At 41.4% G+C, this 71,852-nt stretch overlaps 5 protein-coding genes across 12 annotated transcripts in view; 2 read left to right on the top strand and 3 right to left on the bottom strand.

The window, feature by feature from the left end:
• The window catches only part of pknox1.1 (pbx/knotted 1 homeobox 1.1), a 17,265-nt gene extending 7,834 nt beyond the window's left edge, over window positions 1-9,431 (top strand). For all 7 annotated transcript variants that reach the window (XM_080786337.1, XM_080786342.1, XM_080786340.1 and 4 more), the window contains exons 5-11: window positions 417-614; window positions 1,346-1,496; window positions 2,883-2,980; window positions 3,175-3,303; window positions 3,773-3,849; window positions 6,698-6,864; window positions 6,993-9,431. In XM_080786337.1, the coding sequence (XP_080642463.1) occupies window positions 417-614; window positions 1,346-1,496; window positions 2,883-2,980; window positions 3,175-3,303; window positions 3,773-3,849; window positions 6,698-6,864; window positions 6,993-7,177 (1,005 nt within the window). In that variant the 3' untranslated portion in view covers window positions 7,178-9,431. The remainder of the gene's footprint in view (window positions 1-416; window positions 615-1,345; window positions 1,497-2,882; window positions 2,981-3,174; window positions 3,304-3,772; window positions 3,850-6,697; window positions 6,865-6,992) is intronic.
• A 9,491-nt stretch (window positions 9,432-18,922) lies between these two features.
• Window positions 18,923-42,108, bottom strand: tmprss3a (transmembrane serine protease 3a; the record flags this gene model as incomplete). The annotated part of the gene is made up of 14 exons (XM_080785947.1): window positions 18,923-19,093; window positions 20,573-20,715; window positions 28,487-28,582; window positions 29,487-29,656; window positions 33,172-33,337; window positions 34,131-34,177; window positions 34,839-34,964; window positions 35,804-35,927; window positions 37,080-37,196; window positions 38,612-38,728; window positions 39,664-39,883; window positions 41,109-41,195; window positions 41,473-41,599; window positions 42,101-42,108. The coding sequence occupies 14 exons, from the start codon at window positions 42,106-42,108 to the stop codon at window positions 18,923-18,925; spliced, it is 1,719 nt and encodes a 572-aa protein (XP_080642073.1).
• Window positions 42,109-44,244: 2,136 nt separating this feature from the next.
• On the bottom strand, window positions 44,245-47,152 carry LOC308330660 (fibroblast growth factor 4A-like). Its single transcript, XM_080785616.1, has 4 exons — window positions 46,777-47,152; window positions 45,644-45,769; window positions 45,440-45,543; window positions 44,245-44,581 (listed from the first exon to the last, which is right to left on the bottom strand). The coding sequence occupies exons 1-4, from the start codon at window positions 46,958-46,960 to the stop codon at window positions 44,393-44,395; spliced, it is 603 nt and encodes a 200-aa protein (XP_080641742.1). The 5' UTR covers window positions 46,961-47,152; the 3' UTR covers window positions 44,245-44,392.
• Window positions 47,153-48,707: 1,555 nt separating this feature from the next.
• Window positions 48,708-66,951, bottom strand: ccdc93 (CCC complex scaffolding subunit CCDC93). 2 transcript variants are annotated; one of them, XM_080785365.1, is made up of 24 exons: window positions 66,862-66,951; window positions 65,977-66,090; window positions 64,538-64,632; window positions 63,691-63,802; window positions 63,472-63,570; window positions 63,148-63,204; window positions 62,770-62,870; window positions 62,031-62,048; window positions 61,380-61,416; window positions 59,612-59,710; window positions 58,946-58,996; window positions 58,375-58,461; window positions 57,789-57,905; window positions 57,611-57,673; window positions 56,502-56,575; window positions 56,169-56,250; window positions 54,399-54,473; window positions 54,217-54,288; window positions 54,017-54,125; window positions 52,607-52,689; window positions 52,196-52,233; window positions 50,822-50,906; window positions 50,427-50,540; window positions 48,708-49,254 (listed from the first exon to the last, which is right to left on the bottom strand). In XM_080785365.1, exons 1-24 carry the CDS (start codon window positions 66,943-66,945, stop codon window positions 49,198-49,200), a joined length of 1,923 nt encoding a protein of 640 aa, XP_080641491.1. In that variant the 5' UTR covers window positions 66,946-66,951; the 3' UTR covers window positions 48,708-49,197. The 2 variants fall into 2 exon arrangements, with proteins under 2 accessions (XP_080641491.1, XP_080641492.1); XM_080785366.1 differs by lacking the exon at window positions 62,031-62,048.
• A 412-nt stretch (window positions 66,952-67,363) lies between these two features.
• On the top strand, window positions 67,364-70,364 carry LOC308330284 (U3 small nucleolar RNA-associated protein 14 homolog A). The gene has a single exon (XM_080785111.1). The coding sequence runs from the start codon at window positions 67,448-67,450 to the stop codon at window positions 69,890-69,892; it is 2,445 nt and encodes an 814-aa protein (XP_080641237.1). The 5' UTR covers window positions 67,364-67,447; the 3' UTR covers window positions 69,893-70,364.
• The last annotated feature ends 1,488 nt before the right edge of the window (window positions 70,365-71,852 follow it).

Here is a 71,852-nt window from a genome sequence, read left to right as displayed (position 1 = left end):
ATACACACACAAGGCTTACGACTCGCCAGCATGTTTTACGCATTGGGGCATGTCAAATAAGGACCCTATTTAAAAATATTTTGTGCCAGGCACCCCCATGCTAGATTTGTGTTGTTAAAACGTTTCAGAAATATTTCACATTTGTCACTTTTTTCCAAGATTCTTATTGAAAATAGCAGATCTACAAGCTCACAATGCATCGCATCGTGAGCTTGTAAATTGGCTATTTTCAAATGGGGTAAACTGGTGCCTAAAGGCAACCTTAGGTACCAGTGGTTATAGGCCCGATTGATTTGAGAATTATATCTCTTTCATTTAAAAAAAAAATGTTCTAGGCACCCCTAACAAACTCACACTCACTCACTTGCATGCACTTTGTGGATCTTAACTAAGCCTCTCAACCTTTGTAACCCCAGATGGTGAAGGCCATCCAGGTGCTGCGTATCCACCTGTTGGAGCTGGAGAAGGTGAGTGACCTGTGCAAGGACTTCTGTAGCCGCTACATCGCCTGTCTCAAGACCAAGATGAACAGCGAGACGCTGCTGAGTGGAGACCCAGGTAGCCCCTATTCTCCAGTCGGACAGGGACCGACCTTCTCACCCATCAAAACGCAGGTGTGTGTATAGAAGTGTTTAACTGCTTAACTCCTTCCGGACCTAAGACGCTATCGGACGACTATTAAATATGATTAAATATCGCCTAGGACGCTATCGGATGACCCCTTAGTTTAGTGTAATGTTGAAAAATAATATTTACCAGTTATGGCCTCGATCGTCATCAAGCAACCCATCGCCTCGCTGTTTGTGATGTCATCGTTCAACTACGGATCCCGCGCTGGACACCATCCAAAAAACTCATCCCATTGAAATAGCCCTCACAATGAGGTGAAAACAATCATGTTTTTGGAGATGAATAAAGAAATTGGGGGCATTGCGTGGCGGTAATAGCCAACAGAGGCGAGAATTCACCTCATCAGACTCCATCTTGGCCCGTAGCACTTGCACTAGCCTCGACCACCTTACAGGCGTATGCAGAGGCTAAACTGATTCTTGATGACTTTCTATGTATTTGATGTATTACCATGTGTTGTTTTTGCTTACTGTAAATCACTCTGGATAAAGTGTGTCTGCTAAATGCCTAAATTGTGTAGTCTATATTTAGTAAACTGGACATGAGTTGCTTCTGTGCATTGAATGGGTTATTAGGGCACCCCCTGGAACCACTGATGAATGGGATACAATCACATTTAGCAGACACTAACCCAGAGAGACAAAATATTACAAGCAGCAATAATTAATTGTAGTCAATGGGCGGTCTAGTAATCTGTGTGTGTGCGTGTGGGCAGACCACCAATTCCTTCACAGGAACCATCAGTCCGCAGGGTCAGATCATGGTGCCAGCATCTGCCCTGCAACAGGGCAATGTTACCGTTACAACGGTCAACCCCACCCAAATGGTAGCAGGCATGTCAGATTGGCATACAACCTCTTCCTCAGGTACCCCTGCACACACACACACACACACACACACACACACACACACACACACACACACACACACACACACACACACACAGACAGACACAGAGCTATTTTTGTGTTACATACGATGTTTTCTATACCCTCAAGTTCAACTTTATTGTCATGTATATTGTCAAAATTATGTTATTATAGCAGCAAGCACGTTCAGGACATGGACAAATTAGTGATTTAGATTGGGGCCAGATCAAGTCTAGTCAGATCTGACCCAGGATATCACCTGATTTCAACCAACATAAATTCTGCCCAATAAGACGGATGTCCAGAGAGAGTCCAATCGAGGCCAGATCAACTTATATCATAACTAGTCAGATCTGGCCCAGAATAAGCTATATTCTGGGCCAGAAGTGTATATTTGTACGTCTCTAAATGTTATGAAGTATTGAACATGGTGGACCCTATTGTAAACAAGTGTAATGCTTTATGGTGTCGTCCACAGTTAACAGTTTTGTATTGAGTTGTGCTTGAAATGTACTGTAATTCTCCAATTTGTTAATAAATACATCAATCGATCAATATTATTTCAACTGGTAAATGGAAATGGAAATGACGTAAAGATCTGGGATCTGGCCTATACTATTCCTGATCTCCTGAACGTCACCGGAGGACGTCATTATAATGTCATTTGGCTTTCTGGGACGCAATGTCTCTCTGCCTAAACACAACATGACACAAAGGACACACAATTCCAAAATCAACAAACACTACAGACCTACATATATTGTGTACATAATGCATAGATAATTATGTATTATATACACACATAATATACAGTACAGGATAAAGATGACATTACATATTATAACAACAATGTGTGATGCATTATGGGTGTGTCAGATGTTGAGCAGCCTGACTGCCTCTGGAAAGAAACTTACTGAGATGGGTGGTGTCGTGTGTGATTTGATGCTTCAATATCTCTTGTTTATCGATCTACAATTATGTTCTATATACACAGGTGAATTAGCATTAGCTTCACAGAAAGTGTTTCTATGAGAAACTTGAATGTGAGCCTTGCTGTAGTAGTGTGGAGCTATTGTTAAAATAAATGTCTACAATGACTCGATCAATACGCAACACAAGGCCATGAAATGTATTAGTTCATACATAAGATTTGTAACTCATTATCTGAAATGGTCGAAGGTCAAAGACGCTGAGGTCCTCTGACACTGAGCCACGCTGCTCAGTTATTAATGAATCAAGACAAATTAATGAGAAACACTTTTGTCCGTTTCCTGTAGTCTGCTCTCAGAGGACTAGTTGACTAAGTGTGTGTGTGTGTGTGTGTGTGTGTGTGTGTGTGTGTGTGTGTGTGTGTGTGTGTGTGCGCGCACGTGTGCATTCCAGGGGGAACAGTATACCAGCCTGTTACAGTAGTCACTCCACAAGGCCAGGTGGTGACACAGGCCATTTCTCCTGGGACTATACGCGTCCAGAACAATCAGGTAGCACATCCTAATACCTCTTCTACAGTAGCTGTGCCTCTGGACAGTGGTATACCGAATCTTGATGTGATGGGTTGAAAATGAAGTTGGAAAATAAATTGAAGTGTCAATTAATGTTGGCAATCACATTTAAGGTTTTAAATTAATTTGGCAAACAAATTAATGATGGAGCCTTTTATGTCTGTGTGTCTCAGCTACAACTGCAGTTCCACCAGGATCTGAACCTCTTCAATCACGACGACAGCTCGTCTAAGAACAAGCGTGGCGTCCTCCCCAAGCAGGCCACCAACGTCATGCGCTCGTGGCTTTTCCAGCACATCGGGGTGAGTGCGGGACAAGTATCCTCCATTCTACACAGTATATAACTGTTTATGTATGCAGGTCTGTACTGCAGACTTCAGCCAAGGTGGAGGATCTAATTGGTGAACTAATTCACCATGGACAGTATCCCACTGGGGCAATTCCTAGAACTGTTGATAGTACAACAGTTCTAGCAATTGTATAACTAAAGACCATGCCAACGCCCTAACAAACCAGCTACCGGTAATATATGTTAGCCTGGTATTTCTCAGTCAGGTATGACCATTTATATGATTCTTAGCAACAGTTGATGGCATCTTGAAGGAACTATATTCGTTAGCGTAGCTGAATAAACTACAAGGTCATAAACATACAGTACAGTATAATATAAACAGCACTTATTATTCCATCATTACAATGTAATAATTAAGTCATTAGATATGCTGAGCTTTCACGTTGGGCCAAAGTGAAACTTGTGTTTGTTTTCCACAGCATCCATATCCGACAGAGGATGAGAAGAAACAGATCGCCACCCAGACGAACCTGACCCTCCTACAAGTTAATAACTGGTGAGTTAATGAAGTTCCACCTAAATAATCATTAGAAACATAATATGCTCCCCCTGCTGGTCAGTTAATACAGTGATTCTAAACTTTTTAAGTTTGATATGGATTAGACCACTGTTCCCCAACAGTGGGTCAGGACCCATTTGTGGGTCATGGACCAATTTCTATCGGTCATGACTTGAGTAAAATTTTTTTATTTTACTACATTTAAAGAAATGACATATTTCAAACAAATGAAATCCCATAAATAAAAAGATAATAATTAAGAAGTAGTGAAAATAGCTGATCTACAAGACCCATTGTGCGCTTGTAGAGCTGCCATTTTCACTAGTTTGGGTCCCGGGCAAATGTTTAATCTCTCTTTTAGGTCTCGACCTGACAAATTGGGAACCACTGCATTAGACCAATCCAATTTGATAAAATCTCTGGGACCCCAGTCTACACTGTAAAGATTATTAATGTAACTCTGGGAGTGTACAGATGTAACCAAATGGATTGAACGAATTGGGTATCAACTATATCACCGGTAATAGCTTTGACACCAAATGCTTGCTGAATATTATTGCATTATTTGGAAAAGGCTTTTAAAAAGCCTCTCGTGGTTGCATTGAGTCCTTTTTTAACACGATTTTGTAACCCCATTTTTTCACCCAGTGTCAATTATCTAATGTAATCCTGGGCACTACACTCCCTCTGCCAACCTGGGGAGAGCAACGGACTGACCAAGTTCTCAGTAGCCTGAAGTCTTATGCAGAAAATAGCAGATTACAAGCTCACAACAAGTCGCAGCGAGGCTTGTTGTGAGCTTGTAGATCTGCTATTTTTGGTCATTAGCCTAGTTATTTTAATAATAATAATAATAAAGCTTTTTTTGAGTAGCACCTTTTAAGAACGAGTCACAAAGTGCTTTAACAGAGAGACATATATAAAGACATAGCAAGGAGGCACACAATAGAATAAAATACATTGTCAATAATACACAAAATCACAACAATAACAGAATAATTCAATAAAAAATCACATGGGTAGGGGGTTGAATGCAGCTTTGTAAAAATGAGTCTTAACACATTTAGTACCGGAACTGCATCAAAATAAAGGCGCTGCTTGCGCCGGAGTAATCGCCAGAGTAGTGATCGCTTCCATTTTGAAAGCCATGAACCGGAAATACTTTCTTAAAAAAGTTGACTGACAAAGTGCCATCACAATCTCCGATCATCTTAATATATTTATATACGCTACAAAAAGAGTTCATATTTTGCGGGAGAGACGGATGAGGAGCAGAAACGCAGCGCCAGCATATCGATCCATTCATCACCACGGAGAGCGCCCTGGATGAGGAGATACGAGTCATTCTTTCCGCCGCGCTAACATGGGAGTCAATGACAAGCTAATAGTTTCACAGAGCGTTAGCATACGGCAAGCGAAAAGCGAAATGCCAAAAAAAAAAGAAGTAATTATTCTGAATATTATTATCTCGCCCCGCGTCGTTTGGACGTCGCTAGGACGTCCACAGACGTCTAAGGCAACTCTCGGTTCCAATCCTTATGACGTTTCAGGACGTATTATGTACAAAATGTGTTAAGGAGTGATTTAAAACGCGGCACAGACTCGGCTAGCCTGATCTCTAGGGGCAAGGCATTCCAGAGAGTCGGTGCACGGATAGCGAATGCCCAGTTGCCTACAGTTTTTTTGCAGCCTGATCTTTTTGATAGAAGGGCCGTGCCGGATGAACGTAGGTGACGGGCTGGCTCGTAGGGGACGAGTAGGTCAGATATGTAGGAAGGAGCGAGTCCGGATATAGTAGGTCAGATATGTAGGAAGGAGCGAGTCCGGATCTAGTAGGTCAGATATGTAGGAAGGAGCGAGTCCGGATCTAGTAGGTCAGATATGTAGGAAGGAGCGAGTCCGGATCTAGTAGGTCAGATATGTAGGAAGGAGCGAGTCCGGATCTAGTAGGTCAGATATGTAGGAAGGAGCGAGTCCGGATCTAGTAGGTCAGATATGTAGGAAGGAGCGAGTCCGGATCTAGTAGGTCAGATATGTAGGAAGGAGCGAGTCCGGATCTAGCTTTGAAGGTGAATAAAAGTATTTTGAAATTGATTCTGTATGAGACAGGCAGCCAATGTAGGGTGGCCAGGATAGGGGTGATGTGATGGTATTTTCTGGAGCCTGTTAGGAGGCGAGCTGCAGCATTTTGAATGAGTTGTAACCGGTTGATGGATTTTTTAGAGAGGCAGGAGTATAGGGAATTACAGTAGTCTACACGAGAGTAAATGAAAGCGTGGATAACTTCAGTGAGGTCAGGGCGGGAGAGAAAGGGTTTGATTTTTGCTATGTTTCTAAGGTGAAACAATGAAGACTGGACAACTTTTGTTACGTGACCGTCCAAGGAGAGGTCGGAATCCAAAAAGATGAAAGAGCATTTGAAGTGATCAAACTAGCAATAGAATACAAATTTAGAAGCATCTTCCAGAAACATGAATGTCATACTATGACACTTTAGGCACCGTCGGAGGTGCGTCAGGCAGAAATGCCCTGCAGGTACCAACAACTGCCTGTCATGTAAATTTGCTGCCGTCTCTGTGCTCTTTGCTATTTGTTTTTTATCGTCTTAATGTTACTGTGTTTTTGCTTGCTCTAATGCTACTTTACCTTTGTGTTTTTATCTCTTTTTAGCACTTTGAACTGCATTTTATGACATGAAAGGTGCTATATAAATATAGTTTATTATTATTATTATTATAGAAGCAACCGTAATGCCTCATTCTTCAGATGGTCGGCCTAAAACATAATTATATTTTCAGTCTTGAGATTTAATTTTGCTTTATTCCATGCACCCTCCCGTCTCCAGGTTCATAAACGCCAGGAGGCGGATCCTGCAACCCATGCTGGATGCCAGCTCTTCGGAGACGCCCAAAACCAAGAAGAAGACGCCACAGAACCGGCCACTTCAGCGCTTCTGGCCTGACTCCATCGCTGCCGGAGGGGTCACCCAGCAACAAGTTACCATGCCAGACGGTACGCCAGTGTGTAGGACGCACAGCGCTAGTGTTCACACTGTTTCACAAATTACATATTGTTTCAGTTGTGAGATTTTATTTTTGCTTTATCTAATCCATGCTCTCCTTCCATGCTCTGCTCCCCAGGTACCATGGTGACCATGAGCATGGAAGGCCTGCAGAGCCTGTCGTCTGACGGTGCTACGTTGGCGGTGCAGCAGGTGATGATCGGCGGACACAGTGAGGACGAGTCGGGGGACAGCATGGACGACGACGATGACGACGCGGACATGGCCGGGCTGGGCCTGGACAACAGCGACTCTTTGCAGTAGAGGACAAAGCGCACGTGCACACACACATTCACACAGACAGACATGGACTGAGAGTTCACGTGTATGAATAGAGCACACGCACATAAAGAGGTGATGTATAGAGTTATACATGTCACCACATGTGCATTACAGACGGACTGAAACGACACATGAGAGACACACACACACAGACTCAAGCATCTGGGAAGAGGTGTATATATGAAAACACCACACAGACACGGTTGTGTATAGGTCTATAAATGTATACACACACAAACTGCATACACTTAACGTACACACGCGTCAAACCACATAAGTCTTTTCCAAGACACACACACACACACACACACACACACACACACACTCTCACTCTCTATAGACGTGCATAAATGGGCCGCCATGCTTACAATCTCTCACTGGCACAGTCACGCTGAACCCTGTTACAGACGGACGGACAGTAGGGTAATACAGAGCACAAGAGAAACAGGACATAGTCACAGGAGCATTTCCCGTCCTCCTATTCGCTGAGATTTTTCGCTGATGTTTTGTGTGTGCGTGCGTGCGTGCGTGCGTGTGTGTATGTATTATCAGGAGTTTCATTTCAGAAACCTTTTTTTATGTTTATTATTAAATAGTCAAAATAGGCGAGTGCACTTTTTTTTGTATCATATTGTAAAAGCTCCAAAAGACATAAGCAGATAACGGAAGCCAAAAACACTTAAACAAAAATAATAATAATAATGAAAAAAAGATATATAAAAAAGACGTGTTTTAAAAAAACACCCGAAGCAAGTTTGTAATATGCTCCGTTAATAAATGTTGAATGATTTTCTCTTCTAGTCTCTCATGCCCCCACTCCCTCCTCTCTCCCCCTCTCCCGTTTAAACTCTGTCTTGGATGCCAACACTTTTTCAAGTTGTAATCTATAAGGGTTTCTCTCCTCACTTTTTTTGCATGCTTGTGTTTTGAGTAGACGTGTGCACTCTTATTACTACAAGACTCCATGGCTCCCTCACAGAGCTGAGAGCTTCAGAGGAGAGGAAGAGGGAAAAAAAAGGAGAGATGCTTATTTTTATAAACAAAAACGTGAAAAGTAATGAGTGTTTTTTTTTGTTTGTTTGTTTGTCTTCTCTTGTTTTGTAAGGAATATTTATGTACAGATTCGTTATTAAAGCTAGCAACCCTGTTTTCCAGGGTTTCTTGAAGTTTTTTAGAAAAAAATAATAATAATGGAGAGTTGGGGATTGAATGCCAATGACAAATTTGCTGTGTAAATTGGTTATTAACTTGCGATACTAAAAGAAAAAAGAAGGCCTTACCGATGTTCTTTTGTAAAGAAATCTAGCCACGAAGCACAGAAAGACAAGCCTAACCCTTAGTAAAGACACTAAACTGCAGGACATTAATTTTGTCTTGGTTCATCAAGGCTTATTAAAGATATTCATCAATGTGCAGAGAAAAACCTAGTCTTCTCGCATAGTAACTCTCGAGTTGCTTTCTTTTTCTAAAGACAAAAGTTTTTCCACGTTGTGTATTCAACGTGTCATGTTTCTGAAATAATTTCATGATGGCAGCGTCCGAGACATCACTCTTTTTCAAAATGCACAACCCAGAACACTATGCTTATAACACAATCACACGAGAGGGGGAGGGCGCGTCCTAGGAGAAACCCTGGTACTCGATAGGCAGTATCCACATTTATCAGATAAAAATTCAATCAGAGGAAGGAACGACAGAGACTTATTTTGCACGCATTTATCTTTTATTTTATGTACACGTACATACAGTACTATGATGTTGAAAACGGACAGAGAGCAGTTGGAGCGTTGATCGTGCACGCTGCATACGATATATCGACTCCCCCTTTGGGATGAGCCCTGTGGCCACAGTTTGTCTGCTTAGGATTTTCAGTGTCTACTTTAACACTTTGTTGATGATATTACCGCACAAGTTTGGGGTGCCTCTTGTTGGGAGACCTGTAACAATGATGTACATCGGTTGTCTGTCGATGGCTGTATATTCTCATTGAATCCCTCTCGTCTTTGTAAACTTCAAACCTGAATGTGTTTTTTTAAGGACATGATTTCAAAACCTGACCCCCTGCCCACAGTGGACTGAAGCTGCTGTGACTGTGGGTTTTGGGCCTCAGCTGTGCTCTCCGTTTCTTTCGGCATCTCCTGTCTCGCTTTTTATGAACCGTTGTTCACTTTTGTTTTTCTTTTGTCTGTTTTGCCTTAGAGCTTTCTATTTTGGAATAAACAATGCCTAACCTGTCGCCATTGTCCTCGGTCTCATCATTGTGCTTTGTCTGCTCTGCATATGAATTTGACTGACTCAAGGCTCACTGCCTTAAGCCCTGTAGTGTATTTATTTGCTGGTAGGAGTTTGTGCAGGACTGGTAGGGGTTTTCCTCTTCAAAATGTTGAAACTTGTCCTCTGCTGACTTGTACTCGCTGGCTCACTAACCCACCCAATGAACGTCTGTTTTCACTGTCCATATTCAATATCCTGTATCCACTGCCTGGAATTATTAGACTCTTATTACACATAATTTACAATAAAATGTAGATTACACATTTACAGTACAACATAATGTCGTATAAAATCAGAATGTATTCATTTGTCTTGCCTCTTCTCTCTGAAAGATAAAGAAATTGACAACTTTAAAAGAGGCATTAGGTACCAACGTATCAGGTATTTAATCTGTTGTGTATATTTTTCAACCGTCACAGATTAATGCTTGTAGAAGATAGACTGCCCACTAGCTTCAAATTGTGTGTGTAGCCATTTACTCTGAATATATACACATTGAAGAGTTTTGCACCAAAATAACGCAAAACTCAAACAGGATGTCCAACACTCACACAGTGCCCTGCTCAATTTGTTGTATTTATATGGTTCATTGGTCCATGGTCTCAGAGGTCATCGCTATTGTCTTCATCATTGTTGAGGATTTAAAACACGACACGGCATGCTATAACACGCCGTTCCACATCATTTTTGCAATTACCGCAATTTCCGCAATTTTCTATTTCCGCATTTTGCAATTTCCGCAATTTGCAATTTCCGCAATTTCCGCAATTTCCTATTTCCGCACTTTGCAATTTCCGCAATTTCCGCAATTTGCAATTTCCGCAATTTCCGCATGGGCTATAACCCATCGTTTTTGTCATTTCGTCATTTTTTTCAAATCCTCAAAAATGATGAAAAACGGCGCGCTATAGTATGCCGTACGATATGGGCTATAGCCCACGGTCCAAAATGATGAGAAACGAGGCTAACTTTTTTTTTTCAAAATTTCAAAAAACATGGGCTATAACCCATCGTTTTTGTCATTTCGTAATTTTTTTCAAATCCTCAAAAATGATGAAAAACGGCGCGCTATAGTATGCCGTACGATATGGGCTATAGCCCACGGTCCAAAATGATGAGAAACGAGGCTAACTTTTTTTTTCAACATTTCAAAAAACATGGGCTATAACCCATCGTTTTTGTCATTTCGTCATTTTTTTCAAATCCTCAAAAATGATGAAAAACGGCGCTCTATAGTATGCCGTACGATATGGGCTATAGCCCACGGTCCAAAATGATGAGAAACGAGGCTAACTTTTTTTTTCAAAATTTCAAAAAACATGGGCTATAACCCATCGTTTTTGTCATTTCGTCATTTTTTTCAAATCCTCAAAAATAATGAAAGACGGCGCGCTATAGTATGCCGTACGATATGGGCTATAGCCCACGGTCCAAAATGATGAGAAACGAGGCTAACTTTTTTTTTCAAAATTTCAAAAAACATGGGCTATAACCCATCGTTTTTGTCATTTCGTCATTTTTTTCAAATCCTCAAAAATGATGAAAAACGGCGCTCTATAGTATGCCGTACGATATGGGCTATAGCCCACGGTCCAAAATGATAAGAAACGAGGCTAACTTTTTTTTTCAAAATTTCAAAAAACATGGGCTATAACCCATCGTTTTTGTCATTTCGTCATTTTTTTCAAATTCTCAAAAATGATGAAAAACGGCGCGCTATAGTATGCCGTACGATATGGGCTATAGCCCACGGTCCAAAATGATGAGAAACGAGGCTAACTTTTTTTTTCAAAATTTCAAAAAACATGGGCTATAACCCATCGTTTTTGTCATTTCGTCATTTTTTTCAAATCCTCAAAAATGATGAAAAACGGCGCGCTATAGTATGCCGTACGATATGGGCTATAGCCCACGGTCCAAAATGATGAGAAACGAGGCTAACTTTTTTTTTCAAAATTTCAAAAAACATGGGCTATAACCCATCGTTTTTGTCATTTCGTCATTTTTTTCAAATCCTCAAAAATGATGAAAGACGGCGCGCTATAGTATGCCGTACGATATGGGCTATAGCCCACGGTCCAAAATGATGAGAAACGAGGCTAACTTTTTTTTTCAAAATTTCAAAAAACATGGGCTATAACCCATCGTTTTTGTCATTTCGTCATTTTTTTCAAATCCTCAAAAATAATGAAAGACGGCGCGCTATAGTATGCCGTACGATATGGGCTATAGCCCACGGTCCAAAATGATGAGAAACGAGGCTAACTTTTTTTTTCAAAATTTCAAAAAACATGGGCTATAACCCATCGTTTTTGTCATTTCGTCATTTTTTTCAAATCCTCAAAAATGATGAAAAACGGCGCGCTATAGTATGCCGTACGATATGGGCTATAGCCCACGGTCCAAAATGATGAGAAACGAGGCTAACTTTTTTTTTCAAAATTTCAAAAAACATGGGCTATAACCCATCGTTTTTGTCATTTCGTCATTTTTTTCAAATCCTCAAAAATGATGAAAAACGGCGCTCTATAGTATGCCGTACGATATGGGCTATAGCCCACGGTCCAAAATGATGAGAAACGAGGCTAACTTTTTTTTTCAAAATTTCAAAAAACATGGGCTATAACCCATCGTTTTTGTCATTTCGTCATTTTTTTCAAATCCTCAAAAATGATGAAAAACGGCGCGCTATAGTATGCCGTACGATATGGGCTATAGCCCACGGTCCAAAATGATGAGAAACGAGGCTAACTCTTTTTTTCAAAATTTCAAAAAACATGGGCTATAACCCATCGTTTTTGTCATTTTGTCATTTTTTTCAAATCCTCAAAAATGATGAAAAACGGCGCGCTATAGTATGCCGTACGATATGGGCTATAGCCCACGGTCCAAAATGATGAGAAACGAGGCTAACTTTTTTTTTCAAAATTTCAAAAAACATGGGCTATAACCCATCGTTTTTGTCATTTCGTCATTTTTTTCAAATCCTCAAAAATGATGAAAAACGGCGCGCTATAGTATGCCGTACGATATGGGCTATAGCCCATGGTCCAAAATGATGAGAAACGAGGCTAACTTTTTTTTCCAAAATTTCAAAAAACATGGGCTATAACCCATCGTTTTTGTCATTTCGTCATTTTTTTCAAATCCTCAAAAATGATGAAAAACGGCGCGCTATAGTATGCCGTACGATATGGGCTATAGCCCACGGTCCAAAATGATGAGAAACGAGGCTAACTTTTTTTTTCAAAATTTCAAAAAACATGGGCTATAACCCATCGTTTTTGTCATTTCGTCATTTTTTTCAAATTCTCAAAAATGATGAAAAACGGCGCGCTATAGTATGCCGTACGATATGGGCTATAGCCCACGGTCCAAAATGATGAGAAACGAGGCTAACATTTTTTTTCAAAATTTCAAAAAACATGGGCTATAACCCATCGTTTTTGTCATTTCGTCATTTTTTTCAAATCCTCAAAAATGATGAAAAACGGCGCGCTATAGTATGCCGTACGATATGGGCTATAGCCCATGGTCCAAAATGATGAGAAACGAGGCTAACTTTTTTTTTTCAAAATTTCAAAAAACATGGGCTATAACCCATCGTTTTTGTCATTTCGTCATTTTTTTCAAATCCTCAAAAATGATGAAAAACGGCGCGCTATAGTATGCCGTACGATATGGGCTATAGCCCACGGTCCAAAATGATGAGAAACGAGGCTAACTTTTTTTTTCAAAATTTCAAAAAACATGGGCTATAACCCATCGTTTTTGTCATTTCGTCATTTTTTTCAAATCCTCAAAAATGATGAAAAACGGCGCGCTATAGTATGCCGTACGATATGGGCTATAGCCCACGGTCCAAAATGATGAGAAACGAGGCTAACTTTTTTTTTCAAAATTTCAAAAAACATGGGCTATAACCCATCGTTTTTGTCATTTCGTCATTTTTTTCAAATCCTCAAAAATGATGAAAAACGGCGCGCTATAGTATGCCGTACGATATGGGCTATAGCCCATGGTCCAAAATGATGAGAAACGAGGATAACTTTTTTTTTCAAAATTTCAAAAAACATGGGCTATAACCCATCGTTTTTGTCATTTCGTCATTTTTTTCAAATCCTCAAAAATGATGAAAAACGGCGCGCTATAGTATGCCGTACGATATGGGCTATAGCCCATGGTCCAAAATGATGAGAAACGAGGATAACTTTTTTTTTCAAAATTTCAAAAAACATGGGCTATAACCCATCGTTTTTGTCATTTCGTCATTTTTTTCAAATCCTCAAAAATGATGAAAAACGGCGCACTATAGTATGCCGTACGATATGGGCTATAGCCCATGGTCCAAAATGATGAGAAACGAGGCTAACTTTTTTTTTTCAAAATTTCAAAAAACATGGGCTATAACCCATCGTTTTTGTCATTTCGTCATTTTTTTCAAATCCTCAAAAATGATGAAAAACGGCGCGCTATAGTATGCCGTACGATATGGGCTATAGCCCACGGTCCAAAATGATGAGAAACGAGGCTAACTTTTTTTTTCAAAATTTCAAAAAACATGGGCTATAACCCATCGTTTTTGTCATTTCGTCATTTTTTTCAAATCCTCAAAAATGATGAAAAACGGCGCGCTATAGTATGCCGTACGATATGGGCTATAGCCCACGGTCCAAAATGATGAGAAACGAGGCTAACTTTTTTTTTCAAAATTTCAAAAAACATGGGCTATAACCCATCGTTTTTGTCATTTCGTCATTTTTTTCAAATCCTCAAAAATGATGAAAAACGGCGCGCTATAGTATGCCGTACGATATGGGCTATAGCCCATGGTCCAAAATGATGAGAAACGAGGATAACTTTTTTTTTCAAAATTTCAAAAAACATGGGCTATAACCCATCGTTTTTGTCATTTCGTCATTTTTTTCAAATCCTCAAAAATGATGAAAAACGGCGCGCTATAGTATGCCGTACGATATGGGCTATAGCCCATGGTCCAAAATGATGAGAAACGAGGATAACTTTTTTTTTCAAAATTTCAAAAAACATGGGCTATAACCCATCGTTTTTGTCATTTCGTCATTTTTTTCAAATCCTCAAAAATGATGAAAAACGGCGCACTATAGTATGCCGTACGATATGGGCTATAGCCCATGGTCCAAAATGATGAGAAACGAGGCTAACTTTTTTTTTTCAAAATTTCAAAAAACATGGGCTATAACCCATCGTTTTTGTCATTTCGTCATTTTTTTCAAATCCTCAAAAATGATGAAAAACGGCGCGCTATAGTATGCCGTACGATATGGGCTATAGCCCACGGTCCAAAATGATGAGAAACGAGGCTAACTTTTTTTTTCAAAATTTCAAAAAACATGGGCTATAACCCATCGTTTTTGTCATTTCGTCATTTTTTTCAAATCCTCAAAAATGATGAAAAACGGCGCTCTATAGTATGCCGTACGATATGGGCTATAGCCCACGGTCCAAAATGATGAGAAACGAGGCTAACTTTTTTTTTCAAAATTTCAAAAAACATGGGCTATAACCCATCGTTTTTGTCATTTCGTCATTTTTTTCAAATCCTCAAAAATGATGAAAAACGGCGCGCTATAGTATGCCGTACGATATGGGCTATAGCCCACGGTCCAAAATGATGAGAAACGAGGCTAACTCTTTTTTTCAAAATTTCAAAAAACATGGGCTATAACCCATCGTTTTTGTCATTTTGTCATTTTTTTCAAATCCTCAAAAATGATGAAAAACGGCGCGCTATAGTATGCCGTACGATATGGGCTATAGCCCACGGTCCAAAATGATGAGAAACGAGGCTAACTTTTTTTTTCAAAATTTCAAAAAACATGGGCTATAACCCATCGTTTTTGTCATTTCGTCATTTTTTTCAAATCCTCAAAAATGATGAAAAACGGCGCGCTATAGTATGCCGTACGATATGGGCTATAGCCCATGGTCCAAAATGATGAGAAACGAGGCTAACTTTTTTTTCCAAAATTTCAAAAAACATGGGCTATAACCCATCGTTTTTGTCATTTCGTCATTTTTTTCAAATCCTCAAAAATGATGAAAAACGGCGCGCTATAGTATGCCGTACGATATGGGCTATAGCCCACGGTCCAAAATGATGAGAAACGAGGCTAACTTTTTTTTTCAAAATTTCAAAAAACATGGGCTATAACCCATCGTTTTTGTCATTTCGTCATTTTTTTCAAATTCTCAAAAATGATGAAAAACGGCGCGCTATAGTATGCCGTACGATATGGGCTATAGCCCACGGTCCAAAATGATGAGAAACGAGGCTAACATTTTTTTTCAAAATTTCAAAAAACATGGGCTATAACCCATCGTTTTTGTCATTTCGTCATTTTTTTCAAATCCTCAAAAATGATGAAAAACGGCGCGCTATAGTATGCCGTACGATATGGGCTATAGCCCATGGTCCAAAATGATGAGAAACGAGGCTAACTTTTTTTTTTCAAAATTTCAAAAAACATGGGCTATAACCCATCGTTTTTGTCATTTCGTCATTTTTTTCAAATCCTCAAAAATGATGAAAAACGGCGCGCTATAGTATGCCGTACGATATGGGCTATAGCCCACGGTCCAAAATGATGAGAAACGAGGCTAACTTCTTTTTTCAAAATTTCAAAAAACATGGGCTATAACCCATCGTTTTTGTCATTTCGTCATTTTTTTCAAATCCTCAAAAATGATGAAAAACGGCGCGCTATAGTATGCCGTACGATATGGGCTATAGCCCACGGTCCAAAATGATGAGAAACGAGGCTAACTCTTTTTTTCAAAATTTCAAAAAACATGGGCTATAACCCATCGTTTTTGTCATTTCGTCATTTTTTTCAAATCCTCAAAAATGATGAAAAACGGCGCGCTATAGTATGCCGTACGATATGGGCTATAGCCCATGGTCCAAAATGATGAGAAACGAGGATAACTTTTTTTTTCAAAATTTCAAAAAACATGGGCTATAACCCATCGTTTTTGTCATTTCGTCATTTTTTTCAAATCCTCAAAAATGATGAAAAACGGCGCGCTATAGTATGCCGTACGATATGGGCTATAGCCCATGGTCCAAAATGATGAGAAACGAGGATAACTTTTTTTTTCAAAATTTCAAAAAACATGGGCTATAACCCATCGTTTTTGTCATTTCGTCATTTTTTTCAAATCCTCAAAAATGATGAAAAACGGCGCACTATAGTATGCCGTACGATATGGGCTATAGCCCATGGTCCAAAATGATGAGAAACGAGGCTAACTTTTTTTTTTCAAAATTTCAAAAAACATGGGCTATAACCCATCGTTTTTGTCATTTCGTCATTTTTTTCAAATCCTCAAAAATGATGAAAAACGGCGCGCTATAGTATGCCGTACGATATGGGCTATAGCCCACGGTCCAAAATGATGAGAAACGAGGCTAACTTTTTTTTTCAAAATTTCAAAAAACATGGGCTATAACCCATCGTTTTTGTCATTTCGTCATTTTTTTCAAATCCTCAAAAATGATGAAAAACGGCGCGCTATAGTATGCCGTACGATATGGGCTATAGCCCACGGTCCAAAATGATGAGAAACGAGGCTAACTTTTTTTTTCAAAATTTCAAAAAACATGGGCTATAACCCATCGTTTTTGTCATTTCGTCATTTTTTTCAAATCCTCAAAAATGATGAAAAACGGCGCGCTATAGTATGCCGTACGATATGGGCTATAGCCCATGGTCCAAAATGATGAGAAACGAGGATAACTTTTTTTTTCAAAATTTCAAAAAACATGGGCTATAACCCATCGTTTTTGTCATTTCGTCATTTTTTTCAAATCCTCAAAAATGATGAAAAACGGCGCGCTATAGTATGCCGTACGATATGGGCTATAGCCCATGGTCCAAAATGATGAGAAACGAGGATAACTTTTTTTTTCAAAATTTCAAAAAACATGGGCTATAACCCATCGTTTTTGTCATTTCGTCATTTTTTTCAAATCCTCAAAAATGATGAAAAACGGCGCACTATAGTATGCCGTACGATATGGGCTATAGCCCATGGTCCAAAATGATGAGAAACGAGGCTAACTTTTTTTTTTCAAAATTTCAAAAAACATGGGCTATAACCCATCGTTTTTGTCATTTCGTCATTTTTTTCAAATCCTCAAAAATGATGAAAAACGGCGCGCTATAGTATGCCGTACGATATGGGCTATAGCCCACGGTCCAAAATGATGAGAAACGAGGCTAACTTTTTTTTTCAAAATTTCAAAAAACATGGGCTATAACCCATCGTTTTTGTCATTTCGTCATTTTTTTCAAATCCTCAAAAATGATGAAAAACGGCGCGCTATAGTATGCCGTACGATATGGGCTATAGCCCACGGTCCAAAATGATGAGAAACGAGGCTAACTTTTTTTTTCAAAATTTCAAAAAACATGGGCTATAACCCATCGTTTTTGTCATTTCGTCATTTTTTTCAAATCCTCAAAAATGATGAAAAACGGCGCGCTATAGTATGCCGTACGATATGGGCTATAGCCCATGGTCCAAAATGATGAGAAACGAGGCTAACTTTTTTTTCCAAAATTTCAAAAAACATGGGCTATAACCCATCGTTTTTGTCATTTCGTCATTTTTTTCAAATCCTCAAAAATGATGAAAAACGGCGCGCTATAGTATGCCGTACGATATGGGCTATAGCCCACGGTCCAAAATGATGAGAAACGAGGCTAACTTTTTTTTTCAAAATTTCAAAAAACATGGGCTATAACCCATCGTTTTTGTCATTTCGTCATTTTTTTCAAATCCTCAAAAATGATGAAAAACGGCGCGCTATAGTATGCCGTACGATATGGGCTATAGCCCACGGTCCAAAATGATGAGAAACGAGGCTAACTTTTTTTTTCAAAATTTCAAAAAACATGGGCTATAACCCATCGTTTTTGTCATTTCGTCATTTTTTTCAAATCCTCAAAAATGATGAAAAACGGCGCGCTATAGTATGCCGTACGATATGGGCTATAGCCCACGGTCCAAAATGATGAGAAACGAGGCTAACTTTTTTTTTCAAAATTTCAAAAAACATGGGCTATAACCCAGTTTGCAATTTCCGCAATTTCCGCAATTTTCTATTTCCGCAGTTTGCAATTTCCGCAATTTCCGCAATTTTCTATTTCCGCAGTTTGCAATTTCCGCAAGACTCCGCAATTCCTCCGCAATTTTCCAAAAACCGATGGGCTATAACCTATCGTTTTTTTTTTTTTAACACTCAATTTTTCCGCAACACTCCGCAATTTGCTAAACCTACTGTGCGCAAAATCTTTACAACTAAATAAATACACAGTTGGTGACAAGCTTTTAGGTAGTTACTATATCCACTGGGTGGCAGTGTAGAGAAATGTATCAAGTTAAGTGCTAATTTTGTGGACCTATTACCTAATATCCCTCACTAACCTCCATTTGTTGATGTATCCAGTTGAGTGCCTGTGTGATACGGGTATAGACGCCCGGTTTGTTTCTGTCAGCACAGCCCATACCCCAACTGGTTGCTCCTACCAGTTTCCACAGTGATGAGTCCATACATGCCAGGGGGCCTCCACTGTCCCCCTGAAGAATGGGAGAAATACAAGCACATGGGCATAGAAAACAAACCGTACACATTTGAAAGCACTATATTTCTAAAACTATGAAACATTTCAAAGATTCCTTTTCAGGCAAACATGTCCACCATAAGATGAACCTAAGTAGGCTAGAATGGGGTTGCTAGGTGTAAGTACAGTATGTAGGACTAGTAGCATGCCAAAGTTTGTGCTATTGCCATAGAGAATGCATTGGGCGTTTAAGTTAAATAACTCAGAAACTACAAAATATTTCAAAGTAAAAAGTTCCAGCATGTGTCTCCACAGTAAGCTGAATAATACAAAGTGTGAATGGAGTTTCTAGGTGAAAGTGCTTTTTTGACGTGCCAATGTCTGCCATTGAGCCCCATTGTAAATTTCTCAAATTTGAAAGCACTATATTTCAAAAACTATGAAACATTTCAAAGATTCCTTTTCAGGCAAACATGTCCACCGTAAGTTGAACCTAAATAGGTTGGAATGGGGTTTCTAGGTGTAAGAAGGCTCTCACAGCACTCTGTGACAGGGATGTCACATCATGCCTGTCACGAGGGCTGGCAACATGTTACCATCTGTGGTGGAAAAAGTACAAAAGTATTGACTAATTATGCAGAATGTCCGGTTTCAAGTTTGTGTATAAAAATCTTTTGAAAATACTAGAGAATTATGAGCTTGTAGATCGGATATTTGGCACTGATTGATCTGGCAGGTTGTGAGAATAGCCCCAGACACAGAGACTGGCATGTGGTACAAAGATCACTTCTACCTGCTTTAATGGCTATATGCACACAGAATAACTCTTCCTACTTCCGGGCTGCTACCGGTGTTAATACTAATTAAGGCTCTGTTTGGAACCCACTCAAGCACACTTTGAGACCCACTGGTGTAGCAGAGTGTTTCCAGTGAGCCAACATGCACAATAGCAGCACGCTGACTCTGTTTGACCACAATGGAACAGAGCCTTCATTAATATCATCGGAAGAGGCAGTAGGGAAATGGCCCAAGTTCTTTCCAAAATGGCGTGTGATAATACGTATGAGCATACCCAATCTGGGAACCCATCGGCAAAAAAAGGGGGAAAAAGCGCCCTCTGCTGTTTGTTTCCTTTGAATTTGCCTCTGGGGGCAGGCCTCAATAGTCAAAGTCATACGATTTGTCACACACGTTACCGCAGTGAACTTTGTTCTCCGCATTTGACCCATCTCTTGGAGCAGTGAGCCGCAGCCAAGGAGCAGTGAGCTGCAGCCTTGCCACGCTCGGGAATCATTAGAATCATTTGAATCACATAGAATGTGGATAACAGGATGTTGGCCCTTTTGGTCCGCCTTCAGCTCTCCACTTCCTGTGGTGCGCCTATGTTTTCATTCCCACTATCAACAATGTATGTACACGTTCTGAATGGCCCTGCTGACAGATTCAGTAGCCCAGCTCGGAATCTGTTCTTGAGAGATTAGACTAGAGAGCATACCTGACAGGAGTCTGTTCCTCCCTCCAGAAATCCAGCACAGATCATCCAGGAGGAGATGAGGCCTTGGTAAACCTCTGGCTGGCTGCAGGCCTTAGTGGAGATGAGAGGCACGCGAGCCGAAAGCAGTGACACACTTGACGGACCTGGAGAAGAACACAGCCACAGCTTGGAATTAATTCCCAACACTCTTAAGTGGAAACACAGGTTTAAATGTGCTTTGTGGGATGGGGTGAAATCCATCCCTCTGATTGGGCCTTAAGTGGGAACCAGCTGTGCGAATTATATGTGACCCATGTAGGCCACACTTGTGCCTCATTGTCTTCCGTCCTGTTTCTGTTTTCCCCTGCTGTCGATTGTTCATTCCTACAGATAGGATGCAGTGTTTCCAGTTTTCTGTAGTAGTTTCTTCAAGTGTTCAAACTTTATGACTGGATAGCACTTGATCTGTAGAGTCCTACATTACTATCTCCTACGATCAAGGGTTAGGGTTAGGGTACTGTAGCATGCCGTTTTTTCATCATTTTTGAGGATTTGAAAAAAATGACGAAAATCACTCCGACACCATGGACTATAACCCATGGTCAGGAAGTGATTTTGTCTTTTTTTCAAATCCTCGTTTTTCATCGTTTTTGACCATGGATTATAGCCGGGTTAGGGTTAGGGTACACTAGCATGCCGTTTTTCATCATTTTTGAGGATTTGAAAAAAAGACGAAAATCACTCCGAGACCATGGACTATAGCCCATGGCCTGTAAAAACGGGGATTTGTAAAAAAGACAAAATCACTTCATCATTTTTGACCATGGATTATAGCCGGGTTAGGGTTGGGGTTAGGGTTAGGTTCCACGGGCTAATAAAGTGTAAATTCTGGGATCCTTGACAAGAAAGGGTTTGGGAACCACTGTTGTAGAGGGTATATAGAATAGATGGATGTTGATAGTATTAGTTAGTGACTTTGACAGTGTACAAATGGAACCGGATTTCAGCAGGTCAAATGAGGTACAGAAAACCGTATGACTCCCAGGCTGATGGGGGAAAACTGTATGAGTTTATTTGTTTAAGAACTAACAATCAATTGAAAAATATATTCTGGATGTGACACTTACAAGCCGAAATAGTGCAGTTGGTAGAGCATTAGACTGAAGATCTGAAGGTCCCTGGTTCAATCCCGGCTTTCAGGAGTTGAAATGAGGTACAGAAAACCCTATGACTCTTAGGCTGATCTCCCTGGGTGAAGAACATTATGAGTTTTTTTTGTTTAAGAAGTAACAAGTAACAGTCAATGTAAAAATAAATGCTGGATTTGACACTTGCAAGCCGAAATGGCTCAGTTGGGAGAGCGTTTGACTGATAGACCTGAAGGTCCCTGGTTCAATCCCGGCTTTCGCCAGTTGAAATGAGGTACAGCAAACCCTATGACTCTTAGGCTGATCTCCCTGGGTGAAAAACGTTATGAGTTTTTTTGTTTAAGAAGTAACAAGTAACAGTCAATGTAAAAAAGAAATGCTGGATTTGACACTTGCAAGCCGAAATAGCTCAGTTGGGAGAGCGTTAGACTGAAGATCTAAAGGTCCAGAAGGACAACTTTAAAGCAGCCCAGAAATTCAACATGTTTGTGTGCCTCAATGGCCAAGCGGATAAGTCAAATGATATCCGTAGTATACCTAGTAGAAGTGTGCCGGTTCAAACCGGCAAAGACTCGTGTCTTTACTTTCCAAACCGATTTCAGAAGAAGAAAACAAACAAAAAAGATTTGTAGTAGTATCCAGCAGTTAGCTCAGTGTGATGAGAGCCTGTCCTTGGAAGCCACAGGTCCAGGGTTCAAATCCCACATTATTCATAACTGTGACACTTTGCTTTGCACACTGATTTCCAGAAGGACAACTTTAAAGCAGCCCAGAAATTCACCATATTTGTGTGCCTCAATGGCCAAGCGGATAAGTCAAATGATATCCGTAGTATACCTAGTAGAAGTGTGCCGGTTCAAACCGGCAAAGACTCATGTCTTGTGATGGTTCAAATCACTCACACCTAGAGTAGGAGTGGCCCAGTGGATAAATCAGATGATATCCATAGAATACCTAGTAGAAGTGTGCCGGTTTGAACCTGACTCATATCTTTACGTTCAAGACCGATTTCAGAAGAAGAAAACAAACAAAAAAGCTTTGTAGTAGTATCCAGCAGTTAGCTCACTGTGATGAGAGGCTGTCATTGAGAGCCACAGGTCCAGGGTTCAAATCCTGGTCAAAACTGTGACACTTTGCTTTACACACTGATTTCCAGAAGGACAACTTTAAAGCAGCCCAGAAATTCACCATGTTTGTGTGCCTCAATGGCCCAATGGATATGTCAAATGATATCCGTAGTATACCTAGTAGAAGTGTGCCGGTTCGAACCTGACTCATATCTTTACGTTCAAGACCGATTTCAGAAGAAGAAAACAAACAAAAAAGCTTTGTATTAGTATCCAGCAGTTAGCTCACTGTGATGAGAGGCTGTCATTGAGAGCCACAGGTCCAGGGTTCAAATCCTGGTCAAAACTGTGACACTTTGCTTTACACACTGATTTCCAGAAGGACAACTTTAAAGCAGCCCAGAAATTCACCATGTTTGTGTGCCTCAATGGCCCAGTGGATAAGTCAAATGATATCTGTAGTATACCTAGTAGAAGTGTGCCGGTTCGAACCTGACTCACTCCTAGTAGGCGGTGATGGTTCAAATCACTGACACCTAGAGTTGGAGTGGCCCAGTGGATAAATCAGATGATATCCATAGAATACCTAGTACAAGTATGCTGGTTCAAATCACCAACACCTAGAGTAGGGGCAGGTAGGAGGAGAGTAGGGGGCAGGTAGGAGGAGAGTAGGGGTCAGGTAGGAGGAGAGTAGGGTTCCGTTAGGAGGAGAGCAGGGTGTTCAGGTAGGAGGAGAGTAGAGGTCAGGCAGGAGGAGAGTATGGGTGAGGTAGGAGGAGAGTAAGGTTCAGGTAGGAGGAGAGCAGGGTGGTCAGGTAGGAGGAGAGTAGGAAGACAGTAGGGGTCAGGTAGGAAGAGAGTAGGGGCCAGGTAGGAAGAGAGTAGGAAGGGGAGGGCCAGGCAGGGGGAGAGTAGGAAGGGGAGGGGTCAGGCAGGGGCCAGGCATAGGGATAGTAGGAAGGGGAGGGGCCAGGAAGGTGAGGGGCCAGGAAGGGGAGGGGCCAGGCAGGGATAGAGTAGGAATGGGAGGAGAGTAGGAACGGGAGGGGCCAGGCAGGAGGAGAGTAGGAAGGGGACCGGCCAGGCAGGAGGAGATACTCTCCTCCTGCCTGACCTCTACTCTCCTCCTACCTGAACACCCTGCTCTCCTCCTAACGGAACCCTACTCTCCTCCTACCTGACCCCTACTCTCCTCCTACCTGCCCCCTACTCTCCTCCTACCTGCCCCTACTCTAGGTGTTGGTGATTTGAACCAGCATACTTGTACTAGGTATTCTATGGATATCATCTGATTTATCCACTGGGCCACTCCAACTCTAGGTGTCAGTGATTTGAACCATCACCGCCTACTAGGAGTGAGTCAGGTTCGAACCGGCACACTTCTACTAGGTATACTACGGATATCATTTGACTTATCCACTGGGCCATTGAGGCACACAAACATGGTGAATTTCTGGGCTGCTTTAAAGTTGTCCTTCTGGAAATCAGTGTGTAAAGCAAAGTGTGACAGTTTTGACCAGGATTTGAACCCTGGACCTGTGGCTCTCAATGACAGCCTCTCATCACAGTGAGCTAACTGCTGGATACTACTACAAAGCTTTTTTGTTTGTTTTCTTCTTCTGAAATCGGTCTTGAACGTAAAGATATGAGTCAGGTTCGAACCGGCACACTTCTACTAGGTATACTACGGATATCATTTGACTTATCCACCGGGCCATTGAGGCACACAAACATGGTGAATTTCTGGGCTGCTTTAAAGTTGTCCTTCTGGAAATCAGTGTGTAAAGCAAAGTGTCACAGTTTTGACCAGGATTTGAACCCTGGACCTGTGGCTCTCAATGACAGCCTCTCATCACAGTGAGCTAACTGCTGGATACTACTACAAAGCTTTTTTGTTTGTTTTCTTCTTCTGAAATCGGTCTTGAACGTAAAGATATGAGTCAGGTTTGAACCGGCACACTTCTACTAGGTATACTACGGATATCATTTGACTTATCCACTGGGCCATTGAGGCACACAAACATGGTGAATTTCTGGGCTGCTTTAAAGTTGTCCTTCTGGAAATCAGTGTGTAAAGCAAAGTGTCACAGTTTTGCCTAGGATTTGAACCCTGGACCTGTGGCTCTCAAGAACAGCCTCTCATCACAGTGAGCTAACTGCTGGATACTAATACAAAGCTTTTTTGTTTGTTTTCTTATTCTGAAATCGGTCTTGAACGTAAAGATATGAGTCAGGTTTGAACCGGCACACTTCTACTAGGTATACTACAGATATCATTTGACTTATCCACTGGGCCATTGAGGCACACAAACATGGTGAATTTCTGGGCTGCTTTAAAGTTGTCCTTCTGGAAATCAGTGTGCAAAGCAAAGTGTCACAGTTATGAATAATGTGGGATTCTCTCATCACACTGAGCTAACTGCTGGATACTACTACAAATCTTTTTTGTTTGTTTTCTTCTTCTGAAATCGGTTTGGAAAGTAAAGACACGAGTCTTTGCCGGTTTGAACCGGCACACTTCTACTAGGTATACTACGGATATCATTTGACTTATCCGCTTGGCCATTGAGGCACACAAACATGTTGAATTTCTGGGCTGCTTTAAAGTTGTCCTTCTGGACCTTTAGATCTTCAGTCTAACGCTCTCCCAACTGAGCTATTTCGGCTTGCAAGTGTCAAATCCAGCATTTATTTTTTACATTGACTGTTACTTGTTACTTCTTAAACAAAAAAACTCATAACGTTTTTCACCCAGGGAGATCAGCCTAAGAGTCATAGGGTTTGCTGTACCTCATTTCAACTGGCGAAAGCCGGGATTGAACCAGGGACCTTCAGGTCTATCAGTCAAACGCTCTCCCAACTGAGCCATTTCGGCTTGCAAGTGTCAAATCCAGCATTTATTTTTACATTGACTGTTACTTGTTACTTCTTAAACAAAAAAAAATCATAATGTTTTTCACCCAGGGAGATCAGCCTAAGAGTCATAGGGTTTTCTGTACCTCATTTCAACTCCTGAAAGCCAGGATTGAACCAGGGACCTTCAGATCTTCAGTCTAATGCTCTACCAACTGCGCTATTTCGGCTTGTAAGTGTCACATCCAGAATATATTTTTCAATTGATTGTTAGTTCTTAAACAAATAAACTCATACAGTTTTCCCCCATCAGCCTGGGAGTCATACGGTTTTCTGTACCTCATTTGACCTGCTGAAATCCGGTTCCATTTGTACACTGTCAAAGTCACTAACTAATACTATCAACATCCATCTATTCTATATACCCTCTACAACAGTGGTTCCCAAACCCTTTCTTGTCAAGGATCCCAGAATTTACACTTTATTAGCCCGTGGAACCTAACCCTAACCCCAACCCTAACCCTAACCCGGCTATAATCCATGGTAAAAAATGATGAAGTGATTTTGTCTTTTTTACAAATCCCCGTTTTTACAGGCCATGGGCTATAGTCCATGGTCTCGGAGTGATTTTCGTCTTTTTTTCAAATCCTCAAAAATGATGAAAAACGGCATGCTAGTGTACCCTAACCCTAACCCGGCTATAATCCATGGTCAAAAACGATGAAAAACGAGGATTTGAAAAAAAGACAAAATCACTTCCTGACCATGGGTTATAGTCCATGGTGTCGGAGTGATTTTCGTCATTTTTTTTAAATCCTCAAAAATGATGAAAAAACGGCATGCTACAGTACCCTAACCCTAACCCTTGATCGTAGGAGATAGTAATGTAGGACTCTACAGATCAAGTGCTATCCAGTCATAAAGTTTGAACACTTGAAGAAACTACTACAGAAAACTGGAAACACTGCATCCTATCTGTAGGAATGAACAATCGACAGCAGGGGAAAACAGAAACAGGACGGAAGACAATGAGGCACAAGTGTGGCCTACATGGGTCACATATAATTCGCCCAGCTGGTACCCACTTAAGGCCCAATCAGATCCCAGTTCAAACCCATATAGGCAAACACAGGTGGCGCACACATGGTTCTGAAATAAAATGGCCCATTTGGATACCACCTAAGACCCACCTAGAAACCAAATTTAGAAGCCAATTGTAGCCAATGAGGGTGGATTATGAGAAATCAAACAAACCCGTCTTAATCACATGACTATGGAGAGCATGTGTACCGATTTGAAATTTGGATAAAGGAGTAACATTAGAAAATGTGTTTTACATATGTCGGCCTCCTGGGGGCGCTATAAAGATCAGATGTGAAAAATTCCATGCAAAGGTTTTTCCTTGGCCTCTAGGGAGTTGGCATACAAAGTTATCCACAGATCTGTGCAGTTAGAGGTAAAAACACTTTTCAGCCAGTTATAGCCCCACCATGAGGCTGAGTTGAAAATGTTCACGTGGCATTTCTTCCTCGGCCTAGTGGGAATGTGCGTGCACAATTTCACGGAAATCACACAATGTGTTCATGATTTGCAGCATTTTGTTTGAAAATGAGCAATCCTGCGAACTTTGGAAGCCAACTTTGGAAGCCAATCTTAGCCAATCAGGATGGAGTCTGAGAAATATGAAAGACCTGTTTCATTGAATGGCTCTAGAGAGTACCAATTTGCGTGATGTTTGGACAAAATCTGTAGGTGTACTGTCCAAAAACTTGTTTTGCACAAAGCGGCCTCCTGGTGGCGCTATAACAGGCCGTTCTGGAAATTTTGGGGCCTTCGGCCTGGTGGAGACAATAATATTACCAGAAACATAAAGAATGACCATATTAGGTCTGTAAGTTAACTCTGAGAGTTAACGGGGTCCTTGTAAAGAAATCATTTGAGAATTGGACTCCTTATTATGCCATAGTATCGTAGTAAATAAGTGGCATACTCATACATACTCTGAAAAAAGAATATTGATGACCCCTGGACTGAATACATGCGTTTCCTTTTGAGAAATGTAGACTGATATGTTTGTTATTTATATTTGATAATATCACAATTTTACAATTGAATTAAAAATATATGTTAACTACATTAACATTAGATTATTCCCCAAACCCCACAATATTATACTATATACTATATTTAGGAAAATGACAAAAATAGTGAAAGTAGTAGCTCTACAAAAGTGGTTAAGAAAATATGAATATATATTAATATTCCAATTTATTATTATTATTATTATTATTATATTATAGCATAATAATTATGCTATAATATAATAATAATAATAATAAACCTTTATTTATATAGCACCTTTCAAAACGAGATTACAAAGTTCTTTACAGAACAAATGCAGTGCACACCATAAACAACAGTTGACAATAATAAAAATAAAGAACAGGCAATGTACAGAAATGCAGTATAGGACATAAGAACAATAGGGAATGTTAAAAAACGTTTAGGTGTTAAAAGCAGCTTTATAAAAATGAGTTTTTAGGAGGGATTTGAAGCGGGGGACGGATTCTGCAAGCCTTATCTCGAGGGGGAGGGCATTCCAGAGAGTTGGGGCTCTGAGTGCAAAGGCCCGGTCACCTTATGTTCTTAACTTGGAAGCTGGGACTACCAAGAGCGCCTTTTCCGAGGACCTTAAGGTGCGCTGTGGGACATAGGGCTTGAGTAGGTCAGATATGTAGGATGGGGCCAGATCAGAGATGGACTTAAAAGTTAATAGTAGGATTTTAAAATCAATTCTAAAAGTGATTGGGAGACAATGCAGGGATGCCAGTATCAACATGATGATACTGCTTAGATATCCACCTCACCTTCATCCTCTGTCGCGCCCCAGCCTGAGATCCAGCAGACTGTCCCCTCCGTAAACTCCTCTCCAAAGTTAGGCAGACAGATCGGCTCTATAAGGCCTGCGAAAACACGACCACATGAACCACGTTTCCCCAGTAGCATCAGAGTGCCTGGCATATACAATACACAACAACCTTGTGATTATCACATTGATTAACAGCTCCACTTTAAAGCAAGTGTTTAACCCAAAATGAAAATGGCATACACTCTCCATGACCTTTGGAAGCATTCTAGAGCTTCTGCCAGCTGTACCAAACTAGAATGGTGTGTGTGTGTGTGTGTGTGTGTGTGTGTGTGTGTGTGTGTGTGTGTGTGTGTGTGTGTGTGTGTGTGTGTGTGTGTGTGAGTGAGTGAGTGAGTGAGTGAGAGAGAGATATCACGCTTGACCCTCAGATAGCTGATACTCATAATGACACTTCTCTGTAGGAGACCCAGAAACCTGAGAGACACATCGTTCCTAGAGTATAAGGGAGACAGATAGTGAGTGTGCATGTATGTGTGTGTGTGTGTGTGTGTGTGTGTGTGTGTGTGTGTGCGTATGTGTGTGTGTGTGTGTGTGTGTGTGTGTGTGTGTGCGCGTGCGTGCGTGCGTGCGTGCGTGCGTGCGTGCGTGCGTGCGTGCGTGCGTGCGTGCGTGCGTGCGTGCGTGCGTGCGTGCGTGCGTGCATGCTCATGCCTGCGAGAGAGAGCAATATGTCTCACTTCACAAAGCAGAAATTGGGACTTAGCAAGGCAGAAACAACTAAAACGCAAAAATGGACAGAGAGACAGCGAACCAGAAAATTAGAAAGAACACAAAAGCTAAATGGAAGTGAGGCATTGAAAAGGCACCACCACGACAGTAGAGGAGGTTGAGTGTACTTTGAGTGGTGGATGAGAGAGGGGTACTATTCCAAAAAACAAAACAAAAAACGTGTGCCTTGATTAACTTTACTAGGGAAGTAAAGGTTAGAAGACCCGTACCGTTGAAATCGAGTGGCTCGGCCAGTCTCATCAGTGCAATGTCATAGTCGACTCCTTTGGGTCTGTACTGGCCATGGTAGATGATTTTGTCCACGGCCAGGGACAGGGCACCGTTCACCGGCTGCTCTGTTATACCTGCGTGCACTGCCCACAGAGTGGGATAGGCGAACCTGAAGAGAGGCCATGGCAATGTATGCAGTGAGTGACATACAGCATCTCCAGTGGTGGAAAAAGTACTCAAATGTAAGTAAAAGTATCAATACTGCAATGTAGAACTACTTAGTAGTAAGTAAAAGTGCAGAATTAAAAATGTACTTGAGTACAAGTAAATTGAACAAAAGTATTGGCATGAAAATGTACCTAAAGTACCAAAAGTACTCATGCAGAATGTCTCATTTCAAGTTTTCAAATCTTTTGAAAATAGCCGATCTACAAGCTCACAATGCGTCGCATGATCGCATCGCAAATTTATAGCCCATGTTTTTTGAAATTTTGGAAAAAAAAGTTAGCCTCACAATTTACAATTTACAATTTAGGCATTTAGCAGACGCTCTTAATCCAGAGCGACTTACATTAAGCAAGAACAAAAGCATGGGAATACATCACATAAAGACATTTATCATGAAACATGCGTAGCTAAGAAAGTAACAGTGGAATATCTATAATGAAACTATACATATAAGCTATACATCTATACTACTATGCTACACATATGTACTATGACGTGCTATGACTACTAGAATTGCTATCTAAGGGGGTGGGGTAAGTGCTATGGGCCAATGGGCCAATGGGCCAATGGGCCAATGCTATGAGCCTCGTTTCTCATCATTTTGGACCGTGGGCTATAGCCCATATCGTACGGCATACTATAGCGCGCAGTTTTTCATCATTTTTGAGGATTTGAAAAAAATGACGAAATGACAAAAACGATGGGTTATAGCCCATGTTTTTTGAAATTTTGAAAAAAAAAGTTAGCCTCGTTTCTCATCATTTTGGACCGTGGGCTATAGCCCATATCGTACGGCATACTATAGCGCGCAGTTTTTCATCATTTTTGAGGATTTGAAAAAAATGACGAAATGACAAAAACGATGGGTTATAGCCCATGTTTTTTGAAATTTTGAAAAAAAAAGTTAGCCTCGTTTCTCATCATTTTGGACCGTGGGCTATAGCCCATATCGTACGGCATACTATAGCGCGCAGTTTTTCATCATTTTTGAGGATTTGAAAAAAATGACGAAATGACAAAAACGATGGGTTATAGCCCATGTTTTTTGAAATTTTGAAAAAAAAAGTTAGCCTCGTTTCTCATCATTTTGGACCGTGGGCTATAGCCCATATCGTACGGCATACTATAGCGCGCAGTTTTTCATCATTTTTGAGGATTTGAAAAAAATGACGAAATGACAAAAACGATGGGTTATAGCCCATGTTTTTTGAAATTTTGAAAAAAAAATTAGCCTAGTTTCTCATCATTTTGGACCGTGGGCTATAGCCCATATCGTACGGCATACTATAGCGCGCAGTTTTTCATCATTTTTGAGGATTTGAAAAAAATGACGAAATGACAAAAACGATGGGTTATAGCCCATGTTTTTTTAAATTTTGAAAAAAAAAGTTAGCCTCGTTTCTCATCATTTTGGACCGTGGGCTATAGCCCATATCGTACGGCATACTATAGCGCGCAGTTTTTCATCATTTTTGAGGATTTGAAAAAAATTACGAAATGACAAAAACGATGGGTTATAGCCCATGTTTTTTGAAATTTTGAAAAAAAAAGTTAGCCTCGTTTCTCATCATTTTGGACCGTGGGCTATAGCCCATATCGTACGGCATACTATAGCGCGCAGTTTTTCATCATTTTTGAGGATTTGAAAAAAATGACGAAATGACAAAAACGATGGGTTATAGCCCATGTTTTTTGAAATTTTGAAAAAAAAAGTTAGCCTCGTTTCTCATCATTTTGGACCGTGGGCTATAGCCCATATCGTACGGCATACTATAGCGCGCAGTTTTTCATCATTTTTGAGGATTTGAAAAAAATGACGAAATGACAAAAACGATGGGTTATAGCCCATGTTTTTTTTAATTTTGAAAAAAAAAGTTAGCCTCGTTTCTCATCATTTTGGACCGTGGGCTATAGCCCATATCGTACGGCATACTATAGCGCGCAGTTTTTCATCATTTTTGAGGATTTAAAAAAAATTACGAAATGACAAAAACGATGGGTTATAGCCCATGTTTTTTGAAATTTTGGAAAAAAAAGTTAGCCTCGTTTCTCATCATTTTGGACCGTGGGCTATAGCCCATATCGTAGGCATACTATAGCGCGCAGTTTTTCATCATTTTTGAGGATTTGAAAAAAATTACGAAATGACAAAAACGATGGGTTATAGCCCATGTTTTTTTTAATTTTGAAAAAAAAAGTTAGCCTCGTTTCTCATCATTTTGGACCGTGGGCTATAGCCCATATCGTACAGCATACTATAGCGCGCAGTTTTTCATCATTTTTGAGGATTTGAAAAAAATGACGAAATGACAAAAACGATGGGTTATAGCCCATGTTTTTTGAAATTTTGAAAAAAAAAAGTTAGCCTCGTTTCTCATCATTTTGGACCGTGGGCTATAGCCCATATCGTACGGCATACTATAGCGCGCAGTTTTTCATCATTTTTGAGGATTTGAAAAAAATGACGAAATGACAAAAACGATGGGTTATAGCCCATGTTTTTCGAAATTTTGAAAAAAAAAGTTAGCCTCGTTTCTCATCATTTTGGACCGTGGGCTATAGCCCATATCGTACGGCATACTATAGCGCGCAGTTTTTCATCATTTTTGAGGATTTGAAAAAAATGACGAAATGACAAAAACGATGGGTTATAGCTAGGGCTGCGAATCTTTAGGTGTCCCACGATTCGATTCGATTCCGATTCCGATTCTTGGGGTGACGATTCGATTCAAAAACGATCTTTTCGATTTTTCCGATTCTCGATTCAAAAAAGATTTTTTTCGATTCTAAAGCAGTTTATTTTATTTTATTAAAAACAATTAAATAGAATTTTAGCATGATCTACTCCAGTCTTCTGGCATGAAAGCAGAGTACATTTAGTAAAAAGCTTGTATAATTGTAAAGGTTTTATCAACTGAATGATTTAAACACACAAAGGTTAAATCCAAGAGTAAGAACATGTCTCATGTGTTTAGCTTGCACAAATTTGAACCAGTACAAAAGTTACAAAATCTCTTCTCACTCAATACCAGAACAATACATTAGTATTAAAACAGGTGTAAAATAAATACAATTGGCAGGCTTAGCTTAGCTGGTAGTAAATGCACTATGCAGAAACCCATGCCATAATGCATTTTTTTTTTTTTTAATCGATTTTTTGAAAATGAGAATCGATTCTGAATCGGACAGCATTAGAATCGCCATTCTAACTCGAATCGATTTTTTTTGACAGGCCTAATCGCAATGCATTGTGAGTTAGGGATGGGCTATAGCTTAGTTCTTTTTTCGTTTTTATGTAGTTTTTGTTAGTGAAAAAAGGTAGTCGACTAACATTTTTCGTTATAGCTTTAGTTTAGAAACATTTCCAAGTGGTGATGAACACTGGTATCAGCTTGCACTATGGAGATAAAGGCTTCATAGCAGGACAGTCTGTGGGTTTGTGTCTGGTACACTTACCCAAACACACAGTGTGCAGCAGTGACGATCCAGCGTGAGTCGATGATGGATCCGCCACAAAGATGCTCGCTCTTAAAATGGAGACTGACCTGCCAGGGAAACTGGCCCGGTAGGGAGATGTTGCCTCCAACAATGCGGCTAGTGAAAATGGGCCTTGAGCCACAATCTGAGGGAATAGATGAGGATTGATGAATGATGATGTTTAAAGAAAGAAAGAAATGGAACAAAAATGGAAACAAAGGATGCAGCTTTTCCACAAAACATTGTATGCAACTATGCATTAATGATTTACTATGTGAATAGTGTAGACTAGCAATCATTGTCATGGGGGGTGGGGGGGGGGGGGGGGATGACGTGGGTGAGGCCCAGGCTGTCGATTGGCAAGTTGTGGGCTTCAAGTCCAAAGACCTATTGTATGAAGACATGGTTCTGTGGTGCTACATGTATCAGTGCAGAATATAGAGCCTTCTGTGAAAGGCCATGCCCACTATTCATTTTCATCGTTGCCCCATGATAAAGTTTCATTTAAATCTGTTCATAACATTTGAAGATATCGTGCTATTAAACAGACAATCAAATAAATTCACATACAAATTCACATACGGTATCGATGTACAGACAGAATAGAGGTCTTCCTATAGGTTCACACTTGGACCCAAAGACCCCTGACAGGACCCACAACCTGAGAAACAATAGTGACGGGTCCCGAGGTAATGATTTACCCATCCAGAGACCCAAACTGTTTTCAATAAAAAACTAAATAAAAGTGCCCCCTGCTCAGCCTTTGCCGAATGATGATTTGCCAGGTCCTTTTTCACAGGCCGGCCAAAATAAGTTGCCATGTGGACCCCGAGATCCACATGATTTTATTATTAAAATCTTATCAACATAAGGAAAAAATAAAATAAAAATAGTAATAATAATAATAAATAAAACATAAAAGTAACTAATTAACTTACCCAAACATTTGAGTGTAGTCACCATCCCCGAGCTGCACTGTGTTTTACTGAGGAGAGAGATGCTTCATTTACCCTTAAGTCATGCTAGTAGTACAGCATCATTAGCTGGTGGACCAGCTTTAACATGCTGGTCCATCAGCTAAAGTTCATTGACCAGCATAGACCATGTACACCAGTAAGGTGTCGTTAATTATGCTGGTCTGGTTTACCAGCATGGTTTTTCTGGATTGTAGTTGTAACTAAGATGTTAGAGAATTATTCTGTTGCTAGTTTCACCCATTATATTCTTTAGCCTACTCTTAAAAATGACAAATGACATGAAATCAGTCATGGCAACTGAGAGCTTTAATCAATGCAGTCAAGTATTCCTGCTTTGGGAGGAGATTTTCACCCTCAGCTAACACAGCCTTTATAGTCTGGACATATGGCAAGAAAATAGAAACAAATTATTATTTATAATAACAATAATAATAATAATAATAATAATAATAATAATAATAATAATAATAAAGCAGATCTACAAGCTCACATGTCTTTGCAGGTCGGCTAGTTTTTCTACTTCAAATTATTTGAATTTCTTTGAAAATACCCCCAGAATAGGGACGTCGGGTCAGTGGAAAGTGATTTATTGTGTACAGACTGTGAAAGCAGATTTCCTCTATGGAAGACAATAAAGAAGGAATGTTGAGATGATGAGTGTGATGTTACCTGAGGTTGGTGGCGTTGTGGATCTTAATGATCTGGGTGCCATGCTGGCTCAGGTTGATTGATACCAGGTTGCTCTGGAAGTCCTGTTCTACTGAGGACAGATAGAGGGAGCGCGACTCTACGTAACTGACGCACGCACGCACGCACGCACGCACGCACGCACGCACGCACGCGCACGCACACACACACACACACACACACACACACACACACACACACACACACACACACACACACACACACACACACACAGGGAAATAGGCCTAATTATACTGAAATGGTCATGTTCCTAAAAGTAGTAGTGATGGTAATAACGACAATATTAGGGCGAGGTCACGCTGAAACAACTGATCTTCCTAATACAGCACAGTTGAGAAGCAGGAGTTAAACTCTTAATCTGGGGTCAGTGAGGTCAGATGTAGAGTTGCTGTCCGGCTCCATATATGCAGATCTAGTATGTCAAACCATGTATGGCTATCCAGTGTTTGATGAGGTCAGTGTTGTGATCTTCATATATGGAGATCCAGGTGATGATAGTCAGCTCCACATATGGAGATCCATGTGTTGTACCAACTTGGTTCATTTGCAAGTGTGACTTGTGTTGCGGCAACCACACTGGTTATCATGAGACTGTCATAATATGGCCATTAAATAAAAAAAAGTAATGACATGTCTTACTTAAGTAAAATACTGCAATGTAGAAACACTATATTACAAGTAAAAGTCTGGAATTTTACATTTACTTACTAAGTTGCCTTGCCGCGTTGGCCACAAAACCGGAAACGCTTTGTCCACGCGGCAAGTTGCAGCGTCTAAAAACCAGCTGTCTAAAAACCAGGAAGAGACTCCTGCCACTTGTAGCATTTTGCTACATCCTACTTGTTAATTATGAACAAATCATTAGAACAAATAAAGAGATGTATTCAACGAGAGTTGTGAGTGATAAAGAGCTTGATTGTGTGTACCTGGAGTAGCCTAGCTGTTTGCAGGCTGAATAACCCAGGATGTTGTTCCAGTCCTCAGAACACACTGTCCTCCACACACCTCCACTCAGAACCTGCAACACCGACCTCCTCCCACTCAGGCGCACTACATAGACAGACAGACAGACAGACAGACAGACAGACAGACAGACAGACAGACAGACAGACAGACAGACAGACAGACAGACAGACAGACAGACAGACAGACAGACAGACAGACAGCAATCTGAAAATCCCATTGGCAAAAATATTCTGAAGTCCTTATTTGCTTGCTCGCATTAGGACAACCAGAGCCGTAGAAGAAGATAGTTGCGACACGCTTTGATCTCACCGCAAAGCGGTGTGTTATGGGCTATAGTTCCAAACATTGTAACTATCCCACTGAGATAGAATGAGCACTTCCGCATTCCATTATTACAATGGGAGTCAACTCACTCTCATACTAGATCACACTGCTCGCAACCAGGAAGTAAACGGGAAGTGTTATATTTGCTGGCTTGATGGGGCTGTTCTTGAGTGTGTTCCAAATGTCCCCATATGGGTGTGTAACCCTGAAAGGCCCCTTTTCCACCGGTTGGTTCCCAGTGGGAACCGGTTCAGTTCTTTTTGGTTTTTAGTCCATGAGCCAGAGCTCCAAAATTGAAACATGAATTATGAATTGAGTGTGCAAAACCATACCTATGTTAGATTGTTATCACCATTAAACTACCCCAATTGAGTACTTACACGAAGACAATGATTTATTGTATTACAAATTTTACATTTTTAAATATGCAAATGAGGCATTATGTAGGATAAAAATAATCCAAAATATGAAAAAGGTACTACTGTGGAAGGGTTATCATGTATTAATTTACTTGTATTGATCCTATAAACAATTTAATATAGGGTATAGTTTGCCCACCAATTTTGGAGCTCTGGGTCATGGACTAAAAACCAAAAAGAACTGAACCGGTTCCCATTGGGAACCAACTGGTGGAAAAGGGGTGTGTGTACAAATGGAACCAAATTTGGTTCCATTTGTACACTGTCAGAATTATGGAAGTCATTGAAATTAAAAAGTTTGAGAATCACTGCATACAAAATGGAACAGAGCCTAGTATAATCGGTAACACCTGTGAAGGAGGTAGGGAAGCGGCCCGAAAGTAGGAAGTATTCTGTGTGCATAGAGCCCATTTTGGGGCTTTGGTTCATGGACTAAGAACAGAACCGGTTCAACCCTTGTGAAAAAGGCTGTCTGTGTGTGTTGGAGCCTCACCACAGCTGAGTTCATCTTCGCCGAATTCACAGTCTTCCGTTCCGTCACACTGCGCTGAGCTGCTGATACAACGAGAAGACGTTCCACAGCGGAACTTCCCCATACAGCTCAGTCCCACTGACACACACACACACACACACACACACACACACACACACACACACAGGTTCACCACCTACTTAATTACTGAATAGGGCATGTGATTTTTTGTGAAATAAAACAATGAGACCCGTCTGAAATGAGTGGTGCTGTGTGTGTATGTGTGTGTGTGTGTGTGTGTGTGTGTGTGTGTGTGTGTGTGTGTGTGTGTGTGTGTGTGTTAGGCTACTCAACAGTGACACCTTAGGTGTCTGTGCGTTACTTCAGTACTCAAGTGGACATAAACACGGACAGACATACAGTAACATAGGGACAGACACACATAGCTGTTCATTGGAGTGACTATAGTATCACTCAAAAATCTCTTCTACTCCGTCATATGGGCCCTAAAAAGGTTCAATATACAGCAGAACCATTGTTGCGGTTTAATGGTCTTATGGTCTTATTGGCTCAAGTCTTAACGGTAAGACTTGAGCTAATTCTTTCCTATAGAGTGTAACTCTAGGAGGTTTGTTTATATTGTGTCCCAGCGGCAGTGGTGGAAAATACATTTACTTAAGTACTGTACTTAATTATAATTTTTATGCATTTGTACTTTACTGATTATTTCCTAATTCCAATAATGTTACTTCTAGGCCTATACTCCACTACATCTAGGATCCAAATATTGTACTTCTACTTCACTACATTTATCTTAAAACTTTAGTTACTAGTTACTGTGTAGATTTTGATTATTATTAGAAAACATACAACCACTTCAGGCCATTTGAAAATAGCCGATCTACAAGCTCACAATGTGTCACTTATTGCCACTTATTGCCACAGCCGGGCGCTAACCATTTTATCCCCCATGTAAACTCTGATCCGCTTAATCGAGTGTAAGAAAGCACGTCTGGAACACCGTTTGCCCTGCCAACTCGTTCAGCAGTCACCGCTTCCAGGAAGCCACGCAGTAGCAACCGTTGCACCATGAACCCAGGCCACACGGGATAGGTTCGCCATCAAATATGTATGGGGCAGGCGCGGTGTGATGCAAGCTACCCACAAAGACTCCCTTATTTCCAGTGTTGGACAGTAACAAAGTGCATTTTGAGTGCTGTAGGATTATTATTACAAAACATACATTACCCACTTCAGCCCTATACATTTTGGCTGATCTCCAAGATCACAATGTCTCATATATATAGCGACACATTGTGAGCTTGTAGATCTGCTATTTTCAAATGATTTGTATACACTTGAAAACTTGAAATGAGAAATTCTTCATAAAGAGTAGTACTTTACGTTTGGTAGGCCTACTTCATACATTTTGATGAATTCCAGACCTTTAAATGTGGCATGTGCGTGGACCGCTAGACCAGCGGGCGCCCCAAGTAAAACATTTGAGTAGGCCTAGCCTACTATTATTCCACCACATGTTCACTCTCGCTCACCTCCCAGTCCGATGCCGAGGATGAGGATGAGCAGTGCGAGGACGCAGACGGCGATCAACAGCTCCACCCTGCGCGCCAGCAGCTTCACCTTCCACGTATTGGGCTCGAGGTCGTTCTCTGTCACAACAACACACAACACGACACAACACAACACGACAAGCTTCTGTATTAACTTCAGCTTCCCTGCGTTGACTGATCTGAGCGAGCGGGGACGGTTTGTAGGCCGATCACACACACACACACACACACACACACACACACACACACACACACACGTGTTTCTGTATGAACTTCCGCGGTGGAAAGTATAACTAAGTACATTTACCCAAGTACTGTAGCGGCGTAGCCTACTTTTAAGTATACAAGTTTGAGGCAAATTGTAAATTTAAGGCAGAAAAGGTAAATTGTACTTTACTTGAGAATTTCCTATTTCCAGCACTTTTACTTCTACTCCACTACATCTCAGAGGCAAATAATACTGTGCTTTTACGCCACTACATTTATTTGAATACTTTATAGTTACTTCGTAGATTTGATTATTATTATTATTGCAAAACATAGCCTACACCACATAGCCTACATAAAAATACACTAACCACATTTGAAAACTTGAAATGAGACATTCTGCATAATGTGTACTTTCTACTATAAGAAGAAAGAATTTAGACAACAAATTTCTACAACAACATAGGCTAAATGTAATATGTTTTGACTACGCAACATATAATTGTAAAACATTTAAATCTACTACCAATTATATTTGGTCAAGTAGCTTTACACGTAGTAGCTTTACACTTGAATGAATTTAGAAAGAATTGTAAAGTAAATATATAATACTTCAATCAACAGAACACAGCTTCTGTTACATATTATTATTGCAAACGGTACGCACCTTTATCACTGATCCTAATAGTTAGGACTAAATGCACTGGACACATTTCCTGTGTAATGTGTAAATGCACAGTGACAAATACCCCCAACAAACACAGAAGGGGGTACTAAGTTATCATGTATTTATTCATTATACTCATCAAGCACATGTCATCACTCACCAATCATAAAGGGCTGAACCTTGGTGATCGGCATGGCTGGGCTGGGTTCTCTGGGAGACTGGATGCCCTCTGCCTCGGGCCCAGGGCTGTCAGGGTCGGGGGTTCCCAACGGGCTGACGTTAAAGGTAGGGGTGTCGACGATGGGGAGATCCTCATCCGTCACTGACACCACCTCTATCCTGGACGGGTCAGGCTGCTCTGAAGCCTCTTCCTCAGCATCCTGGAGGGATGACCAGGGGTCATCAATGCGTATATCTATTTTGCGTCCGAGTATAGACATGGCAATGCCCTGCCTGCCTCTGATTGGCCGACCGACACTGCCCGTCCTGACTGTCCACTGAGGTGGATATAGCTATGCTGGATAGTCTGATGCGAGGTTACTCTGTGGTGGGAAATAATACAAGTCAGCCTACGGTATGATACAAGAGAACTGTACGTTTTATTTTTATTTTTCAATTATTCAATCAAAGCAAACGGCATAAACAAATTAAACAATATTAGTGTGCCTCTTCTACAAAAAATAAAACTTACAAGTTAGATACAGTCAAGTCGGATAGTGTCGGTATAGGCCAATCAGAGGCAGACGGGGCCGCAAAATAGATAATAGTTTTCTTCGGAGTATGTATGATACTTATTTATTACGACGAATCATCTGCATCCATCTCACCCTGTTTTATTTGCAAGGACTCCCTTGGTTCCATTTGTACACTCTCAGAGTTACAGACCTGTTATGGCCATTCAGGGCTCTCTACAGTATATGTTTCTTGTAATACTTTTGCATGTCTGTGGCAAAGATGGAATGTCCACCACAAGCCAACATGGCGGTGACTCCCCAGGGAGACGGCCCTTTCAGCTTAATCAAAGTATCGATAATGGTTCTGTGAATCCATCACGCTATCGTAAAATTGCTTTAAAAAACACTTCTGGCTCGTTCACTCTGCCACTTAATCAAACCAGGTGTAAACTATCCTGTATCAGATGACATTCAAGCTAGGGGTTTAACTTCCAGTGAATCAATGCACTGTGACTAATCAGATTAGTCACAGTCTATCCATCCAGCTACCTGTCTGTCCGTCCATCCATCCATCAATCTAAATACCTGCCCTTCCGTCCATCCATCCATCCATCCACCCATCCATCCATCCATCCATCCATCCATCCATCCATCCATCCATCCATCCATCCATCCATCCATCCACCCACCCACCCATCCATCCATCCACCTACCCATCCACCCACCCATCCACCCATCCATCCATCCATCCACCCATCCATCCATCCATCCATCCATCCATCCATCCATCCATCCATCCATCCATCCATCCATCCATCTACTTACCGGGGGTTCAGGGGTCCCAGCAGTAGTGGTGACAGCGTTGGTATCAGCAGAAGCTGTCTCAGGGTTTACTTCGCTCTCTGGTTTGGCCATGACTCCCCTCACTCACCGTCAGAACGGTCGGCCCATCGCAGAACAGCAGCCATGTGTGGGCCCGCAACACCAGCAGCAGAGAGGAGGGGGTAGACAGAATCGACTGACAGGTGGAAGAAAATATGACGGGTGAGACAGATAGGATCAATCTAAAGCGGACGTGCAAGTAAGCGAAGGGATAGTGAACAGCGGAAAGGTGGACAACTGAAAAGCCAGGAATTCTGGGAGGCAGATAGTCCCTGAGTTGAGTGCCGGCCTGGTCTGTTGTTATATTCCTGGGTTTGACCACCGGATGTCCAAAAAAGAAAACCAGCTTTAGTCCCCGTGGATTGTTTTGGTCATAGTTCCTCTTTATCATGCTCTGAGGTATACTGCATCACCTCCACGGAGTAGACATGTCTTCTCTCCTCTTTACCACCCTCTGACACCTCTTTGACTTTCTCCCTCTGCTTTCTCTCTCTCTGCGTCTGACCAGTGTGCACAGTGTTATCTGCTCTCCTGCTGTACCTGCGCTCCAACACAAAAGGACACCTGAGGAGGTGAGTGCTGCCACTCTGAAGAGGGGGGGTGGGGGGGGATCAGATGACCCTGCACCTCCCTCCTGCAGGGGTACAGTTACACACTGGCGTGTGTCTGCAAAAAGGGCCAGTGATAATGATGGGGAGGGAGCGTGGTTGGTTGGTCACTGCAGTGACCGACCATGTGTTAAGAATGACACATGTTGTGCAGAATTGTAACAAGTAGCCAGTGTGTTCAGGGACAACAACAACGTATACTTTTTCTGTAATGCTATGACAGCTGGATTTCTACAGTGGGATAAATAAAAGGTCTATATCTCAAAATATGTGTGAACCATTTTGACATAATTAAATAAAGTCCCCACAACATGTGGCACCCAGAATAGACATTTGCACTCAAAGGACCACTTGCAGAAATAAGCTCTTGGGGCTTTGGGTGTAGTACGTTAGTCATTGGTCCGACAAATGACAACCCATCTCATCTCCTAACCTAACCATAATCGCAAGCATGGGAGCAGACGCTATAGTCCGACATGCATTCGCATGTCGGACTAATGCCCTGTCTGAATTACATGCGGTCCCCGGGGCTTTGTCTCATCCTTTTGACAGATGCCATACTCTGTTTGTTTATGCTTTTTTTCTTTTTTCAATAAAAATGTCATGTCAAATCAATGTTATAACCTTTTTACCACATCAAGTGTTGATTGTGCAACTCAAAATGACCAGAAACAAATTGTTATTATAACTTAATGTATTAAACCTATTTGTTAGCTGGTTCCAAAAAATAAAGGGATACATTCACAGTAAAAATGAATGGTCAAAATAGTGAAATGTTGAAAAATAAGTTTCATATAGGGCAGTCATACATTTGCATTTTCAGTTATTCCTGCATGTTCTGAACAAGAGACATTTTCTAGGCAGACACTTTGTCATGTCATGTGATAGCAGGAAAGGTGCACTGTCATATTGGCTAGTGTTACCACACAGCACCAATTATACTTGCATATGGTAGGTGGTTAAGATACTATCTATTGTTGGCATTAGCTAACATGTGGTCCTCTCAAAGGGAACACACGTAGCTGCTAACTGTGGCCATTTATCTGCAGCTCACTTATTCTCCCTTAAAAGATCTATGTATAATGTAGCCCGACAGTTCAGCAGTTGGGCCGAATAACCATTTAAGTCCTTAATTTAACTGAAATTGACTGAAGGCAGTCGAGTTTAGATAATTTTTACTTTGACTACTCAAAAACCAAGAGTAGGCTATAAATCATTACAAACCTGACATTATAAAGGGTAATATGAACAGGTGGCTATATAGAGTTTTCTCCATTCTGGAGGCAAGAGTGAAAACAGCAGACTGATGCAGCAGTTGAATTGTGTGATCAGAATATATATATATATTCAGAAGCATAATATTAATTTAGATTATTTGTAGCATAAAAAACATTGTTTATTTCATAACCACAAATGGCCTTCCCACCACAGGAGAGAACAGAGGCCTACACGTTGGGTGCTAAAACTCGACACAAATGCTATCAACAAATCAACAAACACAACACCTTTTCTTTTTTACACCATGGTCTTCCTCGAGTGTGTATCAATAAATACATAAATAAATATATGAATAATATATGAATAAATAAATACATAAATAAATAGATATATGAAAATATATTACATGTTCTTTATAATCGATTAAATCAATTAGGTCAATTAACTGTTGCACCCCTAATGGGGTCATCATGATAGTGTGAGATGTATCTAGTTGACAGAGAGTGAGAGCTGTCAGGTGAACCTTGGGTGGTATGTACTGTATTCTCTCATCACTCTTCCTGTCTGCATTTCATGTCTTATTCAGATGATAGCACACAGACAGGGGGGTACTCTGGGGTAGGCGCAGGGGCCTAAAGGCCAAACCTGGGGCCAGTAGTATTTTGTCAGTATAGTATAGTATTTTGTGAGTGCGTGCGTGCGTGCGCGTGCGCTATAAGGTGACGTCGTTAAGTGTGTCGAAAATGACAATTTACATTGCAGTGCAAAAGAAAAACAGGAATAACATTTAAAAGATATAAAATGGAGCCATCATGTTCCAAGTGTAAAACAAGACCCATACATTATAACCTGCGTGACTGTTGCAGTCTGACTAGTATGTGTTAAGGATCCACAATGGATTGGTGAGGTTCTTTGGCTAAATCTCTCGCATGCAGTTAGAGAGATCAACTTGTTTATCTTATTAATGCTTACGTTTTCGATTCAACACATGTTTTTTTGCTGCTAGAGTTCCTTATATTTTTATGTGATTTATCTTGTCCTTTTCATGTAATTAAGATCCAGTATTATTGTACTGCTGTTGTACTGCACAGAACATGCCACACCAACATTCTGCTGCTTGATTTTGTATGAGTGAGTGACAAGTAAACCCAGTCCAGTGGTGGAAAGTAACTAAGTACATTTACTTAAGTAGTGTACTTCAGTACAATTTTGAGGTATTTGTACTTTACTTGAGTATTTGCCATTTCCAATACTTCTACTTCTACTTCTACTCCACTACATTTCGGATCCAAATATTGTACTTTTACAATTATTTGAAAACTTTAGTTACTTTTAGATTATTACAAAACATAGGCTACATTAAGCACTTCAGCACTATATATATTTCCGCCATTTGAAAATAGCCGATCTACAAATTTTGAATTCCGGACTTTTGCTTGTAGTGGAGTATTTCTATATTGCAGTACTGATACTTTTACTTAAGTAAAACCATTGAGTACATTGAGTACTAGCACAGTTCATCGTCACGGGGCAGGAAGTGCGTGCAGGCCTGGTTACGTGACACAACGTTGCCCCTCTTCAGCTCCCCTTTGCTGGACAGAGCGAGGTAGAAGCCGGGGTGGGACAGGGAGGAGAAGGTGGTGTAATGGTTCGCCTCCAGGTTCTCCTTGAAGAGACAGGCATCAGAGAACTGCTCCTAATGGGCGGGAGAACAGAACATAGTAAACAAACTCGGCTTCTTCTATGCAAGAGTATTGAGTTTGTTCTTGTATGGTGGCAGTGAATGCTGGACCTAGACGGGTGCTACACCAGAATGTTGTGTGCAATAGGCAGAGTGTACATGTTACCAACAAGATCCAGTATGAGGAAATACCAAGGGTGTGCCAGAAAATAGCAGCCAGGAGAATGAGACTAGCACGACACTGACAAACACATCCAGAACTGCCAGCCAGCAAATTGGTGGTGTGGGAAGTTGGGAACCAACACACGGGCATTGATCACAAGGGTGTCCGACACTAACATACGTTATGATACGTGGATGTACTATGACGCAGGAGCACAAAGTAGGCTACCAATGAACTGGCCAGATGTATGGAGAACCGGGATGACTGGAAGTGTCACTCAGTCACACTCTCAGACACGCACACGCACGCACGCACGCACGCACGCACGCACGCACGCACGCACGCACGCACGCACGCACACACACACACACACACACACACACACACACACACACACACACACACACACACACACACACACACACACACACACACACACACACACACACACACACACACACACACACACACACACACACACACACTAACGTCCATATTCTGGGCATGTTACAATAAGCAAATATTCTGTGAAATCGGGCAATCTACAAGATCACAACAACACGTTGCTACCTGGTGCATTGTGAGCTTGTACATCCACTATTTTTGGCAAAACGATTTGGTGTAGAGGCCAGGGAAAAAAGGAGAAAAAAGTACAGACATCCGAGTAACCCCAATCAATGAAGTACTTGTAGAGTAAAAAGATGACTTACCACTCCGCGTGTGATTCCTTCCTCGTCCATACATAGGTATAAGCCGCTCTTGACACCTTTGATGCCCACCACACCCTGCTGCATGGCAAACACCTTCATCACACCTAGTAATGGAGGATTCATTTATTTGTGTTGACACCTTTGATTTAATAAATACTGTACTGTATGTCCATTGTCAAGTGCAGTTGTTATACAATAACTCACTGTCTTCAGTTGGTGTGTGGACTCCGCCCACAGAGCCGCCCTGTACAATCTGAATATGGAAACCAATCCCAACGCGGCAATACAGAAGCTTTTGTTTGGAGTATACTCTGACTGGATGAGGTGGTGCTGCAGAGGCCAGGTAGGGGAATACAATTTATTTCAGTTAATCAGTTCTGTTCAATTTGATGTAAGTTCATTGTGAATCTATCAGTGGACAGAGAACTTAATGCCACTTTATTCTGTGTCCCCCTAAGGAAAACATGACTACAGTATAAACAAAAACACCACACAGACATTACACATGAAACCTCTGCTGGATTTTAATAAGCAGAATACCGGTAAGCATAAAGTCTAGTCAATAAGCATAAAGTCTAGTCAATAAACAAAAAGATAGATAATCACATAAATAATAGAGTGCGGGGAGAACAAAGTATTGCCTTTGGATACCAAATGCACACACTCTTAACTTCTTAATTTGCGGTGAAAAATAAATGTTGTTACACTCAATACATTTTGTTCTCAAGCACAGCATCAGCTAGTTAGTTACACTGATAATAACTCAACGCAGGTCACTGTGTCCAAGAGATTTAGTGTGGCTTTAAAATCTCCCAAGGTGACTGGCCTGGATAGTGTGTATAAAAATAAAAAATAAAGAAACCAGTTTTGAATAAATACTAGAGATGTCCCGATACTGTATCGGTATCTGGAAAAGTATTGGATCGGCTGATTTGTCATATCAGGTCGTATCGGTATCGGTGAATAGGCCAGTCTAACCAGCGATCCGACACGGGTAAGGGGTTGACACTATGGCAGGTAAATAAAATGTTGGGACATGCTTTGGAGTTGCCCAAACTGCAAGTGCACATTTGAGTGAGGAGTCTGCTATAAACACAACACCAGATATATAGCTAGATAGCTATAAACACAACATAAGATATATAGCTAGATAGCTATAAACACAACATGAGATCACAACACTGGTATCGGTATTCGGTATCGGCTAACACAGAAATTGAGCTATCGGGATCGGATCGGAAACGAAAAAAGTGTATCGGGACATCCCCACTGTGTGGAAAGCTCATGTACAGTATATATAAACTAAAGTAATAAAGCAATATCAGTGCATTTCTCACCATTGCCTCTCAGCCTGTCCCTTATGTGCTGCATCCACAGGCCGCGAAGGAGACTCCCATGGTCCTCGGTCAGCACAGTCACACTGGGTTGCGTCACTGGTGCAGGGGTCAGCTCACAAACACAGGTAGTCAGTGAAAGCACAAGGCCAAACAGGGCAGCATTCACTACAGCAAACTGTAACATGGTGTTCTCTGATGTTCTGTTAAACACAAACTCATTGGTCTGCCGTCTCTCCCTTTATATCATTATTTGAATTTTTATCTTCCTTTCCTCTCGGCCTCCATTCTGGCCATCATTATTTTGAGATTATGTCTGTACATTCCCCCTTTTGTTTATCTGGTAAACTCTAGGACTGTATAAGTGTATCGGCCAATCATTGCTCTAGTCTAACAGAACGGACAGGCACACCCTATGTTCAGTATCCTAATCATGGAGATTGCACAGCAGGCAGAAAGGTTGGGAGATATACTGTGCATTACACAGAATGTTGAATTCTTTCACAAACGTGTTACTGTACGTGACCGGTGACAACCAAAGACTGATACCGAGCCGTCTTCGGAATGTGTGACACTTCTCATATATCATTTGATGTAGAAGAGGATGATGTGGAGAAATGGAAGTGTGGCGGAGGTGAGTGCACTCAAAAGATGTGTGGCCATCACAGCACATGCCTCCCACAAGAGATGAGCATCACAATTCGATTATCATTAACCTACTAATGTTTTCATGATTCTACAATGCATCTCAATATAACTATTCTTTTCTGTCACTGCATGTCTTTTTCAGTCATGATGAAATATTTTTTAATTTATTAAGTGCTTTAATGTGTATATAATCAGTAATCATCCTCCTTAAAATATATACCGTATGCAACAATGAACAACTTGATATTATCGGCTGTACTTGTGCCCGTCACAATTATTACATAATCGTCTAATTGCAATTATTTGAGATAATCGCAATTATTCTTACATAACGGGCAATTGTTTCCATTTTCCAAAAACAAATAGTTGATCAATAAGCTTGTAGATCAACTATTTCCGCTAATTTCAGATTTTACGAAGCCTAAAAGCCTAAAAAAAATTAATTATATTAATATGTTCCAGTGTTCGATGCCAAAATACAATTACATTAATCGCTATTATTTGTGTGAAAATTAATCGTCAACTTGTAATCGTGACAGCCCTACTTATGACTGTAACGTTCAATTTACATCATGGGATCAATAAAGGTCTGTCTATCTAGTATCTACCTAGCCATCCATCCATCAATAACCTCACAAAAAGATAGACAGTAAGACATTAAACTCATTCTTAGGGATTCTTTTTTATTCGTTGAGTCATAAACGGTGACAGGGTAAAATGCAAGACATTCAAATTGACACTTCATATGAAAGGTTATATTGTTTGCATTGAGGTGCTGAATGTATCGGAATTACTTTAAAAAAGCCAACATTAGTCGATTAGTTAGTTTGTAATGTTTGATATACTTGCATACGTTTTTGTATTTGAAACAGGGACTCAACAACTACCAAAGTAGATCAGTGGTTTTCAACCATTTTCATATCAAGCCCATATCAAGCCCATTATTTATTCTGCATTTGAGCCACGGACCACCATGTGATGACATTTAGCCTCTCAGAATCAAAACTTTTGTTGACTTATTTGAATAACATTTTGTCCACAATTCCATGCTGCATTGATGTTGGTTCCATTAGGAGAGATAACAGGCAGACGATCAAAATAACAATTCTTTTACATTCTGAAATTGTGTAATGATTAATTGTGTAAATTAACTGATGCAGACTTTTTTTTTAACAAAAATTCTCTCTCAAGAGTTTTTTTTTTACTCACTCTCAAGAGTTAAAGATCCAATATTTGGTTGGATCTCCATTTGGTTACCAACTTTCCATCCATGATTCCATCCAATCATTTCAAGGACCACTGGTGGTCCACGGACCATTGGTTGAAAACCACTGAAGTAGATGGATTCCAGATATTCAGTAGGTTCCTAGTTCCTATAGGCCCCATGCAGGGTTTGGCACTTGCCAAGGCTGTTTACGGCACACAATATTGAAAATGTAAAGTAAATTATTTCTAGCTGGTGACAAGACAACAGGTTATGGCACACATGTGAATGGCACATGAGTAAGTAAAAAATAAAATCCCATAAGACATTCTCTGGGGTTTGTGTCTGCCATTTAGAAATGCTCTGCACCAAATCCCAACCCATGTTGAGATGAAATGAGTAACGTTGACACAAAAAGCACATTACATGGACACAATAAACCAATGGAAAACAATCTCTGCTTAACTGGAGCTCACAGAGAACACATGGTTCAATTACACTTAATGAGAGTTAAGTCCAATATACAGTATAGAGTGCATACATACTATTTCTAAGAACCAGTAGTCTCTGGGCTACGAGGCACCTTTAGTCCGGAGCTTGGAGAGCAACATCTCATTCTTCCGGCACTCCTGTTGACGAGAGAGTGAATTACATGATGGAAAAAGATTGTTGACAGTCAGGGATTCCAACAAAATTAGCCTTTCGCCAAGTCCCCCCCAACCCGTCCTTGTCCAATAGGCACGTTAGCAACAGTTACTAAGAGAGGTTATGGCACGCTTTCCTTCTCACCATTTGAAATGCATGTACGTAAAATGACGGTATTTCTCCATATAAATGATCGATTATTTCAGTAGCAAAACTGACAAAATGTCTTCTAAATCTAGTCAACCAGGCCTGCAGTAGGCTATGCACTGGACAAATGTGCATGACATGTCAATAAATAGAAATACGAGGAAATGTTAGAGGGAGAAACAATCCAACTCAATCAACCTACGCCCGTCCGACAGGAGTTTTTTTACAAAGCACGGACTATGGTGATTAGTATTACGACTCACCCACCCAGGTGATGGCAATAGCCTACTGCAGCCTACCTACTGTATATGGAGAAATACCGTCATTTTACATGCATCTCAATGGGTGAGAAGGAAAGCGTACTCTTCCTGTGACCACCGCGCTCTGACTGTAGGTGCGCTACCCGTTCAAAACATATCAAAATAATTGTCCCTGTTCAAATATGAAATAAACAATTTGAACTGAAGTCTTGGTGTGTGTGACCCACTACCGTTATTTTGAGAAGGAAAGCGTGCCATAGCTCCTCTCTTAGTAACCGTTGCTAACATGCCTATTGGACAAGGACGGGTTGGGGAGGGACTTAGCGAAGGGCTAATTAACCACAGGAACCCTGGTGCCCCTTATAGGCAAGCATTCAGCAAACAGAGGCAATCATTTGGCAAAAATAGCAGATTTACACTCACATGCACTTAATTCAGAGTTTTGAATAGTCACTGAATTGTTTTATTTCATCCACTCGGTTGATGCAGCCTGACCTATAACTGCAGCGTTGCTACAGCTGTACTGTAAGTGCATGTGACAATAAAGCCAGATTTACACGTAGTGGCGTAACGAGTTGCACACTTATAGAATGGCAATTTTGGCATAGAACTGAAACATAGGGTTCTACAGCGGCGATTCCCAATCGGGCCCACTCATCTGTTAAGTGGTCATATGGGTGGGCCGCAAACGCTTTCGAGATTTCCCAGGTTATGTTGGGAACAGCTGCTCTACGTCCAGGTTCTCTCACCTCTTTGAAGTCCTTGACCGTTTTGAAGTAGAGTCTTTGTTTATCCAGCAGCTCCAGGTAGTCGTCATTCAGCTGGTCTCTCCTCATCTTATTCTCCTGCTTTTTCTTCTCCATCTAAGAACCACAACCAACAAAAATAAGCTATTTCTACATAGCAATAGTGGGTACATTTAAATACAGGCAGGCATATATGGATCACAATGGAAATAAGCCCCCCGGGACGCTTTACAATAGCCTTTTTACTGTACTTCTGTACTGTTCATTTGTTTTAATGAGACTTTGCTTAAAAAATATTTATATATAATGAATTGAGCAATTTAATTAATTTATATGAAAGCACCATGGATTAGAGTTAGACCAACAGGTAACCTGTAAAGAGTGAATGTGATAGGAACCTTAATGCGGCTCTGTTTGATGCCTTCCACAATCTGTTCCATCTGCCTGAGGAACTGCTCCCTGGCTCCTGCAGATGCCATGGCTCTGGAAACAGTTCATGAGTTTAGAGTTTTACAGCAGTGGTTCTCAAACATTTTCATATTTGAACATATATGCCGTGATTCTCAACCATTTTCATTTCAAGCACCCTCAGTTGGACATGCATTAGGGTATGGACCCCCATTTAATGGCGTTTCTATCTCTGGGACCCCCAAGTATCAGCTTGGACTTCGGGACCTCCAGCAGCAGCTTGTCTGCCGATCTCAATGCCCTTTCTGTGACGTACAATGTTAACAGATCCGAAATATATGGAGGTGCTAGCCCATGAAGAGATTTAAAAACAAACAATAAAATCTTACTTAATCCTGAAACATACAGGGAGCCAGTGCAGTAAAGCTAAAACGGGAGAAATGTGGTCATGCCTTCTTGTGCTTATCAGAAGGCGTGCTGAAGCATTTTGCACTAATTGCAGTCTGTGAATGTTAGCCCTGGCCCAATATAAAGTGCATTACAGTAATCCAGGCAGGTAGTGATAAAAGGATGTATAACTCAAAATCTTTTTTTTTGCTGGGGACCCCCTGGAACTCCATCTAGGACCCCTGGGGGTCCCCGGAACCCACTTTGGGAAGCGTGGTATTACAGTATGTTGTTTAGAAAGATTTACCCTTATGGCTCCATTGTTACACTGTCAAGAGGAATCCAAAGCACTCCACCCATTGAAAAATGTAAAAGCCTTCATTTGTCTGTGCCAACCCAATCTGAGAACCCATCGTCAAAAAATAAAAGGAATAACAGTGCCCTCTTTTCCGAGTCAGTCTCGAGACTAGTGCTAACCAAGTAACTATATCACTGGGTAGATTTACATAGACCACAATGCCTTGCAGGTCTCCAATGTAATACTGAATCACGTCAACATGTTGTTTATTCATTCAAAAGTACGCACAAACTACCTCAATTACTAGACAAAAACACGTTCCTAGTTCCTACATGTGACAAATGGATGCAGTCTCACGATTGTGTCCTTTCCCTCCTCCGAACACAGCCAATTGTGTTCGTATAGAATAGATGCTCGGCAAGCCCGAAGCAACTTAGTGGATTCACCCTTGACAGTGGTAATCAGGTATTCTTCATGTAACGCAAAACCGGATTCTGCTGTGGAGGCATTATTGTCAATGTAAAAACACTGAATACTATATGGATAAGCATTTTCCCATAAGGACCACTCTACCATAGTTCAAGGCAAGGCAGTGCTCTTCCTCTGTGCTTGTAAAAGGACACTAAATTATAGTACAAAGTCACGTACAAAGACCTGGCAAATAAAAAAACATACTCACTGTTGGAAGTTGTCATGGATAGAATTCAGCAAATTCACCTACAGGAACAAAGTCAGATTAAATTAACATGAGTGTGCAGATCAGGTATAAAATATTTTTCCTATCTAATATTTTAGTAATTAAAGGGCAACTTTTGGTTCTGTCCCAATAAATACATGATAAATGGTAGATTTACAATGAGTACTACACTCACACACACCTGCTCATCAGGTTCAGTGCCTTTGTCGAGCACACTTAGACATGCAGCCTGAGGACGATCAAGCCGGGAACCTTCCGGTTCGAAGACTTAGCTTTACAGTACCTCCCAACCTTTACAGTACCTCCATCTCCTGAGCTAGTAACAACCCAGGGCGCACTTTCAATAGATGTTTTCTAAAGTGAGATGAAGTGGTTATTGCCATAATGACCTACCTCCTTCTCCAGATACACTTTCTTGTCATCCAATGTGTTGTACAAAGTGAAGAACTGCTTGGTCTCTTTATGTGTTGCTGAAACTGAGACACAGGTGACAAAAACAAACCACAGCATTAACAGAGCTTTTTTACGTTGTTGCCCGTTTTGGACATGTAACAGTTTAGGGATCGACCGATATGGGTTTTTCATGGACGATATCGATTAGTAGTGATCAAAGAGACCGGACACACACACACACACACACACACACACACACACACACGTATAAGAGCAGGGAGCTCCTACTTAACATAATTTAAAAATAAATATAACTGAAATCTTTAAAATAATGACCAAAATACTATACCCTCAAATGTTTTGTTCTATCAAATTCAAAGTTATTAGCTCCCACTTAGCAGTATTTATTATAAACTGAATTATAAATAAAATATGACAAAACAGTTCCCCAAAGCTTTATTTTCCCTGTAAAAATAATAATGAAAATAAATAATAACAAACTAACTAACTAATCAAGCTGGTCAGCAACTGACCAGTTTGTAAAGCACAGTTGTCCCACCCTGGCACCAATAACAGTATATTATCATCATGGCAGTGGACTACTCCCATTCAACAGCACCAGTTTCAGAGAGGAGCACATACCACAAACTAAAATGTTGTTGTTGGGGGCAGAGTAGGGGCAGAGAGACGTTGTTGGGTGCAGAGTAGGGGCAGAGAGACGTTGTTGGGGGCAGAGTAAGGGCAGAGAGACCGTTGTTGGGGGCAGAGTACGGGCAGAGAGACGTTGTTGGGGGCAGAGTACGGGCAGAGAGACGTTGTTGGGGGCAGAGTAAGGGCAGAGAGACGTTGTTGGGGGCAGAGTAAGGGCAGAGAGACCGTTGTTGGGGGCAGAGTACGGGCAGAGAGACGTTGTTGGGGGCAGAGTACGGGCAGAGAGACCGTTGTTGGGGGCAGAGTAAGGGCAGAGAGACCGTTGTTGGGGGCAGAGTACGGGCAGAGAGACGTTGTTGGGGGCAGAGTAAGGGCAGAGAGACGTTGTTGGGGGCAGAGTACGGGCAGAGAGACCGTTGTTGGGGGCAGAGTACGGGCAGAGAGACGTTGTTGGGGGCAGAGTACGGGCAGAGAGACGTTGTTGGGGGCAGAGTAAGGGCAGAGAGACCGTTGTTGGGGGCAGAGTAAGGGCAGAGAGACGTTGTTGGGGGCAGAGTACGGGCAGAGAGACCGTTGTTGGGGACAGAGTAAGGGCAGAGAGACGTTGTTGGGGACAGAGTAAGGGCAGAGAGACGTTGTTGGGGGCAGAGTAAGGGCAGAGAGACCGTTGTTGGGGACAGAGTAGGGGCAGAGAGACCCACCTTGTCCGTACAGCCGTGAAGCCGCTTTTGGGGGCAGAGTAGGGGCAGAGAGACCCACCTTGTCCGTACAGCTCAATGAACCTCTTCTGATACTGGGTAAGCTCAGCCCGGCTGGGAACCTCGTCAATCTTCCTCTGTAGGATGGCGATCTCGCGATTCCTCCGAGCCTGACAGAGAAGACAACACAGTGTTAAGAGTCGAGGGTTCCCAATACCTTCCCATCCCATTGAAACCGCTATATATCTGTTATATATTGACCATGAGCAGTCGTATCTTCTGTAGCTTTTCTCTGTCCGTATTGTACTGTTTATCGATCAGCTGGATCCTCTCCTAAGAGAAGACAGAGGAAAGAGGGGTCAAAATATATATTAAAAAAATATCAGACCCAGATTCAATATTATTTTGATGCACTTAAAGTAGTGTGTTGGTGAGATAGGAACCTTCTCTTCCTCAGTGTCATCTCCTGAAGCTGTCTTCAGGTCTGTTATGTTTTGCTGCAGGCGAGACATCTCCTCCTGGGCACGTTAAACACACCAGTTAGACCAGTCACGGTGGCCCCAGCCCAGTGGTGGAAAAAGTACTCAACTGTTTTATCAATATGGCGATTGAATGTATGACTGGAATGTACTTGAGTAAAAGTACAAAAGTATTGGCATCAAAACTCACTATGCAGAATGTCCCATTTCAAGTTTTCAGATGTATAACAATATTTTGAAAAGAATACAAGCTCAAAGGCAGAAATGTATATAGGGCTGAAGTGGTTGCAAGTTTTGTAATAATAATCTAAATATACAAAGTAACTATTAACTAAAGTTTTAAAATAATTGTAGTGGTGTAAAAGTACAATAATTACCTTTAAGATGTAGTGGAGTACAATTTAAAGTATTGGAAATTGGAAATACTCAAGTAAAGTACAAATAAAACTTGTACTTAAGTACAGTACTTAAGTCAATGTACTTAGTTTACTTTCCACCACTGCCCCAGCTCACAGGTTGCTACTCGCAGTTCTGGACATATATTCTTAATACTATATTGTTGAAGGGCGCTAGCCCCTCCTATATACAGCTTTAATTTTTGTTTGACAATGAATGTAGAACTCATGTTTATGTCATATGTGTCTGAGCAAATCGGCATATGTATGTCGGTGGGAACCCTTGGCCAATAAGGGACCACCATTCTTGATGATGATGTACGTACGGTGATTAGAGCGCCCCTCACTTCACATGGGTGTGATTTTGTTACAGTACAGCATGGGGTCTAAACATGGATACAAAGAGCTGGAACTGATGGCGAGAGTAACACAAGTATGCTGCCCAGTACACAAACTCTACAAATTAAGAGGGTGTAAAAATAATAATAACCACATGAGGATTTTATCATGTACACAAGGAGCCAATGAGGATCCATTTGGAGTCCCATAGTTTTAGAGGAAACTAGAAAAACTGCCCCTCGGGGCACAGGTCTCCACTAGGCCAGGTCAGGTTGTGGCCTCCTGGTGGCGCTATAACAGACCAATGTGAAAAGGATGCCATTTCTTCTTACGCCTTTGATGGCAATTGGATGATTTGAAAAGGGTGGGATATATTCATGATCTGTCACGATCCGAGTTGGCTTTGTCCGCGGCGTAACCGTCTTTAAATAAATTAAATAAGAAGTGCCGATGGGAGAATGCATTGGGGTTTCATTTCCTGGGCCACTCGTTTTTCTGAAAGGGGGAGGGACTGTGGCGCTCTATAGAGATACTGTGTAACGACTTGCGACAAAAAAATGTGTTTTACAAAAGTCGGCCTCCTGGTGGCGCTAGAAAAGGCAGATCAATTGCAGGTCAAAGGTTTGTCCTTGGCCTCTAGGGAGTGTGCATGCAACGTTTCACACATATGGTGCAGTTATAGATAGAAATGGTGAAAAGCTGCCTCATGGTGGTGCTATAACAGGCTGTTCTGGAAAATTTGGGGCAGAGGTTCATCGTTGGCATCTAGGGAGTATGTGTGCAAAGTTTGGCATCGGAGATTAGCTGTTAACGGACGGACGGAGGGCAAAACATACTCTCTCCCCATGCCTTCGGGCTGGTGGAGACAATGATGGGTAAAATAACCAGAGCAACAGAGTAAATTAATACAACCACACTCTAAGTCTAAAGTGTGTACTCATTCTCCATGCATAATAAAAGTATAGATACTAGTCTACAGTGTGTGATAAAAGATACTCACTCTACAGTGGGTACGGAATTGCTGCTCTTGATGTTTCAGGTTCTCATTCATAGCGACCAGAGCTTTGAGCTTCTCCAACATACTGTAGTTAACAACATACATCATCATCAGCGTCATGATAGTCAATCTTTAACTCCAGGTAATTCATTGCTGTGGCTCAGTGAACTCTGTGTCCATTGTCACAGCCATGATGACTAGCAGAGGCCAAACTCTTGGCCATGATGACTAGCAGAGGCCAAACCCATCTTCCCACTGGGAAGATGGGTGCTCCAGTGTCGGTGTGTCTTTACCATAGAAATGTTTTGCAGAAAGGCACTAGCAGTTTCTTCTTACCTACTGTCAACCTGTCCCTCTACCTCTTCCAGAGACTTCAGCTCTTTTTCCAGCCTCTCTGTTTGTTCTGTGGCCTGTAGAGAGAAACAAAATATCAAACATTTCAACCCCGCTCAGAGATCAGAATGGAACAGAACCATCATTAGTATCATTAACACTGGCCGTGTTTATATGCAGGCTGATCATTCCGAATAAATACTTCAGAATAAAATCCTTCGGAAGTAAAAGAAAATGCTGCGAGTTTACATGGGAAATGGTCATTCCGAACGAGTGTTTACAAGGAGGAGATGTGATATAAGACATGATACATGTTAATTCACTCCGCTGGGAAGCTGATCATCTCGTTTTTATTTGTAGGCTAAGCGCTGATCTACAGGCTGACAACGTGTCCCATCTGTGGTATGGTACATCGCATAAAGCATATAATGCATAGCTTATCTACACGATACACCATCGCTGCATCATTATGGCATAATATATTCCGGGCAAAGTAGGCTACCAGAGAATAAATTGGGTGTTTAATACTAGATTGATTGCAGCTGCTCATCAATGCAATTAAACTGCAAAGCCGTTATGTTTCATGACGTTTTGGTTGCAACTTGGAATAGGCCTATATAGCCTATACAAGTTTAAAGGGATAGGATGGACATTATAGCGATAATAGCGTATTCTTGCAGCGTGCCTTCAGCGCTCCCCTATGGCACTTCCGCTTGACTTCCTGTCTTCAATGGAGACACGTCGCTCCAATGAACTGCAGCGGCCAGTGAGGCATCTATATTTTTGAGGGCCCCTCCTATACAGTATACAGGTTTAATGTTTGTTTTTAGTTCAATGTTTGTTTTAAAAACGCCATTGACAATGAAGGGAAAATGTACAACATCTTGTCCCCAACAAACATTAAATGCCAAAAGAGAATTTAATGTTTGTTTTGTCACCGTTTGTTTTACATCACCATTACATCACCTAATCAACATGAGTTAGACTTTAATATATTAGCGCCCCTCACTTGGGGAAGAGGCCCAAGTTCTTTCCAAAATGGTGTGCGTGTGCATACTGCATATAGCCCAGTTGAGTGATTCTTCGGAGCTGGATCCAGAACCAAGTCTTACCTCTGTCAGCCTCATCTTGGCCTCCTCACATCCAGTCTTCACCTCCTCATGCTTGGCTTGTAGCTAAAAACACAGAAAAACAAAATGGTACTGTAATACTGCGGTAGAATACACAGTTATCTTATTTTGCGCATTAAACGCGGTCTGCATTTAAGTGCTTCAAGTGGAGTGCCCTGACCTCCTGAAGCTGTGTGGTTTTCTGTTGGATCTGTTTGTTGAGCGAGGCCACGGTGCGGCGGTGTTGCTGGAGAGGACCGTACCTCTCTGGACGATCCTCTGAGGACAGCTCAGACTGCTGGAAGACAGGAAGACAGGCAGTAGTGAAAAAAGTGCTCAAATGTTTTAAAACATGCATGTAGATCTGCTATTTCCAAATGCCCAAAATGTATATAGGGCTGATGTGGTTAATGTATGTTTCGTAATAATAATCAAAATCTACAAAGTAACTAGTAGTAACTAAAGTTGTGAAATAAGCTCACAACGAAGTACAACTAATTACTGTTACTTAAGTAAATGTACTTAGTTACTTTACACCACTGCAAAAAAGTAAACAACTACACAAGCACATTTTAACCACATTTGGCGGTCTACTCTTGAGGAGTAAACGGGTGATGTACTTAGTTTACACTTAACAATTGCAAGATTTACAAGCTCACTTACAATACCAGATTTACAAGCTCACAACATGCCACACTGTGACACGTTGAGTGCCATGTGCGAGCTAGTATCTACTGGTGTTATTGTTAAGTATGTTTGAAGCCAACCTTCTCAGCGTACTCCGAGGCCATCTGTTTGATCTCTTCAGACTGCAGTCCCACTATCTGACCCACTGCACTGGCCGTCAGCCTTCCCTGGAAGGAGGGAATTTATTGTCTTCATTTTCAATGTAATTTTATTTAGGAAAAGAGTTTGTTTTCTGGAAGGTCAATAGACTGTTTCTGGCAGGTTCCGTTTAAATGGTGTTGGCGTGCCAGTGGAACAGAAAGGTGTGTTACATGCATTAATAGTATCAGAAACCAACTGGGAGTGACAACCTGTATGGACCCAATAGTTTACAGTTCATCTACTTGGAGTTTTTCATTTATTATTCCCTTGTTTACAAAAAAATAAATGAACAAAAACACAATAATATAGTAGATGCCAAGCCAATATAGTAAACTATTATTATCATGATAGTTTACTACTGTTACTGTTCAATTTAAAATATTAAATTATCAAGAGATAGTTCCAGACTCTATAGCATTCAGGTGTAGTTCCAGACTCTATATAGCATTCAGGGATAACCCTCAATCGCTAAAAGGAAATGTCCAGCAGGAAATAAAAGATCCAGCCTACCTCTTCAGTTGCCATGGCAGACATGTTGGTCATCAGAGTTTTGATGCGTAACTGAGGGAGGAGCGACAACTAACGTCAGAGACACAATTTGAACTAAAACTCAACAAACTACAGTGTCTGCTGAATCTGAATGAATGGGTTTCATATGGGTTTGTGGAACAGCAGTGGTTTTCAACCAGAGGTCTGGGGACCACCAGTGGTCCTTGAGGGGGTTCCAGGTGGTCCCCAGTTAAACTTAAAGTTAACCAAATGGACACTAATAGATCCTTGACAGTGTAAAATGAAAACAAATGGACCTGTATTGTTAAACATGTGGATTACTTAATTTACAAGAAGTCTACACAATTAGAGCATGTAGAAGAATTGTTATTTTGATCAACACCTGTTATCTCTCCTATGGATGGTACCACATCAATACAGCATGGAAATGTGGACAAATTCTTATCCAACGATAACAAAATATTTTGGGTCTGAGAGGCTAAATGTCATCAAATGGTGGTCCGTGGCTCAAATGCCAAATACATAATGGGCCTGGATATGAAAATGGTTGAAAACCACTGATCTACTTTGGTAGTTGTTGAGTCCCTGTTCCAAATACAAAAACGTATGCAAGTATATAAAACATTACAAACTAACTAATCGACCACTGCTGTAGTGTGACCTTACCTCCTCTGCCGCCTGCAGGTCCTCCTCTTCCGACAGCTCTGTCATCCCTGGGGGCGGGGCCTGGGACCCTGCAGCCAATGACGCCTTCCGCTCGTCCGTCTGAGGGAGGGAGAACAGGAAGAAGAAAGATGTATGGTATGTAAATACTATAGCAGCTGGAGAAAGAAAAGCTTAAATCAAATGAAACACATACACAGATGCTATATACCGGTACCTATATGGGTGGGTGTGTGTGTGTGTGTGTGTGTCTCATTGGGATAGCATGTCTATTCTGATTTATGGTTTAAGACCCCATAGTGGCAAAGTCATAGGGGTTTTATGTTTGTGGGATATTTGAATTACACTATGATGAATGATTAACATAGGTCTGTAATAAAATGGAGCCAAATGTTCAACCTACTCTCCTCATATAATTTTAAAGGGCCACTTCACCCCTTTTGCAACCAGATCTTATTAGTGTGGTTGCCCTAACAGGGGAACCAGACTATTGTTATTGTAAATGAGTGATACTTTGGTATCACTTGAGCCATGTCAAATCGACCAACTTCATCGTGAATCTTGTGCTTGTATTTTGCATTTGCATTTTTTTTTGTATAGTTTAATTGATATTAATTAATTCGTTCTCCATAGAGTTATAATGGGAAGATTAATTAAGGCTCCAATTCAAGTATTTTCTCCCTTGGAGCGCCATATTTACAAGACTTGAGGGGGAGGTTCATAATAATTATGAAAATTAATTGAAAAGGATTTACATCAGTCGGCCTCATGGTGGCGCTATAACAGCCCACTTTGTGTTTTTCCCTATAACTCTTGAACCGTAAGTAAGTCAAAATTAATTTGTCCATGGATTCCTTGGGTCATCTCCCCATATAGGCCGCGCCCATTTCCGTCAGGAAAGAATTTCCTCCAAATTAGAATTTTCTTAAAAACACAGTTTTTGCTCCTCCTCCTACAGATTTTGTCCAAATCTCACAAAACCACAGGCAGAATCTTGGTAGTCCGTATCGTTCGGCCGTAAACGTCGTCCGGAGTTAGTGGGAGGGGCCCATTTTACAAAAAATGACACAAATCACGAACGGAATGTCCAATCCATCCCAAATTTGAATCACATGTCACAGGTGGTTTAATCAACCCAGAGCCAAAAGCAATTCCATTTTCATCCATAGGGGGCGCCGCAAATGCAAAACATTTAACCATTTGTTGCAAAAACATGACTTTTTGGGGTGACTTACACATGATCACAGGGGTGACTTGGCATTGTAATTAGCTAGTAAAATTGGTGGGAGGGGCCTATGTAGGCGATTGCAGCAACCACACAATGGAAATTGCGACTTTTCTAGTTTTAATTATGTTTGGGAGACAAGAAACACTTTCCTGGGGTTTTTATGTGGTTAATATGTGTTTTTAGATATTTGTTGTCTCAGTAAGACAGCCCTCCCCCTCTCCACAAGGTGGGATGAGAGCACCAAAGCATTATAGTAATCCAGCAATCCAGTCAAACCCTAGTCAATCACACAGACTACATTATTTATCTGGCCATAGAGTGCAATTTTTAAATTGTGCTACTGTTGTCTACTATAAATACTATTTCTTTCAGCTGTGAAATGTCCCTTTAAGTTCATTTTGGGGCATTTTAATATATTTTATTTGATAGAATAGAAGTAGAAAGACAGAAAAGGCGGGAGAGAGGGGTATGACGTGTAGCAAAGAGCCTTGGGTCAGCTGCGGGAAGGACTTTATACCCGTATGCAGGTTAGAAGATACCTACTTTGTCTTGTTTTGACTGCTTGCTGAATCCATAGCGTCTGTAGAGAGAAAGTAAATCAGTAATGAGAAGTTATAAGGGAACTATCAAGCATTAGGTTCAACCAAAATCCAAAATGAACATGCCACAACAGACCTTCATCACATAAAGTAATTACCAAACACAAGACAGACATTTCCTGTTTACTACAATGTTCATCCTGGGGAATTTCTAAACATTGGCATCCGAGTAACCTCATTAAGTGACCAACATAATGCAAAAGGTGAAACGGCAGCATCAAAGCAGCATTGCACAATTAGGTAACTGGTGCTCAAAGTGGGGCTCCACTCTGGGGACCCCCGGGTATCCCTGAGGGGGTTCCAGGGGGTCCCCAGCAAAAGCCCCCATTTATTTTTCAGCAATTAAAAAAGAACCTCACATCATGAGCTTATAGAAGGGGTGTTTTCTAAAATCCTTTTAAATAGAGGTCCGTGGCCAAATACATTCAATTTGGGGGTTTTGACATGAAAATGTTTGAGAACCACTGATGTAGGTTATACAGTGTAAATGTCATGCATACGGTCAGCATGTGAGCGGCTTGCATTCTCCAACCAGCATGTTCAACCACAAACACATACACGTGAGTGGAAAAACATCAGCAGCTCTTATACTTACAGCAGGTAATCTGACATTCTATTACAAAGAGGTGGAGAGTGAGGATGAGAGAATGATATGTCAGAGGGATGGTTAAATAGAACATGAGAAGAATGATCTCACACACAGGGACGTTAGACTATGAAAACATGCAACTGTTTGAGAAAGATCTGGAAAAACCAAAAGGACAAATTAATTAAATACAAAGAATAAATGATAGGCAAATGAACCACTGATTGGTGGAGTAAGGAGAAGATGGGTGGGTGGATCTATTCTTTACAGAGCTTGGGGGAATGGGAGTTGGAGGGAGGCAGAGAAATAACTAGAAATGCACTCTGTCGACTTGCGCCTTGCACACAAGTAGGCCATGTACTACTTGTGCGCAATGTGCTACTACTGGCATAACCGCTTCTTCTGGCCACTGGCATCACCGCTACCTCTGTAGTCTATTTTGAGTGCTACTAAATAATGTCTATAATAACTGGTGTTCTAAATCCTTTAGACCCGTTATTGACCTTATACCAATCTTGAAACGTACCTTGGTTACGTCACCGAGGCGAGAATTGTGGTCCCTTATTGGCTGTTGATGGTGACGTAACCAAATGATGCTGGTCCCTGATTGGGCTACGGTCTTAAACAAGAGAGAACACTGACATACAGTACATACCCAGCCGATCGCAGTACTTGCGCACTCTGCTTACGCAAGTAATGACAGACACACAGAGAAGCAGAACTAGAATAAGAATAAGTCCAGTCTCACCTTCCATATTCCAGTAACGTAGAGTGGACTCTGGACTCCTCGTCCACCAGTGCCCCTGCATCCACCTGTCTCTTGTACTTCCTCTGGGGTTTGTACACTTCCTGTAAATGGGATAGAACAACCGAAATCAATGGCATAATTAACATACATAAATACATATATATATATATATATATATATATATATATATATATATATATATATATATATATATATGACCTTCATATATATATTTACTGTTTGGCAATATACCCCAAAAAGGGGCACTGAAACCTTCAAAATAAAATGAGACACAGGCAACGCAGCTCAACAATATTTTCTACCTGCACACATTGTGCTTGCCTTGTCACGTAATAATGCAAGTGTACTTTAACTCACCGATACATCCAGAACAGCTTTCACAGCCTTGACTTTCCTCTGAAGAAAATCCTCATCCTAGAAGAAGAGGGTTTCATGAAATGTGTTAAAAGATTAGAGAACTGCTGTTTGGTTTGTCAATCAAATAGCATCTCTGCTCCAACCATATACTTGCATGTTTATCAACTACAGTTTCGGACGATTTAATTTTAGCTTTTTTGGTAATTTATGTATTGAAATAATAATTAAATAAAAAAAAAAATAAAAAAAAATAGCAAACAATAAATTAAACCATAAAAAGGTGGGGCCCCGACCCAGTGTTTTGGAAACAGTGTGTAACAGTACCTCTGGGAAGCTGTGTGTCTTCTGGAACTGAGATATGGAGTACACTCTCACATAATCCCCCATCTCCTCTCTGGTTTCTATGGCCCTCTTCACGAGCCACTGGCAATAAACAACAACAACAATTAGATGAACCAAATGTGAGTGGTTTAGATTAATTTCACTAAATGTCCCAATAATTATATATTAAGTTTTCCATCATTTATAATCAAAAATACAGACCTGAATGACTGGGAATATGTGGATAAAATCCAGTCCTTGGATCTGATGAGGCTCCAGACGGTGAGGACACTTCATCTTTGGGAGAACCGACACGATTTTCTCAGTGAGGGCTCTGCGATGACACGAAAATACAGCAATCAAAAATCTAACCCAGCATGCATTTCAATGCCAGGGATGAAAACAATGACTAGTAGATAAGGATGGGATCGATTAATCGTAAATAGGATCAAAATTGATTATTAAAAAAACATACTGTATTTACATTTTTTATTCATTTTATTTTTTGGGGACAGATTTTTTGAAAATGTACCTCTGGAGAAAATGTATGTACCCTGGTATAAAATGCCTTGTCCCTCCAACTGACTGAAGGGAAGAAAACCAATGACCTTCCCCAAGTGATAAAAGAAAAAAGATGAACCCTCCCTAGGGGTGTGTATAGCACCATCGTTGAGACGACTGAATAGACTACTTTGACTTTTTTACTATTTTGATTTTTTTTTTTTAATAGTTAAAATAGCCATTTTACAAGCTCACAACATGTCTGTCGATGTAGATAGCTGCTTGAACTATTACAATAGTAAAAAAAAAAGGCAGAGTAGTGGGGTTTAGCATGGATGAAAATAGAGCCCTCTATCTCTGAGGGAGATCTGATTGAGTCAAATATTGAATTATACTTCATTTTGGACAATTTTACACATCCCTACTAGTACAATAGTAGATACAAGGTGATAGTTTGGTGTTGTTCAAACAACAAAACAAGGAAATCTCATGTTAAACATGACAAATTGCAATTTCTTGATGCATATTCGTAACCAGAAGTCACTGAAGAACCACAGTACAAGCCTACATTTTTTGTCCAATGGTTGAGTTTTCCTGGAACAGCAGGTCCACGTCAACATCAAAGTTACATGTCGTGATACACCAGGTCATCCCACCAACCACCTGTGGCAAACACACAAATGCCGCAAGCCGAGTTAAGGTAGGATTCAGCATAGGGTTTGGGATCCTTATTTAGGATTTTAACGATTCCAGTTCCTTATTCTCTCACTCAGTGCCACAGGACGCCTTTGGACGCCTCCCCTTTATTGGTCTGATTCCTTAAAGGGCCACTTCACTCCTTTTGCAACCAGATCTTATTTTAATGATGTTTGGGAGACAAGAAACACTTTCCTGTGTTTTTTATGTGGGTCATTTGTATTTTTACTTTTTAGATATTTCAATATTTCAAGGTGTCCATGGGCTCCATGATGTCATCGACACTGACTGGGCTCACTTCCTTCCTGGACTACAATTCCCATAATGCTTTGGTGCACTGCTCCTCCTTGTGGATTGGGGAGGGCTGTCTTACTGAGACAACATGTAGTCCAGGAAGTAAGTGAGCCCAGTGTCATGACATCATGGAGCCCATGGACACCTTGAAATACTAAAATAATTATCTAAAAACATATTACCCACTGTCACATAAAAACCCAGGAAAGTGTTTCTTGTCTCCCAAACATCATTAAAATATGATCTGGTTGCAAAAAGGGTGAAGTGGCCCTTTAACGGTTCCTATATGTATAGGTCTATAGGAGGTTCCAAATGGACCCTTAGAGGTCTGTAACACACATTTTACAGTAGCCAGGGAGTCGTGCAAAACAAATGCAAGCATTTGTTTGACACACCAGGATAGTTTGACATGTCACAATTGTCACATGCTACTTAAAGCACGATGCAATTTGGGAAATGTTGCCTTATATTGGTTGTCTATGCTGGTGTGGTATACAAAAATGGCCATAACTTTTTTTCGCAAAGGTTTTCGGCAGAGCAGGCCTCTTATTCTGTGGACCTTAATGACCAAGTGAATAGAAAAAACACAAATAAAAGGTACGGCATGACATCACAGGTCCTGTCCAATTTTGGGCCTGTGGCTCCCCGGCTACAGAACTTAACTCTGAGTGTATAATTATTTGAGCATTACGATTTGTAGATTTTGTACACTCTCAGACTTATGGTGGTCCTTGAAATGTAAAAGTTTGAGAACCACTGGTATTGAAATTGTATAGTATAGCAGACGATGACGTGAAGTCCACATACAAACACTGACAGTGTGATAAGAAACAGTTCCAGAAACGGTTCCAAATGTGAAGGAACAGATTCTGGTTCCTCATTGGTGGATCCGATTCCGGATCCCGACCCTAAATTAGCAGGAATATTTAATTTAACAACTCTTGCATTGACTATAGTCACCCATGGTGGGACTTAATGATTTCAACCAATAAGGCAGTGCTTTTACTTAGTTCTTACCTTGTCAAAAGGGGACAGTCCTTTGATTCGAGCCCTGAAGTATCCAGCTGCAAGCAGCAGTTCCAGGATCTCTGCAAGCTTGATGCTCTGCTCTTCATCCTCCCGTGTCTCCACCTGAAAATAAAACCACATTGTAAACTGTAGCGTTTTAAAGGCTGTGAAGTACCATTTTGAGTTGTAGCATCTCGCGGAGGATAGACACAGATAAAAAACATAGATTGGAAGGACACAAGTAAACACAATAAAAAAAATCACACTTGTGTGAAGTGATGGGGCTCTTAATATCATCATACATCACATTCTGTGCTGAGCCAATCAATTCATTTCCGGGGTAGTCACAGACAAACAAAGCTGGGCATCGGGAGGGCTAGCGCCCCTCAAAATAATAATAATGAAATAAAAATAAATAAATCCAATGGAATTGCACCCAGTTAAGCGATTCATACACGAAACAGTTCCATATGGACATGACAAATCTACAGTTATAACTTATATGCTGTGTCTAAATAGACTGATATGACTTAAATTTACTACTATTTCTTGGGTTGCTGCTTTACGAATTTGTCGCCTGTGATTCTTTATGAAATCCGTGCATCGTCTCTTGCCTACGACTGACAATGTTATTTCAAACAAAGCTACGGTTAATAGTTTGGTTGGTGTACTGGCACCCGTCAAAACACACAGTCATGTAGCAGACATTCATTTTACAGGAACAGAAAATGCTTTTCAGGGTTGACAGACATGTCATGGGATGGAGGCAGAGGCTAGAGCAGAGGTTTGTTTACACTAAACTGACAGCCACCCAGCGCTGCCTGTTTCTACAGCGATGGTAGTAAATGTCACTTATCGCCATGGTTATAAATAACATATAAGTACTTATTTGACCTGAATGAGGTTGCCTTCTTGATCATACTGAGCTCCGATTTTGGACCCTGTTCTCACTCTCTGGAAAACAGACGTGGCGGCCATGTTGGATTCATACGGGGTGTGCGTGTGGGTCACGTGACCAAAGCATTGTGACCATGAGCACGTGACGTACGTGTGACAGGCGACATTCTCTCATCATAAAAAATAATAATCTGATGTGTGATCAATCTACAAATGTTCACACACAGTCACACACGCATACCCTGGGACTACACAAAATAAAGGATTTAAGGATTTTAAGCCATTTTATTTCCCCCCACCCCATTTAATCTGTTAATAAATACTTCAATAAAAAATACTTCAATGTAAATGCAGGAAAACGACAACATTTTCTGATCCGGGCAAGAACATGCTATGACCCTTTATGTCCACTGGAGAGAGATGTAGCCCCACAGAAAATCAGCCCACACACCCAAACAGTGAAGAGGGTAACTTTGCGACAGTCCTTCCTTGGCGACAGTTCAACCATCTTTCGGGTAAGCGTTTTACGTTATCAAAGAAAAGCCCACATGTGTATTTAGTTCGGTGTGTCGCTCTTGTCAACATGGCCAAGACTACTAAATCCAAGAAGAAAAGAGTCAGAAAGAACGAGAAAAAACATGCAAAAACCCCCGAGGTGAAAAAGAAGGCTACAGTAACAAACCCCGATGTGGATTACGATGACGGCGAGGACGAGGCGGTGGACGAAAACATCCACAGTGAGGGCGAGGAGGACGGCAGCGACGATGAGAGAAAGCACCAAAAGCTGCTGGAGGCCATCAGCTCCCTGGGAGGTAAGAAGAATAGGAGGAAGAAAGCGGAAAGGTCCGAAGCAACTGTCCAAATGTCAGAATTCACGGTCAATGCCGAAGGCGAGGGAGGCAAGATCAATCTGTCTGACCTCATTGGCACCATGGAGAAAACCCCCGCTGTCTCCATCAAGACTAAAAAGCAGCTGAAGCATCTCCGCTTCTCCAATATTACGCTCGACAGCCCTCTCAGCAAGCAGGAGACTGAGAGGATTCAGAGAGACCTGGCTTTTCAAAAAGCTTCCACAGAGGTGTCTCGCTGGCAGAGCATCGTTAGACAGAATGAGAAAGCGGAGCAGCTCGTGTTCCCGTTGAACAAGGAGCACCCGGGCCCCAAAGTCATGGAGCAGGTGGTGTCTGGGTGGCAGGCTAAAACCCCACTAGAGCAGGAGATTTTCAAGCTTTTGTCCATCAACAAGCAGCCAGTTCACGACCCCGTCCTGACCCCCATGGAGGAAGCCTCCCTGAAGGCTATGAGTCTGGAGGATGCAAAGATCCGCCGCGCTGAACTCCAGAAGGCCAGAGCACTGCAGTCGTACTACGAGGCGAAAGCCAAGAGGGAGAGGAGGATCAAGAGCAAAGTGTACCACAGGGTGCAAAACAAGTCAAAGCGCAAAGAACATGTGAAGCAGTTTGACGAGATGGTGAGGACGGACCCCGCTGCTGCCTTAGAAGAACTTAAGAAGCTGGAGCTCTCCAGGATGAAAGAGAGAATGTCTCTGAAACACCAGAACAGCGGCAAGTGGGCCAAATCCAAAGCCATCATGGCCAAATACGACGAGGGGGCCCGCAAGGCAATGCAGCAGCAGCTGGAAGTCAACAAGGAGCTGACAGAGAAGCTAGCTAGCTCGCTCAATAATGAGGAAGAGGAAGATGAAGAGGGGGATCCGGAGATGCTGCCAGACTTCGTTAACGACCAAGAGCCCGTGTTGGATCCCACAAACCCATGGATGAGAGGCAAGCTCTCCAAAGAGCCCGCCGAAGAGGAGGAGGAACGTGACAGTGGGGAGCCTATTGTGATGTCAAATCCGGCTGAAGAAGAGGAACAAAATGAAGTTGAAGAAACAGAGGAGGAAGCGCTCCTCCGAGAGTTTGACGCCAAACGTAAGCGGCGACAGGCTGAAGAGTCAGACACCGTGGCAGTAATACACGAGGTGGATGATGCAGAGGAGAACGGCCCAGAGTCTATGGGGGTTGATGCAGAGGAGAACGGCCCAGAGTCTATGGGGGTTGATGCAGAGGAGAACGGCGCAGAGTCTACGGGGGTTGATGCAGAGGAGAATGGCGCAGAGTCTACGGGGGTTGATGCAGAGGAGAATGGCGCAGAGTCTACGGGGGTTGATGCAGAGGAGAATGGCGCAGAGTCTACGGGGGTTGTAATTGTATCCGACGACGATGAGGAGGAGGAAGTAGAACTGTCCGAGTTCACTAACCTCTACAAAGGCATCACGGACAGCCACCCAGAGGAGAACAAGACCCTGGAGGATGTGGAGCTGCTCGATGGGGAGGAATCGACCACTGACCAGATGACTGTGGAGAACCATGAGGTTCCGGTTACAGAAAACCCCCAGTCTGAGCCGCATATGACGAGCAAAAAGAGGAAAAGAAATCGAGGGTTGGAGCTGACAGAAGTCCTCACCAAGGACACTAAAGTCATCCGAGTCCCCATGGCTCCCACAGCGATCGAAAACACGGAAGAGGACGGGGAGGAAGACCAGAGGGACATCATTCGACAGGCGTTCGCCGGAGACGACGTCATCTCAGACTTCCTGAAGGACAAGAGGCATCAGGAGGCCGCAGGGAGGCCTGTGGCGTTGAACCTGACGTTGCCCGGCTGGGGGGACTGGGGGGGCGTCGGCATCGTGCCCTCCCGCCGCAAACGCAAGCGCTTCACCACAAAGGCGGCCCCGGCTGCCCCACGGAAAGACCGCAGCCTCCCCAGTGTCATCATCTCGGAAAAGAGGGACAGCACCATCAGCCTTTTCCAGGTGAGCTCACTGCCGTTCCCCTTCGAGACCCCTGCTCAGTTTGAGAGCACCATCCGCTCGCCTGTAGGAAGAACCTGGAACACTGAGCAAACTGTGAAAAAGATCACTAAGCCTAAAGTAGTGACCCAGATGGGAGCTATCATTGATCCCATTACCAGAGAGGACTTGGTAAAGGCTGAAAAGAAGGCAGCCGATGACAGAAAGAAAAAATAATAGCCTGTTATTTGTGTGGACTCATATTAAACCACTTCCTATACATGGTGTCCCCATTATGTCATGACAGGCAAAAATTCTGAAAACAGCAGATCTACAACTAAAAGCTCACAAGGCATCATGAGTGGAGGTGTTGTAACCTTGTAGATTAGCTATTTTGGCCGTGTGACATGTACAATGAAGTGGTTAAAATCTCAGTACAAAAGAAAATGTTCACAAAACTATGTGGGTGGGTGTTCATTATTGGAAGGGATGTTTTTTTTTCTTTTTTCTGAACCTGTTGTTAATTTGTCACTTCTATATAACTGCTAGCTACTAATTGTGTAGCCATGTATTTCTAGTTTAGTCTGTGTGTACAATTCTGAACAGAGATATTCTGTACATAATTCAGACATTTTTGAACATTGGACACATCCTTGTGTTTTTCTGGACCTTTTCAATATATTTTTAATAAAGTTCACCTGCAGTTAAAGATTATGGTTGTAAAATTCTGTATTTTGCATTCGAGAGTTTGCTTATCAGCTATTCACAGCCCTTATGTGGTTTAGCTCTTTGACTGGAGCGTATGGAATATTGTGCTGTGTTAATGAACGTTGTGAGATGCACGTGCTTAATGGAAAACGATTAATTATTAATTACTTTGGCAAATTCAAATGGTTCTTATTATATCTTTTTAAACCATGCAACTTTCTTGCTTACTCCTAAATTAGTAGTTTTAAATGTATTATATTTGCACTGGGATAAAATGGGATCAGTTGGACAAAAGCTGTGCTAATGGAAGAAATGGTGAGAAATAAAATTGTGTTACAGTTGAGATTTGATTTCAAAACGGGTTAATGTGACCAATAAAAGGAAATAAATGAACATGATAAGCAAATGCTGAACTGGAATATAGATTTGACATCATCTTGGTGTTTTCAGTGTACATGGAGGAAATTGTGCCAACCAGATCGTTTTGAATTCTGTATATTGAAACGGACCACTGATCAGCAGGTACTACAGTTGTCAGACATGGCACGGGTCACAGCCCATTCACTCCCAGTGAATATATATACTCGTGCTATAGTGCTTGAAATAGACACAGTCCCACTTGTGAGACCTATACAGCGGGGGCAATGGCACCATTTCAGAAGTAAGTTTGTGCTTGAATTCCTTCGCACTTTTTCTTTCAGGCAAGTGTTGATTTTCAATACATTTGTAAGGGCTATGCGGCAACGTCTAAAAGAAAAACCATTACAGTTGGGTTAAACCTTCACACATGGGTGAGAGTGCATGCTTTGGCACCTGACGTCTCTGTATTTCATGTGATAGACACTCTATTAAAGGGTTGGATCCCATAATGGACTATGCATCAGTGCAGGTAATGGTTGTCAGGTCGAGTGCCCAAGAGGCAGTGGAGAATTCCATTAGAAACCCTATAGATACTAAATCACTCATTCTCCCTCTCTCTTGCTCTCTTCCTTCTATCGAAGTACCTCTTTCGGGCAATTACTACAGCTTCATACACCTTTCAACAATGAAAAGAGACCTAGTCCTTGGGCTTATCCCCTGCCCGTTCGACTGCGACGGCCATAGACAGTGATTCTCACTCAAATATATGAAGGCCAATCTCTCTCAAAATATATGAAGGCCGGTTCATCGGTAAATCAGCACTGGTGGGTATAAATGGACAACAGCTCCCCCAATGATGGAATGTGTTTTTCTCCATAACGCCCATTTGCGAGATCCGGTCAAATATTTGTTCTAGGATGAAGGAACATTTATGCCTATCTTATAGGCTGCCTGAAACTGAGAGCGCATACTTGCTTGGGTAATATATTGAATATAACTTACTACAGACTTAGTTTGTGTTCCCTGGTAGGTTATCATGCTGTTGTGTAACTTGTGTATAATTCACAGTAAATTAGGTCTTGGAGGAATATATGCTGACTATCAGGAAACAGGAATCTTGTAAGGTACA

Source organism: Protomyctophum bolini, assembly GCF_963924005.1.
Source record: "Protomyctophum bolini genome assembly, chromosome: 16".
Taxonomy (NCBI): domain Eukaryota; kingdom Metazoa; phylum Chordata; class Actinopteri; order Myctophiformes; family Myctophidae; genus Protomyctophum; species Protomyctophum bolini.
Note: the sequence above shows the minus strand (reverse complement) of the source record. Positions and strands in the feature narration are given on the sequence as shown.

Bases quoted from the DNA above. Each gene is read 5' to 3' on its own strand.
- ccdc93 (XM_080785365.1), bottom strand. From the start codon at position 66,945: ATGGCCGCCACGTCTGTTTTCCAGAGAGTGAGAACAGGGTCCAAAATC. The intron at 64,633-65,976 runs GTAAGAACTAAG...TGTTTGCCACAG, and splicing joins GACTGTCCCCTTTTGACAAG to GTGGTTGGTGGGATGACCTG. The intron at 50,907-52,195 runs GTGAGTATGTTT...AACTGTTTCCAG, and splicing joins ATCCATGACAACTTCCAACA to AGCCATGGCATCTGCAGGAG.
- LOC308330284 (XM_080785111.1), top strand. From the start codon at position 67,448: ATGGCCAAGACTACTAAATCCAAGAAGAAAAGAGTCAGAAAGAACGAG.
- LOC308330660 (XM_080785616.1), bottom strand. From the start codon at position 46,960: ATGTTACAGTTTGCTGTAGTGAATGCTGCCCTGTTTGGCCTTGTGCTT. The intron at 45,544-45,643 runs GTGAGTTATTGT...CTCCATTACTAG, and splicing joins CCACACACCAACTGAAGACA to GTGTGATGAAGGTGTTTGCC. The intron at 44,582-45,439 runs GTAAGTCATCTT...CCCGCCCATTAG, and splicing joins AAGGAATCACACGCGGAGTG to GAGCAGTTCTCTGATGCCTG.